Consider the following 72,089-nt stretch of genomic DNA (forward strand, 5'->3'; position numbering starts at 1 on the left):
CTCTAATGCATGTTTAACAAAAAGCCAGAGAAGAGGATTTTATGTTAGTTAATAAACCTTGTTTAAAAAGTTCAGTCCCTCTTTCACTCATGTGGCCTAGCCTTTGATGCCAAACTACTATCTCTGAGCTATCATGTTTGGCCATTGATGCTTCACCAGCTGTGACAGTACTACCAACAAGTACATATAAACCATGTTTTTTGATGCTTTTCATTATTACTCTTGAACCTTGTGAGATTCTGAAATTTCCATCACTTCCTTTGAAGCACAACCCTTGAGAATCCAGTGCACTAATTGATATTAAATTCCTTCTTAAATCTGGTATGTACCTCACATTTTCAAGAATCCTTATTACCCCATTGTAACGCCTTGGTTACCCCAGAACAGTTATGGTGAACTAGAAATTTGACTCGCTACCCGAGTCCTTTGGTTAAAAATGTGCTCTACGTGTTATTAACAGGCTAAGGTGGAAAGCCAACAAAAAGGAAAGGATGTATTTTATTTAATACATAAAATTGATCATGGGCCCATCAAAACATTTACAAGTTATTTACAACTCAAACTGGTCATTACTGTTTCAAATTTACAAACTCGTCGGCCGAAGCGGCAAAAATAGGGTAAACCCCCTAGTTCCTCTGAGAACTCCTTGGCCGTGGTGGTCAAGCGGCCGCATATGTACACATCACCACCTAAGCTCTCCACTCAAGGTTGGATGAGCTTTTCTTTCCCTTTACCTGCACCACATAGCACCCATGAGCCAAGGCCCAGCAAGAAAACACAGTATTGCATATAAACATTATCAAATGATTATTATTATTATAATCACACAGGGCTTATAGCTCTTAAACAGATGAGTGAATATCACTTGAGGTTCTGGTAAACCATAATGAGTGACTGACAAACAAGTCACTAATTTAAACAGATGAGTGACTGCTAGGTAAGTCACTAGCTTAAACAGATGAGTGACTGCTAGGTAAGTCACTAGCTTAAACAGATGAGAAACTGATGGGTAAGTGTAATGCCCTGGCTACCCCAGAACCGTTACAGTGAACGGTGGACCGGAAATTTGACTCACTACCTGAGTCCTTTGGTCAAAAATGTGCTCTAAGTGTAATTAACAGGTTAAGGTATAAAATCAGTAAAAAGGAAATGGAGATTTTATTACAAACTGCTCTGCAGAGCTAAACAAAACGTTTACAAGCTGTTCTCAGTACAAAATGGTCACTACTGTTGTAAAGTTACAATCCCGCCGACCTAAGCGGCAAAAATAGGGTAAACCCCCTAGTTCCTCTGAGAACACCTTGACCGTGGTGGTCAAGCGGCTGCATAAGTACACACCACCACATCAGCTCTCCACTCAAGGCTAGGTGAGCTTTTCTTTTCCTTTACCTGCACCACATAGCACCCATGAGCCAAGGCCCAGCAAGAAAACATAACACTTAATGTAAACATTATCAAATGCTTATCATGATAATCACACTGAGCATAAAGCTTTCAAGCAAATGAGTGAACACCACATGAGGTCCTGATAAACCACACTGAGTGACTGACAAGCGAGTCACTAATTCAGATGGAAGAGTGGCTAATGGGTAAGCCACTAGCCTTCAACGGGTTCTGGTAAACCGCATTGAGTGACTGCCATGCATGTCACTAATTCAAGTGGGAGAGTGGCTGCTGAGTAAGCCACTAGCCTCCACGCGCTTATTTCATTCATCGACCCTCGGGGTCGGTCTGGCATTAATGCTCTTTGAGTCATTCAATGCTAATAATCGATTAGATCCAATCTTACTGGCCTGCGTGACACACGCCAAGGCCGTCCTGACTAATAAGTCAGTTCATCGTGATCAATGCCCAATACCACTGCCGAACCTGACTAATAAGTCACAGCTTCACAGTGATACTAGCACCCTTGCCAAACCTGACTAATAAGTCAGTGCCATGCACAAATGAGCAACATATGCTAAGCATTCTATGTTCAATCCATGTCCATATTCTCACATTCAACATGCCTCAGGAATATCCATGCATGTTACACTTGGGGTGCAGTTTTCTTACCTCTGGTTCGAGCAAGAACGAACAAAAGAACAACCCTGAGAACGATCGACTTTTTGGTCCTTTAGCGGTTACCTGGTCATAACCAAAATGTAGGATTCATCAATAAAAAGTGATAACTGAGGATTCCCAAACCAAAACCCAGCCCCCGAGACCTCAAATACTACCCAACCGGGTACTAGGTCCAACCCCGAGGCCCATGGTTTGAATCCCTAAGCTAAAAACCATTTTTAACAAAATTTGGCCTATGGGCCGCGGCCCCAAAAAGCCGTGTCGCGGCACGCCTCTAAGCTCCATCTGCCAGACGCGCGTGGGCCGCGGCACGAAAAAGCTGTGCCGCGGCACCCAGCCCAGTTCAGCCCAAAACCAGCACGCGAACTCAGAATTGCCCCTGCGTTTTACCCTCAAAGCCAGCCTCTCAAACCAACTTTAAACCTCTTCCAAACACCCAATTCAACCCCCTATCAGCACCCTTAACTCACTCTCATCAAACCCCAATCAAGCTAACACAAAAACCTCCTTTGATTCATGCTTCCCACATCCAAAAACATGAATTGAAAGCTATAAACATAAACAGAGTATAACCTGAAATTCAAAGACAATTCCTTACCTCCAACTGGTTTTGAACCCTCTTAAGATGATGAACTAAGACCACAACCTCCAAGCTTTGATTCCCTAACTTGCCACCTCAACTTGGGACCAAAAACCTCAAAGAATGATAGAGAGGAAATGATGTACGGGAAGGAAGAAGAAGACTCTTTGTTTTTGCTCTGTTTTGAACGGTTTCCACAGCCTTCTAAAACCACATATATCCTAGCCAAATGACCTAAATACCCCTAGGTCATTTAAGACTCTAAAACCAACTTAAGGGCAATTTTGACATTTTCCACCTACACCGTTAATCATAATTAACGCTTCCCTTTTCCCGCTAATCTCAATATTCTCAAACTCAAATATTTCACATCCTGTTACCCTTTAATACCCGGTAACACTCTAACCATTAAAACACCCCGAGACTCACCCCGAGCCCCGAGCTTAAGCCTGTTATGACCAAACCGACGTTTAACATTTCTTTGATCGTCTCATACCAAATGGCTCGAACAAACCCACATCATAATGTGGTCTCAAATTATATCAGCAACATGCGAACAAATAATCAATTTACCCTCAACGGGCCAAATTACCATCACACCCCTGTAATAACAAATATGGGCTCACATGCATGCATTTCACATCATATCATAATATAATCAACATATACATGCATTTAATCAATTAATAATACAATTAAGCAAGTATGGCCCTCCCGGCCTACTGTTCACACCGTTAAATGCATCGGAGAATTTGGGGCTTTACAGTAAGTCTCTAACTTAACAGATGAGTGACTGATGGGTAAGTTACACAAGCGCTTATAGTATTCGTCGAACTTGAGGTCAATCAAGCATTAACGCTCTTCTGAGTCATTTAATGCTGATGTTGATTAGATCTAATCTTTATTGGCTTGCGTTGAACACGCTAAGGCCGTCCTGACTTATAAGTCAATGCTGTATGACCAGTGCCCAGTACCACTGTCGAACTTGACTAATAAGTCACAACTTCACAATTGATACTGACACCTTTGCCAAATCTGACTAATTACCAGTACCATGCACAAGTGAGCAAGATTTGCTAAGCATTCAATAATCAATCCATGTCCACATTTATACCATCAACATGCCTCATGATCAACCATGCATGTCACATATGGGGTGCAATTTTCTTACCTCTGATTCGAGCGAGAATGAATAAAAGAACGACCCTTGAGAACGATTAACTTTTAGTCTTTTAGCGGTCACCTAGTCATAACCAAATACGGGACATCATCAAATAAACATTCTTATTACCCAATAATTGACCCCGTTATGACAAAACTACTAATCCATAATATAAGATCGTCTCATGCTGAATAGCTCGAATATATCTCCATAATTATGGAATCTCATTCACAAATCACAATATGCACCCAAATTCACAAATATACCCTTAACGGGCCAAATTATCAAAACACCCTAATATTCAAATGTGGACCCACATGCATGCATATAACATCATATTATAATATAATTCACATAACACATGAATATATATATTTAATGGCATAATTTAACATTTATGGCCCTCCCAGCCTACTAATCCAACCATTAAACTGCATTAGGGATTTCGGGGCATTACACCCATCAGAGTGTTTTATTGCTTTAGACCCAATTCCTTCTACTTGACAAGCTTGATCATTTCCCATGAGTACTTTGTTATTGTGCAATTTCTTGAAATAAAAAAACCATTCTTTTACTGGGCTCATGTGATAGGTACATCCTGAGTCAAGTATCCATTCAGTTATATCTCTTGTTGATGTCACGTTGAACATTTCTCCATTAGAATATTCCAGACTTGTTCCATCTACGAGTGTAGTAGTTTCATCTGTTTGTTGATCGTCTTTCCTTTTCTTCTTCAAATCCCAACAAAACCTTCTAAGGTGTCCAATTTTTCCACAGTGGTGACACCTTCTTGTTTCTTTTCCTCTTGACTTTGATCGAGCAGGAGACCTCCAATTTGAGATGTCTTTCCTTTTTACTGAAAGATCTTCTTGGTTGTCTTCCCCTCATGAACAAAGACTCATCTTTTTCTTTCTTGCCTTTCTTAACACTCAACTCAAATTCTTTAGTCTTCAAAATAGATAGAACATCTTCCAAACACAGAGTTTCTTTACCATATTGAATCACTGTCTTGAGTTATCTAAATTGATTAGGTAAGCTATATAACAATATTATAGCTTGGTCTTCTTCATCAACCTTCTCACCTATATTACTCAAATCTAAAACAATCTTATTAAAATCATCAAGATTCTGGTTTAAAGTTTTAGTAGAATCCATTGTGAATCTATAGGATCTTCCTTTCAGATATATTTTGTTAGATGTAGTCTTAGTCATATATAATTGTTCAAGTTTCAACCACATACTAGCAGGAGATTCTTCTCTTATTACCTGTCTCAACACGTTATCTGACAGATGCATCACAATTGCATATCTAACTTTCTTCATCATCACCTTTGTATCTTCAGATGTTTCTTCAGACTTCTTTTTCTCACCAAGCTTGGTTTCTCCTAGAAGAGCACCATCAAGATTTTTATGTATAAGAACATCCATCATTTTCTCCTTCCAAAGACTGAAATCCCCAGTTCCGTCAAACTTGTCGAGATCGAAATGCAATGTCGACATCCTCGCTTCTCCTTTCTTTCTGTGTAGTAATCAAGAATCTAACCTTAGCCTTGTTCATCAATCTCTATAACTTGGCTCTGATACCACTGTTGTGGTAAAGCAATCTGCGACCCCAAGGCTCCAAGATTCACCGGCAAAACAAACCAAGAACAAATACACATAGAAAAATGTACTAAAACACAAACACTTAGAGAACAAAAATAAGAAAAGGGAAGAAAAAGAATCACACAGAGAGATTTTATACTGGTTCAGCCTTAAAACTAAGGCCTACATCCAGTCCGAGCACTTCTCCACTATAATGAATCAATATTACAAAACAAACAACCATTCTTCCTCTCCAAAGCTTCTTGAACACTCTGTACAACTCAAATTATGAGCACTTAGTTTACACCACAGTAAACTCTCACACACCCAACAATGTACAAAGAAAATTAACCCCTGTTCTCTCAATCTCTCTTTTCAAAACCTCTTAAAACCTCTTATTTTTCTTGTGTGTCCAACTAATGAAACCCCTGTATATATATAGCTGCAGCTCCAGATGTTTCACATGCTGAATGTAAAACTAGTTATGTTTTAACTAATTAAAAATATGTTGTAACTGACTAGGCTTAAAAGAGTAACATAAAAGATAAGTTATTTAGTGACCTCTTAATAACAACACGTCATATGCCAGTGATATTAGGATTACTCCAACAGATCAAAATTAGGTAGTTATATTGTTATTTGAGAGGAGATAAATGTAACGGTATTGTATCGAATAAATATAAAAATAAATATTTTTATTGAAATTATTAGTTATTACAATATTACTTATTGCATGTTATAAGTGACAACTGCCAAGTCCTTGAATTGTGATACCGAAACAAACTCGTGAATTTGTGTTGTCCAATTGAAATTGAGATGAATTGTGTTGAATGGTATGAGGGTATCATCATCTTCTATTATATAATTAGCTTTTAATTGAAAATGCCATCTAGAATTATAGTTTAATGATGCACAAGAACATAAAATTATGCTATTTCTTTTTTTCTTTTTCGTGGGACTTGTGTAATTTGCTGCGAAGTAGTCCACCACTACAGTAAGTCAAATTGAAACTAACCATTTCCACGAATTTGCTTTCTATGTTGGAGTTGTAAAATTACAAGGCAAGATGCCCCATGACCATGTTATTATTTTTTTTATCAAGAAGGAAAAGAACTTCATTAAACAACCAACCAATACATCCAGACTGAAACTATACAAACAGAAAAAACACTAGCACCCCACCCAACCTAATTACATTTTAATTTTGTCTATAAATATTTGTTCCTGTAAGGTCATCTTCCTATTCTTTACAATGAATAATCTGTAATGAACTATACTCATTATCATTAGCTATACAATCAACAGTCCAAGAAAAACCATCAAATATGCATATATTTTGGTTCCTCCAGAGATTATACACAACAGCAGCAAGAATCATATTGGTGATAGATGGAATGATCCCTGTTATTCTATTAGCAAGCCAATTAGTACATCCAGTAAACTCAAAAGGCCAAGCTCTAAACCCCATCCAATTGAAGATTAAAGCTGCCACCTTCTGCGAAAGATAACACTCAAAGAAGAGATGAGTGTGACTCTCATTATAGAGACCACAAACATGACATAATAGTGCATCAAGTAGAATACAAAACCTGATCATGATATCTCTAGTAAGAAGGTGAGAGTTCACAACTTGCCAAAGTAAAAATCTGTGCTTAAGGAGAGACATCTTGCACCAAACTGCTTGACGATAGTCAACCTGTTGTTGGCAAAGAGAACTGTTATAGAGTTTAGAAGCTCTAAATGTCCCTGTTAAACTAGCAGCTCTCACTTCAAATAGGCTAAATTTTCCCCTCAAGTGACAAAGTTTTCTCCAATACCAGCTCGAATCTGATTTAAACTTGTAATTCTAGAAATTAGAGTCTTTCAAATAGACAGAGTTAATCCACTTGACCCATAACAGATCATGCTTCTCTGAAATGGCCCAAATATATTTAGCTAATATAGCTCGGTTCCAATTGGAACCATCCCTGAAACTGAGACCACCATAAGCCTTTGGGAGACATACTTTCTTCCAAGAGGCTATGTGAATCTTACTTCTATTACCATTGAGACCCCAAAGAAAGCCACGAAAAAGCTTCTCAACTTCCTTAACAACACTTTGGGAAGCACAAATATGCTCATCCAGTAATTTCGAAGACCAAACAACACTGAATGAATAAGTTGAATTTGGCCTGCAAAAGACAGATGCCTACTCGCCCAGGTATGTAACCTCAGTTTGATCTTTTGGATAATAATGCCACAATCCTCAGGTTTCCACTTAGTAGGCCGCATAGGAACTCCCAAGTACTTGAGAGGAAAGGACCCTTCAGTAAGTTGAATCTCATGAGCTATGGTCGTTCTATCCGCTGCAGTCACTCCCCCAAAATAAATGTGAGACTTGCTAGTATTAACATGGAGCCCTGTAGCAGAACTAAACTCCTCTAGAGCTACTTTAAGCACTCTAACAGAAGATTGAGTCCCCTTGCAAAATAAAATCAAGTCATCAGCAAAGCACAGACTAAGAAGTTTAAGGCTTTTGCACATAGGGTGATATCTGAAAGTAGAACTTTAAGCTGCCAGATGAAGACTCTGAGTAAGATATTCCATTATTAGGACAAACAGAAGTGGAGATATAGGATCTCCTTGTCACAGCCCTTTCTCACCTTTGAAGCTACCTTGAACTCTTCCATTCATAAGCAAGGAGTAAGTTATGCTTTTTAGACAGGTAATAATCCAACCTATAAACCTCATAGGGAAACATAAGGACTTCAATAGGTCTTCAAGGAACCACCAATCAATAGTGTCATAAGCTTTCCTTAAGTCAATCTTGATGGCACATCTAGGTGAGGTAGTTTTCCTCCCATAATTCTTGATTAAATCTTGGAATATCAAGATATTATGAGCAATCGATCTACCCTGAACAAAGGCACCTTGGTTCTGTTGAACTAAACCAAGAAGGGCCTTGGCCAAACGGGAACACAAAAGCTTAAAAATACACTTGTATATTGTGGAACATCAAGCAATAGGCCTATAGTCTACTGCCCGAGCAGGGTTATCTATTTTAGGGACCAATAAAAGAGTTGTATTATGAAGCTCGGCTGGAAAAATTCCCGTTTCAAAGAAATGGCCAACTGCTCTAAATATATCTCCTCCAATGTCCATCCATAAAACCTTGAAGAAAGCAGAACCAAACCCATCAGGTCCCCAGGACTTGATGATGGGAATACTAAAAAATGCAGTTTTGATTTCCCTATGAGAGAACGGTTTCAAGAGAGAAAGTTGTTGTTCAATCGAGAGTTTGTTACCCATCTCAATACACTGTAAGTTTATCTTCATAGTGGTGCAGCTGGGGCTGCCCATAAAACTTCTAAAGTGGTCCAAGAAATGAGACACCACATTTGGAAAATTATCAATTTATCTACCTTGCTCATTTAGATAGGTGGCAATTCTATTCTCTTCTTTACATTTTTTCAAGCAAGCATGAAAATAAGAGGTCTTCATATCTCCCTTTCTTAACCAAGTAATTTTGCTTCTTTGAGCCAAAAAACTATGATACATTTGCTCCTGAACATTGAAAGCTACAGCAGCATCCGCTTCAATCTCTTGGAAAATAGGGTTCCTAGGACGTTATTGAGCTTGGAGTTGAGCTTCCTGGTAACGATCCTTAGCTTCCTGATAGTTCACACCTATATCCACAATATTATCCCTATTAAACTTCTTCAAGCTGTGTTTAAGCCTCATGGTCTTCAAGTAAATAGCCTTCAAACCAGTCCCATTAATCAGCTTCCTCTAGCTGTCCAGCACCACCTTTTTGAAATCTTTATGTTCTGTCCAAAAATTATAGAACCGAAACAGTTTAATACCCATATTCTCAAAAGACGTGGTAGAAATAATACAAGAACAATGGTCAAAAACAGTTTCTCAACGAAAAATAGCTGTAGAATTTGGAAAAAAGTCAAGCCATTCCTCATTAGTAAAGACATGAGCTATCTTAGAGTATATGCAGGCTTGACCATCTTGGTTATTTGTCCAAGTAAAAAAAGAGCTTGTACTTTAATCAGATCCACTTGATTCAAAGCAAGCCATTAAGAAGAGTCCATCAATTCCGAATTGGAAACAGATTTACCACCACTTCTATCCTTCCCATTAAATATGGCATTAAAATCACCCAAGATTGCCCAAGACTTTGCAGGGAAATTAAGACTGGATAAGCCCTGCCATAACCTTTTCCATTCCTCCACTATATTAAGCCCATACACAAATGTAGCACAAAAAGCATGTCTCTGACCAGCCATTTTAACAAAACAGTGAACATACTGATTGGTCTCCTCTATAACAATAACCCTCACAAAGATCTTTCTCCAAATGATCAATATTCTGCCTTCAGTAACAGGACTGGAATAAAAATCCCAATTAGTAAATTTATGAGCCATCAGCTCAATGACTTCATTCCCCCTCATTTTTGTTTCCAACAGAGCACCAACCCCCACTTTATTACTACTACAAATATCTAATACAACAGCCTGCTTATTAGTTCCATTCAACCCCCTCATATTCCAACTTAAAATATTGCAAATATCCATAAGAAAAGTTGGTAGCAATATTACCTCCTTTCTCACCCTCCACCTGCCCTTGAATACCTTCAAATGAATTTTTTCTGTTCTGTCCTTGTCCAGTCTGAACCTTAGCAGCCAAAATATTATAAGTTTCAGTTTGTCCTTGTTTGGAATGAAGAACCACTTTCTTTGGAGTTTGCCAAGTATCTCCACTGATTTTTTGTCCCTCAGTAGCATTAGTGGCATTAATAGATCCCTTAAACATATCAAGAGCATCAACCGTGAGTTGGTTTCCCTTATCCCTCCCCTCCTCTGTAGCAATTTTATGCTGAACTTCCTTCTTGACCCACTAAGTCTTCATCCCCTTCCTACAGTCTGCCATGGAATGACCATATCCAGAGCAAGTCTTACACTTAATAAGGAAGCCATTCATAATCCACCCCCTGTTCAACAAGCTGACCATACTCATTAAGGTATTGTATAATCCGAGGAGGATTATTTAGTTATATCCATCTCTACAAGAACCCTAGCAAATTGAACTCTAGATCGCTCTCAAGTAAATTTGTCCACCATAATCGTTTTTCCTATCGTGCTCACAAGAGCACTAAGGCATTTGCTTCCCCAATACTGAAGGCCTAAATCATGTAGTCGAATCCACAGAGGTACTGATCGGATTAGTCGAACCGCATTGAGATCTGTAGTCCAAGGACGGATGATAACTGGTTTCCTGTCAAACTGAAGCATTCCATTTTCAAGCACATGATCTCGAGTAGCATCATCATTAAACTTGACCATAGTCAGTCCTATAGTCATTCTAGCTATTTGAGCAATCCCTAGATGACCCCAAACTCTTTTGATGAACCCTTCGAATGCAACCATTGGGGGATTAGCACCAATAACCATACAGATAACTGCAGAGCTCCACTTAGCAGATTGGCATTTGACCTCTTCAATATCCACCTGAGCAATTTTCTTACCATCTTTGATCATTGGTTCAGCAAAATCTAGTTTTTGTTCACAAAACAAGAGCTTACCTGCCGTGAAATGTTGCCATTGATTATGAGCCGAGGCCTGATAATCTCCTTCCTCCACCTTATCCACCCAGCTAGGAGGGTTCAAAGAAGGAGTAGCCATACCAGAGACCCGATGCACATCAACCTGCTTTTCACTTTCGACATTTTCCTTCGGATGAATCGCTTCAGCAATTAGGTTCAAACCCTTAATTGGAACATCATCTTCAAGGATCGCATCTCCAGCAACAGAGCCTTCCTGGTCATTCGCATCATGAATTGATGGAGAGCCCAGAGCAACCGATTGAGTCATCGGCTTCCTAATCGACTTCTTCTTCTTCGCCATGGAAGAGAGAGAAACGAGATCGTAAAGCCTCAAATTAGGCAATTTTCTTCCCATGACCATGTTATTGCCGCTTCCAAATTTTGTTAAAGTGGAAACATTAATGATATGGATCAATGAAGACGTGTTAATGATCCCATCCCAAGGAAGTGTATATTTGAATATGAGAAGAAGGTTTGGTTGCATCAAACTTTGCATGAGAGAGAAGAGAGGAATTCTTGTCGTTTTTAAGTTAGGGGCATGCAAAATCTTTAAATAAAATGGCATTAAGTCTGTGTCGAACTGTTTTCTTGGTGGGGAAGAGTTAGAAATTGGAAAAAAAAAATTGTAATTTGCTTCAGTTTGAGTAGGGAAATTTTACACTATATGCATCATAATATAGTTAATTTTTTTAACATGCCATCATAAAAATTCTCCCCATAATGTGCCCCCTCCCCTATTTTGGACAAAATTACCCTCATCACTCAAATTTAACACTTCACACATTTTTCTCTCTATCTCTTTCTCTCATCCATCATTTACAACCATTTTTCACAGCAACCCTTGTCGATTTTCACAGCCAAATCGTTGAAGAAATTGGACTGCTTGGATCTGGAAGTTTCATTTCAAGTGAAGAAATTGTCATTCTTGGCACTTTTTAAGAGAAAAAATCATGGGTAAGTATCATTTCATTCTATCTACTTGTGAATATGAAATGCCATGGTTAGATATTAGATTCGAACTGTTCCACAGTTGAGTTTGGATTTTTTTTTCTACAATTTTTGAACTGTTCTTCGGATCTAGGATTATGTGGGAGTCATTCTAAAATCGATGGTACATCGATGGCATTTCGATGGTACATCGATGGAATGTCGATGCTGAGGCGAACATCTAATTTAGATGTTATTTTCGATGTAATATCGATGGTATATCGATGTTGAATCAATGCCATATATGTTGATTTGGTTCAGCATCGATATGGCATCGATGTGGCATTGATATACCATCAAAATGGAATCGCGTACAGATGGCAACCATCAGCATCGAAATGTCATCGATGTGGCATCGATGTTGAATTGCAATATAGATTTTCATAGGCATCGATTCTTCATCGATTACACTTTATTTTTATAATTTTCTTTTCTTTTCTTTTCTTTTTGTAAATTTGCAGGTTCCAGAGTTAATATAATTGTTTCTTACAACGGTGTTTGAGAATAGAAAGCAGAAAAATGGAATTTCAAAGCTGGTTTGAACACTATAATACATGTACCAATTGATGTTGGTTACATAGAATTATTGGAGAAGTTGTATTCAAAGCTGAAAGTGGATAGGTTATTGTTTGACTTAAAGTTGGAAGTGTCATTTACATGGAATGATTTTAGCGTAGATCCCATTGAAATCACAGATGATGAAGGAGTTAGTGCTCTTATTCTTGACAATTCGAAGTCCTTAAAACATCGGGTTCCTTTATGCGTTAGTTCGATTGCAAAGAAAATTGCTCTTATTGATCCATCTCCTAGAGCGAGTGTTAATATGGAATATCATAATCAATCATCCATAGCTGTTCCACAAACAGCTCCCGGGCCAAGTGTATGCATGGGAGGTCCTAGTCATAATGAAACTTTTTCCCCCAACAAATCTCCTGCATGATGATGGGTATGAGTATGAGCCTTATGTCAATGACGATCCAGTTGCCCATTTTGGTGATGATGATGAAAGAGTTGAGGGGTGCAATAGTTCTGATGATAACTCAGAGGATCGGTTGTCGATGCTACCTGTGGTTCAAGTAGATAATTTAAATGTACGACCCTTGCCAAGACGTCAAGAAAGCCAAGGATGGAGGACTGCTGGCTCAGAGAGCAGTCGTCCAACTACACAAGACGATAGAAATAGATGGAGTTCTCCAGCGTATACTGCTGAAGATATCCCATGCCCCACTTATGTTATCCATGCATTATCTAGAGTGAGTTATGGAGTAATAGAAGTTGGGAAGGTTTTTGAGAACAAGTTAGAGTTGAAGACGAAGGCACACTTGTATGCAATGAAGCAAAACTTCGAGTTTGTGGTGAAGAAGTCAGGTACTGAAGTTTGGTATATCACTTGCAAGGATCCTGATTGTGGGTGGAGATTGAGGGGGAAGAGAATTCCTAAATCTGATATGTTCGAGATAACTCATTTCACCAACAAACACACTTGCTCACTTGACCTCCGACATAAAGGTCATCACCAAGCTGCACCTTGGGTTATTGGTCATTGCATAAAGAAAAAATATCAGGCTGGATCGAATGCATACATGGCAAACAACATAAGAGAGGGCATTAAGAATGATTATGGCATTGAGTTTTCATATGGAAAAGCTTGGAGATGCCGAGAGAAGGCTCTTTCTTATGTCAGAGGGACACTGGAAGCATCCTACCAGAAGTTACCATCGTACCTGTTCATGCTTCAACAGAAAAATCTTGGGACGTTGACAGATTTTGTCACTGAGGAAGATCGATTCAAATATTACTTTTTCTCACTCGAAGTTAGTAGAAGAGGGTTTCGTATATGTCGTCCTGTGTTATGTGTGGACGACACTTTTTTAAAGACAAAATATGGTGGGCAGATGTTATGTGCAGTCGCGCTGGATGCAAATAACCATCTATATCCAGTTGCATATATCCAGTTGCATTTGGTATTATGGATAGTGAGAATCATGATTCTTGGAAGTATTTCATGTCAAAGCTAAAGGAAGCGATTGGGGAAGTTAAGGACCTGGCATTTGTATCTGACAAGCATGCAAGTATTACACATGCCTTGGAAACTATTTTCCCCGATGCCTATCACGGTGCTTGCTACCACCACATTAGTATGAATGTGGTTGCTAAATTCAAGACTGATCATTGTCATGTGTTGGTGTATAATGCGGCATATGCTTTTAGGAAATCCGAGTTCCACGCTAACTTCGAAAAAATCAAATCAAAAGACCCAGCCATTACTCAATACCTAGAAGGCATGGGTTTTGATAAGTGGTCCCGTGCTTACTTTCCTAGAAAATGTATGTCATTGTGAATTGTATTTTAATTTATGAAATCTTCTAAATGTACATTACTATTAAATGTTATTTTTCCTGGATAGTAGGTATAATATAATGACAAGCAATTATGCTGAAAGTTTCAACAATAAGACCCGGGACGCTAGAAGCTTTCCGATAACTACATTCGTCGAATTTATTTGCTTCACACTGCAGTCCTGGTTCTGTGATAGGAGAGAAACTAACGAGAAGACAACTACAACTCTTGCACCGACCTATGAGAAAAATTTGGTGGATATGGCTAAGAAAGCTCGATTCTTGTTCCCTTATGCAATAAGGAGGCATGAGTTCCATGTGTTAGATGGTGAGCTGAATGGTGAAGTCGGCCTCCTGAATAAGACATGCACATGTGGCGTGTTTCAGATTATTGGTATCCCATGTGCTCATGCACTATCTGGATCCCTTAAGCGAGGGGTGAACTTTTATTCGCTGTGTTCAGATTACTATAAAATTGAGACATGGAGGTCCTCTTACACAGAATCTATATATCCTACTGGTAACGAGGAAGAGTGGATTGTTCCACATGACATTATGACAATAAAAGTGAGAACACTTGTGCAGAAAAACCCGGTTGGTCGTCCAAAGAAGAAACAAGGTAGGCCTAAGACGAAACGCCATCCTTCCAATGGAGATAAATTGGTTGTACAACGCAAGTGCAGCACTTGTGGAGGTCTAGGCCATAATAGGGAAACTTGTAAAGTTCGTGTTTGAAATTTATGGCATCAATTTTAAACTTTTTATTGGGTACTAATGGTCTTTGTTAATCTTTTTATTTGTGTATTAATGGACTTTGTTACTCTTTTTATTTGTGTATTAATGGACTTTGTTAATCGAAATGATATTGTTTATATACATAACTAAGGAGAAATATATTATTGTGTGTCATCGAATAGCCATCGAAATGAAATTTTTTATATAAAAAACTAAGGAGAAATCGAAATAAATGTTCTAACATAAAGAAATCAAAATAAATGTTCTAACATCAAGGGTACACATTCTCATAAAAAATGTTGATGCATAATTTAGCCCTGAAGTACTGGATGTTGTCCTCGATGGCATATGATAAGGGAATGTCTCCAAGAATAAACTCCAAGTGTTTGATGGTGAATACGCCGCAATCTCTGCTGAAACCACGAAATCGCATTTGTGAGTGTATTGAAAATTAAAAGAGAACAGTGTTATGAAAATCTGAAGTTAGTACATCTAAATACCTGGTTCTAGACTGTGGGACAATATCAGTAGACATGCGCTGCCAATCAAAGTTTGGAACGATGATCTTCGGTCTAGCTATTTTCAACTTGGGGTATCCTTTAAACATACCAGAAGCGTTGAGTAAAGATGGAAGCATCCTAGTCCAAGGCTCGATCAACTCAGACAACTTATTATGGCTAAAGTTGGAATGATTTGAGTCAAATACAGTGATCATCCAATCAGTGAAATTTATTTTGCAAAGGACCCAATGCCGATTTTCCAAGCACCAGTGGAAGTAGACCTCGTTGCAATCACCCCAAGGCTTCTTGTATTTTTTAGCATCTCCTTTCACGAAATTAAGAATGTCCGAGTCCCATTGGTAAGTCCTGCTTTTGTTCTTGAATTCCTCATATCTAGCAGGAATATACTGTGCAAATGATGAATCAAGTATGGTGGCTTTCACGGGGTACGTCTTCGACAACTCAAAAAGACGTCTCCGTATAAGATAATTTGCAGCGTCCAGATGCTGCAAATAAATAGAGTATCGTTAAGGAAGAGTGGATTGTTAAAATGGGATAAATGTTCTAACAAATATAAGAGACTTGCAGTTTCTACCAACCATTCTTTTGCCACCTTCAACTTCAAGAACCAAACAGGGGTCCCATCACAACATTCCAACTTCCTCGGTCTGCTGTTGTCAATCTCATTGAGTACCCATCAGTTAAAAGTTGTCAAAATATCTTGATCCAACACCTTTAAAGGAAGGATCGTAACTGGGTCCTTGAACTTTGGTTTCTTGGCTGCTGGAGTATAGTCCCCGTACCTTACTGGTCTCTGTCTAGTGCACTTACCTGTAACGGGAGCAATTAGTATCTAATCTCTTTAAAACATGTAAAACTCATGGATTAGTCGTACCTAAGACAGTCTGCACTGGCTAAGAAGGTGTGGCTTCTCCAATAGGAGGCTCGTAACATGTGGGGAGAATGTCGTACTCTACATCCTCTGCTTGAGTAGGTGCAGGAGTATGTATACCACCTAGTGTTGCCAGCTTCTTTAATATGACTTCTTGATTTTTAAGGATGATACCTAGAGTGGCCTTATCCTCGTCCACTGCACTTGATAGTCTGGCCATCTCACCCAATACAACCTCATAAGCCCCAGGAGCAGGAGCAGAAGTAGGTTCTGCACTAGTATCTAGAGCAGTCTCTGTCGGGGCATCCTCCACAAATATGCCAGCCTCCATGGCTATCTCAGCCACCGCAGCAGCCTCTGCCTCAGGATCGTAAGGTTTTCCATCCTCTGGTGTAGGCTGGATCATATCCTGCAGCATCGCATACCTAGGAGCATCCCCCTCTGTCCTCTGACATATGGTATCGAAGAAATCTCGCTCATTTGGTCAAGGCCTTAGGATAGAATTGCATGACAACTGTAATGGAAAAAAATAGTCAAATTAGAAATGACATATTTAAATTTAATATAACTTACATGTCTTCTCGCAAGTACATCCTTCAAATGCAAATGCTTCAGCTGGCCTGTGCTCTCCCACTGTAGCATCCTAGGGAACTTAAATCCACAGAGCTTGGCGTATTCCTTCTGTAAATCAAGAATCGTCTTGTATGCCCATTATTGCAAGGCTGGTGAATACCCCTTGCAAGTGTACTTTGCCTCCACCTGAACACCCTTAGAAGACTCCACCTCAGTGATCTTCTTCGCCTTCTTACCTGGTATTGTAGCACCAATCACTTTCATATCTCTATTGAATTGTTTCACAGTTGTATTGAATGAAAGGGATCCCCATGGATACTTCTCAAAATAATCTAAATCCTCGACCATTGACAATGAAACTCGCCAAATAGCATTGTCGTTCTCAGCAGCCAATAGTATCCCCTCCACAAAGTAAACCAAATCGAGCTTGTACAAATCATCAGGTACATCGCACATACTAAAAGCTCGTTCCAACATACTAAACCTAATGTCTTTCTCGGGTTCCACACTAAAATATGTATCAACTAGGCGGGAGGAAGTAATGTGAGGTTGAATGTCAACAGCAAGTGGTGGACAGAAGCAGCTCAGGCTAGTGATAATGGAAAACTTGTGCACCCAAAACTTACATAAGTTTGGGACCATCAAGAAGTGCACCTCATCGCCACGCAGAGACTTGACCTTCTGCAAAAACAGTGTGTGCACCAATGCCTCAGAGAACAAAAAGGCAGGGGCTGTGAAGAATGGTCCAAAAACAGACTCATTCACCCTCCCCAATAATCCATGCTCCTCAAATCTTTTCTTCAATTTTGTTAACCTCCCAGAACCCCTACAAGTCATACGACTGACATAATGATTCTCTATAGGGATCTCAAGCGGTGGGATACGTTTGGGTGGCATCTGTAAAATATCCAAAAAAAAAAGAGGATTAGTTGAATTTACAAAAAATACTCAGTCTGTTGTTGTCATCAAAATACCATCGATGGAGCATCAAATAAACATATAAAAGCCATCGACGTCGCATTGACATATCATCTAATAAACATCAATGCATCACCATTAAATTAATGTGCTCTAACAACCATCGATATACCATCGAAATAGCATCGATGAAGCATCGAATAAACATATAAAGCCATCGACATCGCATCGACATAGCATCGAATAACAATCGATGCATGACCATCAAATTAATGTGCTCGAACAACCATCGATATACCATCGAAATAGCATCGATGGGGCATCAAATAAACATATAAAGCCATCGACATCGCATCGAATAACCATCGATGCATGACCATCAAATTAATGTGCTCGAACAACCATCGATATACCATCAAAATAGCATCGATGGGGCATCAAATAAACATATAAAGCCATCGACATCGCATCGAATAACCATCGATGCATGACCATCAAATTAATGTGCTCGAACAACCATCAATATGCCATCGACATCGCATCGAATAACCATCGATGCATCACCATCAAATTAATGTGCTCGAACAACCATCGATATACCATCGAAATAGCATCAATGGAGCATCGAATAAACATATAAAATCCATCGACATCGCATCGACATAGCATCGAAATTTCATCGACTTTTATACAAAAAAATGAAAACATGCAACCATCGAAATGACATCGATATACCCTCGATTACGCATCGATGGACTATCGCCTTCATTTACTGGTCCATCGAAATACTATCGATGGAGCATCAATTGCGCATCGATGAACAACTTTTCAATATTTTAAAAATCTGCTCATGCAGTGTATGTCATCGAATTACCATCGATGAAGCATCGAAATGGCATCGATGTGGAATCGAATGAACATCGACCCACAAAATTTTTGCAGAATTTAAACATAATCTTCCAAAATGATGCACATAGAACCAAACCCATTTTAAGCTACATTTTTGCGAAATAAAGATTAAAAATCAAACCCATTTCATCGATTTATACATTACAATTCAATTTTTTTTTTTAAAAAGAAACCACAACAACTGCCTTACCGTGGTCGGCGATGGAGAAGAAGGTGGCGACGGCGGCTGTGAGGAGAGAGAGAGAGCTTCACCTGAGAGAGATGATGAGAATGTGAGGGGTCTGCTCGGTTGAGAGAAAATACTGAGAGAGAAATGAGAGAATTTGGCAGGGAAGAGAGTGTTTAATGCTAGAGGTATTTTTGTCCAAAAAATTTAAAATGGCATATGTTTGGGAGAGTAGGTTATATTGGCATTTTAAAAAAATTAAGTATGTTATAGAACATGCCGTGTAAAATTTCCCTTTGAGTTTGAGTTGACTATTTTATTAATTTAATATTGGTTATTATACACGATGAACTTAATTTAAAATCGCTGATCTTAATCTAGGAAATTGTTTGAAGAATCATTATGGTGCTCCACCTTAACCCACGACATGTTTAAAAATAAAAGATTTACTTCTCACTTTTGTTTAGGAAATTTTAAATTCAAGTAAAATATAATAACTATAAAACTTTATTGACATCATGCGTAAGAATTAACTATATATATAAATATAAATTCACTCATATTAGAAGATTGTATCTATTTTTATTATTTTGTTTGTAGTGTTAGATGAATATATATATCTTTCGAAATTAAAATATGATTATATATTTATTATGCAATAAAAGGTAGATTAGATGATATGAAAATAAATTTAAAAATTGGTGTTTTTATCTTAGCGTTAAATTTTGAGTTAATTTAGGAGAATAAATATCAATAAAAAAAGATCAGATAAATTTGAATTAATTTAAAAGAATAGATATCAATAATAGATATAAATATCAAATTTTAAATTAAACATATAGATATATCATTTTATGGCTTGTTATACAGGTTACAACTGAAGGATATATTATTCAGATTCAATATAGCTAGTGATAATCAATGTTTGTTGTGTGCTAGTGGCAAGGAATCACGAGAACATGTTTTTTTTGCTTGTCACTTGAGCTCTACATGTCTGAGGCACATCAAGGTCTGGTTGGATTGGAATTCAGCAGCTTCTAACTTACCCAAGCTACTGCGGTGGATAGCAAAGTCACGAATTTGTAGATTCAGGAAGCAAGTGTTCATAGTGGCCTTGGCTGCATTGATATATCAGATTTGATGGGCCAGAAATAAAGATTTGTGGAATCATAGAGTTTATACAGTCACAGTTCTTATTCAAAAAATTCAAAGGAATGTAAATAATAGAATTAGAAGCCTTATGACTAACAAGATACAAATGATAGATAGAGAATAGTTTGAAAAGTTGTAATAGAATATTGACAGGCGTATTAAATTGGTGCTGTTAGTTTGTAAATTGAAAGTATAAGCAATACACAGATCTAATTTACCAAAAAAAAAACACAATTTTATGTTTAATATTTGAATGAATATGTAATTGAGTTTTCGAATCCTAATAGGATTAGAAATCTCGCTACAGTGCATATACTTTTCTATATATATATTTGACTCTAGATCTAGGCTTCAATTAATTGTCTCGAGTTTATAGTTTAGAACAAAAATAAGAATCAAAGAAAAATGTGGAGGATTGAAAACATTTCTAAATATGGCCAATCCTGGAGACGATTTAATGCACTCGTAGATGTATGTCATCAGCTTCTTATTGCTGATTTTGGTGATGATGCACCGTCAAATTCTAATTGCGAAGTTGAAGCAAAAGAAAACCTGAAAAGAAAGAGATCCACTGAAAGCGTCGCTGCAGGACCAAATCACCGTCACCTATAACTCATGCATTGAGTAGGATTATTAGTAATGCACATGGTATCACTGCTAATGCTGACCAAGAATCACTAGTCTTTATTCACCAAAAAATGCTATTTGAAGCAAATGTTAGCAAAGTCGACTTTCCATGCCAATAAGTCAAATAATCTTTGATAATTTTTTAAACGATCATAAGAAAAGCAAAGTTGAACGGAATGAAGGAATGAAAGTTTATATTATTGAGCCTAACTTGGATAAAACAAACCTCATACTTAAAAAGTGGCAATACGCAAAGAAGAATAAAGCTTCTTCTCCTATTTCTTATGTTTTTATCAAAAATTGGCTGGATGTTGTCAAAAGGAATGGACTAGAAAAATGTCATATTGTTCAAATATGGTTTTTTTAGAAATATTAACGGGAATCCCTGTTTTGCATTGGTAAACCTAAGCAAGGGCTCAACTTAGTAATTTTTTTCTTTCATGTTTTAGTGTTTTTAGTATAGACTAGAAAATATAATTAGCCGTTTTTCTTTATTATTATTATTATTAAAGTTGGAAGTTTTTTTAGATGGATATTAAGGTTGTAAGTTTGTAAGAGTGAATAGATTATTAAAGATTTATTCAGTTTATTGTATTATTTATTTATTTTATTAAATTATTAGGTTAACCTATAATATATAATATATAATATAGTGACGTACAAATTAGATGGAGTGTCCAATTTTAGAGATATCATTTAATTTTTAGTCACTTTTATTTATTTGAATCTACTAATTATACCCTTCAGTCATACCTGAGTTATATGTGTATATACAAAGATACTATGAAAAAGTGTCATTATAATAATAAGTAAAAATTAATTGAATTTGGAGCCTTCTTTGAAACGAAGGTGAAACATGAGAAGATTCAAGAAGATTTTGGGAATAATTGTCACAATTGGGACTACTTTTCTAGTTCCATTATCTCTGGAAGGATATTGATTATATGGCAAGCTAAGTTTGTGCAGGTTGATGTTTTATTTTAGGACCCCCAACTTGTCCATTGTAGAGTCAAAGTCAGTGGGCAAAAGGATATGTTCCTTGCTACGGTAGTGTATGGTAGCAATTCTATGGTTGACAGGAAATCTCTTTGGGATAATCTTGCTAACATTGGGCATCCGAACTGTCCTTGGATCATTTTCGGGGACTTCAATGCAATGTTTAGCTTTCAAGATAGGAATGGAGGGCGTCCGATTTTAGCTAAAGACATTGTTGATGCTCAAGTTGGCTGGCTTTAGGCCAAGTGGAAGGATTTCATTGCTCTGGTGCGCATTTTACGTGGTCCAATAAGCAAGATTTGGGCGACCGGATATTTTCTAAACTTGATAGGGTGTTTACTAATGATGCTTGGCTGGAATTTTTTCCTAAGACAGAAGCTTGTTTCAAATGGGATTATGTCTCTGATCACAGTTTTTGTATTATCAAAAACCAGGAGATAAACAAAGTTGGAAACAAGCCTTTTCGTTTCTGCAATCACTGGCTCCATTACAGTAGTTTTAAAGAGGTAGTCTTGGGAAGCTGGTATTCTATGTCTGGTCCGGTAGGGAGTCTGAATCAGCTTGTTAAGAAACTGCTGAGATTGAAGCATGAGCTAAAACGTTTTAACAGAGAAGAGGTTGGCAATGTTGTGTTGGATTACAAGCTTGCCAAGGAGGAGCTTAGTTTGGTTTAGGAGGCTTTAGCAAAAAATCCATCTGATATTGCTGTGCAGGTAGCCGTTAGCCAAGTTCAGCAGAGTTTCTTTATCAAGTAGAAGAGATATTCTTGTTTTCTTAAGCAACAGAGTAAGGTTAACTGGGTGGTCTTTAGTGATGAGAATTCTAAGTATTTTCATGTTGTTATGAGAAAAAGAAGGCTTGAAAATAGAATTACATCTTTTATTTCTGGTGGAAAAACTGAAGATGACTATGGGAAAGTGGTCAATCATTTTTTGTCCCATTTTGAGCAATTTATGGGGAGGAGGAGCTCGGCTACCATGGAGATGGATCTTGAATGTATGAACCAGGGTAATAGCCTTTCAGTGGAGCAACAAGTGAGATTAATAAGACCTTTCAGTAAGAGAGATGTTAAAAAGGCTATGTTTAGCATTCATTCATCTAAAAGTCCTGGTATGGACGGCTTTGGTTCAGGTTTTTTCAAGGGTCTTTGGGGTGTCATTGGAGATGAAATATCTATTGCTGTCTTAGGCTTTTTCAAGGATGGTTTCTTGCCTAAATCATTGAATGAAACGGTGATCTCACTCATTCCTAAGGTAGCTGACCCTAAATCAGCTAATGATTACAGGCCTATTGCTTGCTGTAATACCCTTTATAAGTGTATTTCAAAGTTGCTTTGTACTAGGATTTCGGAGGTGCTTCCTTTTCTAGTTCATAGCAACCAAGGGGCCTTTATTAAGAATAGGAACCTTGCTCATAATATCATGATTTTCCAGGACCTTCTTAAAGGGTATACTAGGAAGAATATTTCAGCTCGCTGTATTATGAAGATTGATCTCAGTAAGGCCTATGATACCGTTGACTGGCTATTTGTGGAGAAGTTGCTTAAGAGCCTCTGTTTCCCTTCTAGATTCATTAAGTGGATCATGATTTGTCTTAAAGGTACGAGTTACAACCTCCTTATGAATGGTAGGATTCAGGGGTCGTTTAAAGGGGAAAAAGGTCTACGTCAAGGTGACCCTATTTCGCCTCTGTTATTTGTGCTAATTATGGAGTACTTAACTAGACTCTTGGCTCTCAATGCTGGTAAAAAAGGTTTCGGTTTCCACCCTTTGTGCAAGCAGCTTCGCTTAACTAACCTTTGCTTTGCAGATGATTTGATCATTTTTTGCAAAGGTAACTTCAACTCGGTGAGTTTCATTCATGATGCCTTTAAGAGATTCTGCGATTCTTCTGGTCTCTCAGCGAACAAAGCTAAATCTAATATTTTCTTTGGAGGCGTTAAAGAAGAAACTAAATTTAAGATTCTTGAGCTTATGCAAATGGATGTCGGTACTTTTCCTCTGAAGTACTTAGGTGTTCATCTTAGGCCTACTAAATGGAAAGCAGCTGATTGTGGGGTGATTTTGGACAAACTTCACAAGAATCTTAACTGTTGGGCGAGTAGGAACCTTTCCTTTGCAGGGCGGGCTCAGCTTATTCATTCAGTGCTGCTTGGTATTCGGAACTTCTGGATGAGCATATTCATTTTGCCTTACAAAATTACAGCTGCTATTGATAAATGTTGTCGTGATTTCCTTTGGGGTTCTAGAGCGAACAGGAGTAAGTTTCATCTCCCGTCTTGGGAGAAGGTGTGTCTTCCGAAAAATTTGGGTGGAATTGGCATTCGTGAAGGCAAGAAGTGGAATGTTGCTGTGATGGCTAAGTACATTTGGGCCTCTTCTAGTAAGCAAGATTGTCTTTGGGTTAAATGGATTAATTCCATCTATCTTAAAAATCATACTATATGGAGTGTCCCTTGTAAGCAAGATATGAGTTGGTACTTCAAGAAGCTGCTCAAAGTTAGACAGTCTACTGACATTCATTCATTGCAGCTTGCTGAAAAGGGAGGGAAATTTAGGAGTTAAGAAGTTTTATTTGTCCATGATTTCTGTTCAAAGAGTTATATATGCAGAGATGGTTTGGAACAAACTCATTATGGCCAAGCATAGATTTATCTATTGGCAGTTTTTTAACTCTCAGTTTCTGACCAGAGATCACTTGAGCCGATTCATCTCCATCATATCCTCCCTTTGCCCAGTTTGTGACCTGGCTTTAGAATCACATAGTCACCTCTTCTTGGACTGTCTCTTTTCCCGAAGGCTGTTTGGGGAAATTAGCAGCTGGCTTGGGATCTTTAAGTGGCCGTCTTCTCAGGTGGAGCTCCAGGAATGGTGCTTTTCGGCTACAAGAGACTTGAAGCACCAGATTCTCAATGTTTTTTATGCAGCTGCTTTGTACTTCATTTGGAAAAACAGAAACAATTGCATTTTTGAATTAGCTTGTTATAACATCAGTAGTGTTAGCTCTGAAATTAGGAAAGTTGTTAAATGTAGAATATTGGGTTTGGGTCTTCATAGAGTTAGCAAAATGGACAGTTATTTGATCAATATTGTAGAGGGCTGGTAGCTGCTGCTCCTTGAGCTCAGTGGCTATTTCGTTAGCTGCTGTGCTCTTTGATTCAGCAGCTTTTCTCTGTACTGTTTTGTATCTGTTGGTTTTGAATAAAGATTTCTTCTTTTGTTCAAAAAATAAAATAAATAAAATTAATTGAATTTATTTAATAGCTAATTTTAATTAACTAATTTTAAAATTTGGTACTTAAGTCCCTACAGTGACAAGAGAATAATAACTGGTAAACTAGGCTAATTTTGACCCAACATAACAATCGAGCCTGGACAAAGGCTTTGACTTGGGCCATATGAACTGATTCATCATACTTCATTAATGGATGATGGTAGTTTATTATGGTGTTAAAAGCTTAAACTGTATAGTTAATATCATCCATTTTATTTTATTTCGGAGGAAAAAGTATTCATTCGTCCATATTAAGAGTGGGGTCCTCATAAGAAGGACCAGATTGAGCAATAAATGACGATTAAATCAACCTAACAACAACAAGCATAAACTTCAATCGTATGAAAATTCAACCCATAATTTATTTAATTTTTTTTTTAGTTGTCAAAGAATTAAAAGAAAAAGCTCTTCTTATTTCAACAAAAAAAAAAAGCTCTTCTCAATCTTGACCATTGGATCAAATTCCAAATATAGTTTTATAAATAAAATTTAAGAAACATTATTTACACCCCATGAATATATATATGGGCACCTCATTAATTAAAAAAAAATCAATTTTAAAACTTTATCTCATTATTTTTTATGATATTCTTTATTTTTTTGTTAATTTCAATAATTTTATTTTCATAATTTTTTTAGAAAAAAAAAATAATTACTTTAACAAGTTTTTATATTTTTTAGAATATGAAAAAAAATTTGAAAAATGTGAGCATTAGTTGAAAAAAAATAATTATACATTTTCTTTTAATAAAAATGGGATGGGTGTAATATAATATGGATTTTTACAAGGTACATACTCTAAAAACGAAATCCAGATTAAGTAAATTAATTTACACCCGATATAAAAAAAAACAATAAAAACAAGAGTATCCAATATAATACACCAAAAATTAAAATGGTAAAAATCCACGTGGTCATCCTCCTCCACATGTGGCTTCTGACTCTTCTCATTTCCCTTTCCCTCTCACTCCGGCTCCGTTCTCTCTCTCTCTGCTCTCATCACAATCTCTCTCTCTCTCTCTCTCTCTCTCTTCGTCTTCTTCTTCAATGGCGGAAGCTTCAGCCATCTCTTGGGTCCAAGGACCGATCTCTCTCTTCTCCAAAGAGTTTTCTCCGTCGTTCTTTTCCTCTTCTCCTCCACGTTCTTCGTTTCCTCGCCGGCCAACCTCTCGATTTCTCCGGTTCTCCGCCAAAGGTTCCTCCTCCGATTCCTCCAACTTTTTCTACGATGACTCTTCCGGCTTGTTCCCTTGGACCGATGGCGACTCCGGTAACTCCTCTTTTACATGTTTTTTTCCTTCCAGCAAGTTCTTAATTGATTCGCGTGATTGTTGTTTAGATCACAAATTGGTAACAGAGTGTAGTTTGATCAAAATTGGGTAGTTATATTGTTATTTGAGAGGAGATTAATGTAACGGTATTGTGTCAAATAAATATAAAAATATATAATATTATAAAAATAAATATTTTTATTGAAATTATTTAGTTATTACAATATTACTTATTGCCTGTTATAATTGACAACTGCCAAGTCCTTGAATTGTGATACCGAAACAGACTCATCAATTTGTGTTGTCAGATTGAAATTGAGGTCAATTGCATTAAAGGGTATGAGGGTATCATCATCTTCTGTTATATAATTAGCGTTTTAATTGAAAATGCCGTCTTGAATTATAGTTTAACGATGCACAAGAACATAAAATTGTGCTATTTCTTTTTTTGTTTGGTGGGAATCTATAAGTAATTATGAAGCTTGTGTGATTCTATGGCATGAATTTAAAGCATAACTTTGTACTGGTGGGTTGCCGTATGAGTTTTCTGTTGATTTACATATGAAATGAGGATATATTCCGTGGTTTTTTTGATAATTTTGTTTTGAACAAATTGATTACATAAATTTGAATGATTTCCCAGAAATTCAATGGTTTCCTGGTGGGAAAGTCACATTTTTCACCACTGATGGACTCATTCAGATTGGAGGCTCCATGGTCCCTAGACGCGTCCCTTCAGATGTATGCCATCTTTATCTTTCTTAGAACCTGTAATTTTGGATTCTTTGTTTTGACTTTTGCTATGGGATTTTCTTGTCTGGCAATTGTAAAAGAATCTTGCTTTGCGTAGTCAAATGTTTTTGGTATTTATAAGAACAACAGTACCTTTTGATTAGTTAAGAGGACATAATGGCATGGGAGATATAATCCGCTATGCCTAATTTCTTTTACTTGTTCGTGGTCATGGTTGTTGTTCTTTTTTTTTTGATATCTCAATATTAATTCCGGAGTGTACTTGACAGAAGAGATCAAAGACAAGGCTTCAACGCTTTCAAGAGAGTGATTACATGGATCCAAAGCAAGAACTTTGTTTAGGAGCGCTCTTTGATATTGCCGCTACAAATGTAAGCAACCTTCACCCGATTACATTATTCAGCTTTCTAATAAGTTAAGCATTCTGTTTATGATATTATGTATGTTGATTACTCGAAGAGTCAAATATATCAATCTAGGGACTTGATACGGGGAGAAGACTCTGTATCTTTGGATTTTGCCGTTCCATAGAGATGCTGAGTGATGTTGTGGAAGACACTGTTTTGGAGCATGGTGGAGAGGTATGTTGCTTCATTTGCAAAATATACTTTTTTGAAAGTAAAGAATGACTTTTAGTGAGACGTAGATGTTTTTTTTAAAACTCTTTGCAAAGTATTCTTTACAGCCACGCTTAACATCAACATCTATTTCCACAAGCAAAAAAGTTATTTAGCAAAAAACTTTAGAGAACAAACCTTCTACTAAAAGTTACTTTGAAAATGTCTATTTCCCAAGTTTCTTCTGATTTTTATACATGTTTTAAATAAAAATTTATTGACATTATTTTGGCATTGTAAATTTAATAAAGCAGTCACGATACAATTAGCCCCCCTGGCTCTATACCTTTATTGTAGCTATAGAAAATACCATCTTTACTGTGTTTCAGGTTCAATATCTATAAGTGAATGAAACCAGCCTTTTATGGCCTATACAAACCTGGTTCTGGCATATCCATGTAAAATGGATAATTAGAAAGACAAGTCCAGATCTGGAAAGATTAATCTAATTTCATCGATTAAATATTCTAACAGGAGGTTCTTAACTAGTTTATATACACCCAATGAACAAATAACAAGGCACATGTTTGTATCATCAGGTTAAGATCTTAAAATCTTTTCCTTTACAAATTTTCAGGTTGTTTCTGCAGAGAAAGCTATCAATGGCGGTTTGCATGAGAAGCTAACAATGACTGTTGCAGTGCCATTGCTTTGGGGGGTTCCTCCTGCTTCTGAAACACTTCACCTCGCTGTTCAGAGTGGAGGAGGGATTGTAGACAAGGTCTATTGGCAATGGGATTTCTTGTAATGATATATATATATATATATAATATCATATTATGCTAACCATTATTTGTGAATGTTGTACATAAATCGTTACTTTCTTCTGTACAAACCCTAATACATATTCTCCCATGTATAAAACCCAATTGTTGTATTTATGATTCAATGAGCCATTTAAAAAAATGCAATCATAGACTCCACTTGCCACCTGTATGGCTTGGAACTACTGAAGTCTCTTACTTTGATTTTGAAGTAACTACCATTAAAGGGAGTGAAGTCAGAAAGCAACTACTCTTAGTGCTAGTTTCTTTAATTGTTAATGTACTGCAAATCCTGGAAGAGACAAAACCTAAAAAATAAAAGTGAAAAAAGAAGCACTGCAAGTTCTGTGCATATGGAAGTTTATAACTAGCACAAGCTTTTTACTTAAAAGTCAGGTCTTTGATTAAGACGTAGAACTACTAAAACTGATAAATCAGCCATCTTAAGGGAAAATCTTGATATTGTAGTTTTAAATTTTCTTTTTCGTTTTCTTTTAGGAGTGAGATTTCTTTTAGCTGTTGGAAAAAGGCAGGACGATGTTGATATATTGTCTTCTAAAAAAATGTTATAAAACGGGAGGAGTGGGATTTGATGTAAGCCAGCCTTTTATATCTAATAATACGTCTTTTTAAGAATATGAACACACAACATTATCTTAGATTATTAATGATACAACTAAAAGAAGATCTTACTTTAATTAATGCTCTATACACTTTGATAGAGATTCATTTCTAACTTTTCCCCAAACCAGGAAACCATCCATAGATTTGAATTTGAGGAATTTGAATTTGAGACCTATCTTTGAGACATGTAAGTAACATAGGCAAATATTATTATTATTATTTTAAAAATTCTCTTAAGACTATTAGGGAAAATCCAACCCATCGGTATTACCTCATTTTGATGTGAAATTCAGATCATTTTTATTCTAATGGGACGACAAAGAATGCGGCATTTTAGTGGAGTGCTGCCAGAGATTTTTTTTTCTTTCTAATTTTTATATTAATATTTTATAAATTTATATATACTATTTGTAGTATAATATCCTATTTCAATAATAAAATAATATAGTAATAAAGAATATATTTTTTAGTGTAATTTTTAGTGTTGTAACTTTTAGTATTATGGGTGGAATTGAAAAAAATATGGGCTAAAATTACATGATTATGATGTAGGTTCAAAACCAAAACACATTTTATTGTTGGAGTTGGCCTTAGCCTAGACTTTCCTGCCATAGAAAGAACCTTCCTACTACATAAATGGTCTGTCCAGCCAAACCACACTAAGACAATAAAAAAACAAAATTGCTTTTTAGTTTTTGTGGGACTGCCATTTTGGTGGTAAGTATTCTTAGCTTGTTGTGAGTGACAGTAACCATTTCCTTCCATGGTGATGATGAAGGAATCAGAGAATAGAGTTTCCTCATTAAGAAGTTGATAGTATCAGTTATTTATATTATTGGGAAAAGAAATTAAAGCACTGTTAATATCTTGGTTTATTGTCCCCACAAGAAAGCACAAGAGATGAATGAATATTAATTAAATTTGTAGACTTGATCAAAACCAGCTTGTTTAAAGAGCTAATAAAAGTCACAAACTATGATGTCCCATTTAAGCAAACACCCCAAATTTGATTTGATCATGAATTGTTCATCTTTCTTTACATACTAATTAATTAAAAAAAATTGCTGTGTGTGGAAATTATGAGCCAAAAGAGAGGTTCTTGGAAATTTCAGGGGCCAGTAGGAGCTACCTTTTGACAATTTTATCACTCCACCAGAAAAGACATTCCTAGAAAAACTTTCCTCATAGCTGATAATAACTTTAAAGACATTTGTACTTTTTTTTTTCAATATGAACTATAAAATGCCTTTAGCTGGCAAAGCTCAAATAGTCTTGTCTACTTGGAGAAGCAAACAAAATTGGTGAAGAGGTCAATGCATTTATCTTTAACCATTGTTTAATATTTATGCTTTTCCTCATGAAAAAAATAAAGGAAGAAACTTTTTCTCTTTTTTTTTTTTTGCTTAAACTAATGACACACACTCAAGGCATCATTATCCTTCGATCATGTAATTTTGGAGCCCTATGGTATGGACTGCTTCCCTATGAGGATTCTTTATCACACCCATTATAAATGCCTTCAATCTTGCTTTTCATAATATCTATTTCCCAAGTTGGGATTTGTTAATAAATTTACGTTTTTTCATAATCAAGTACTCTGTCCCTCCCTCCACACCGCACAAGTCTTAATCAAAATTTTGTCAATTATTGAGACTTGGCTCACATGTTATTATACTGATCAATCAAACATTAAAATAATAATACTCAAGGATAACATGCAGCCTAATTTTTATTGAAGATTTCTTTGTTCATGTTATTTCAAATACATGTCCTTATCATACTTAAATGTATTCAATGGTCATGTTTTGTTTTCTTCTACTCCAAATTTGATTCATCATGAGACTTTAAGATCATATACAATATGAAATATGCAACTTGCCTAATAAAGCTGAGATAAGGATTAAAATAACTCATCTACAAACAAGCATTTTCACAAAATCTAAGGCTTTCACATTAAGCATTGAGGATTAATTAGATTCTTTTTGAAACAAAAAAGAACTTTGTAATAGTAATAGAAGAAGAAGAAGAAGAAGAAAATCATAATAGTTAGGCAAATAATACATTGATAATTATGCACACTTGGGTTTTAAATTCCAAGCTTTTGTTCTTATAAAATGTAAAATGATCTAAAATAGAAAAAGATGATGGGATATATTCTGACTACCATGAAATTTATGTCTGAATGAGTGAGGGGGCAGTTAACTGTACTCAAAACAACATCATTTCCCAAAAAGAAATGCACAGAGAGGAAACTTTTTACCATGTACAGTCCAAACAAAAATTAAAAAAACAAAAGTGTTTTCTCATCAGAATGTATATCATGTCCAAACCTACTACCCCTACCACCTCCCCCACCCCAAAAATTAAAAAAAAAACCACCAAGTCCAAGTCTGATATCTTTTAACCATATCCCCTCCTTCCCTTGCCACTCTTCTCCAAATCTTTTTGATTGATTTTACCCACAGTCAGCATCAGTAGTAGTACAAGACCCTTTCCTCTGTTGTCTTGTTTTCATCAAATATAAAGTTGCTGCAACTGCTGGTATTATTATTAGCAGTAGTCATATTATTAGTATTACTACTACTACTACTAATCAACTGCTTAATCTCTTCAAGGCCAAAATACTCTAGTGGAGCCTGCTCTGAAGAACCCCACACACCATTTCCATTAACATGAGTTATGGTGTTGTTGTTATCCCCATTTGAGAGCATCATCGCTTCCTGATTCTCTTGTTTTACCCCATTATTATTATTATGGTAAAAATTGTTGGTCTGCAAAAAAGCCTGTTCATTATTGTTGCAGCTTCCATCTGAAGAGCTGCAACTGGCTTCACCACCACCATTACTAAACATAAGTCGTTGAAAACTTTCTCTGTTGACTTGGTAATGTGGTGGCATTTGACCAAGGTAACTCTCTTGGTTAAGAATAGTAGTTGAAGAGAATGATGTGATGGGTTGTTCAAATCCAGTGGTGGTGGTGGTGGTGAAAGACCCTGCTTGGCCACAGATTAGTGATGATGGTGATGATGAGGATGATGATGAAGATGGTGATGATGAATGTTGAAGAAGAGATGAGATAGTGGAAGGTTGATGAGGGTTTCTAAGTAGTAGTCCTTGTGTTGCTGGATTAATTATGCTCATCAGCTTCTTCTTCAGCTTTGTGTTCCAGTAGTTCTTTATATCATTGTCAGTTCTGCCTGGCAACTGAGCTGCTATTATTGACCATCTGTAACAACAGATGGTGTATATATAGAAGAGATTAATAACTTCTATCTTTTAAAAAAATATACAATAAATATATTGATATATTTAAACTTAACAAAATCATGAGGAACACAAGTGGGATATTCTTCAAAGTTGAAGTTTCTTTGAAAAGGAAGAGACTTTTTTTTGTTCTTCGTAGTAGATTTTGAAAAGTAAAAAAGAAAACCCAGATGAGATGAGTGGTAAAGGAAAAACAAAAGAGAAGGTCAGCAAAGTGATGAAATATGAAGTACCTGCTTCCAATGTTGGCAAAGAGGTTAATGATAATACTATCTTCCTCTTCAGAGAATTCTCCATGTTTAATGTTGGGTCTAAGATAGTTAAGCCATCTCAGTCTGCAACTCTTCCCACATCTTCTCAGACCTGAAAATAATTAATACACACACAAACAAAACAACAAACACTTATCAGTCTCTAAATATCTCTTTAACAAAACCAAACATGTAAAAAGAAAAGACATCATCATCAGCTTTATTTTTTCAGAAACAAGAGAACATATATATGATTATAAAAAGAAAAGGCAAACAAATAAACATACCAACTTTCTGTGGGAGAGCAATCCAATTGCCACCAGTCCCATACTTGTCTATGTACTCTTTAAGCTTAGCATCTTCCTCAGGTGACCATGGACCTTTCTTCACATTAGCCTTGTCACAACAAGGAGCTCTCCCCATATCTTTCCCTTTTGAATTTTTTCCAAGCTAATAATAATAAGTAAGATGATGAATAAGGAAGGAGCTTAATTACTATATTTTTCTTTTTGTCCAAAAACAAGAGTTGGGTTTTGGAGAGTAATACAAGAGGGAGAGAGATGATATGATTCTGAGGAGATTGTATTTATGGAGATATATAGAGAGAGAAGCATAAGTCAAAGGACAGACTCTTAATTTCAATCATCATTTCTAACCCTTTCTTTTTTTGATTATTATTATCATTAGAGATGAGAGAACTTTCCATCATAAACAAATCCAAACAGGACACTATTGGACCCTCTCCAACTCCAAGCAAGGATGTTACTCTCTCTCTCCTCTCTCTCTCTCTCTCTCTCTCTCTCTTGCAGACACAAAAGAATCCAAAGTCTGCTCAAAGTAATAATAATTATGATGAAATAATAAAATACTATGTAAATATATATATATATATTTAAATAATTGATTGTATATGTTCTCTATTATTTTCCATGCTAGTAGCTATCGACATGCCAAGTCATGTATGTAGCTTATATCATTATATATAATAAAGATGTATTTCAATAATTATACGGTGACTCATCTTATATTATACGTGTATAAAAATATTCATTTGTATACGTGACAAAATCATATTATTAATTAATTATACTTCATATCTAACTTTTGTTCCCCATTTGAGAGCCATGTTTTTCACACCCCCTCTTGAAACTCTCAGTGTGCCCCCTAACAAATTTTTGGAATAATTAATTAGCTTATTGATCGAAATTTCCATACAAATAACTTATTTATTAAGAAAACTAGTTAATATTGGCTCATATAAAAAAGAAAAAAAAAACATTTCTGAATAATTAATATATTTTGAAGGTTGGTTATTTCGGTGTATGTATAACAAGCACCAGGTAGAAGCAAGTAGTTTGCTTAGTTTTAAAATTATAAACATTGTTTATAATTTTAATAAAAACTCATTCGGTGTTCTTTTTAAAATATATATATAATAGAGTAAATTATAATTTTATAGTATATATAATTATTTATATCAATAATCTCTATATCTAAATACAATATTGACATAGATATATATTAAAAAAAGTAATATATTTACATGACTACATGACATATATATAAAAAATATAATAATATTTAAAAATAAATTAATAATAAAAATAGAAAAAGTCATAGTGTATGTAGGCAGTAATATATATGCATAAACTATTTTTAGTTTCTAATGTATCTCATAATTTCTTTTGGGGAATTTGATGAAGAAAAAAAACTTCAATCACTTAATAAAAAATAAACTATCACACAAATTTATAAGATAAAAAAAATGATGTATGTCTTTATTATTTTTAAATAAATATGATTTAATTATTTAAAATATCTTACAAATATACTTTTTCAATTTATTTATTTTTGTTTAAGTTTATATTTGTTCTAGTTTTTAAATTTGGCAGTGATAACAAAATATTATATATTACTAGATACAAGCAACGTGAAATATACACGTTTGCTTAGTTTTATTTATAGAATTTATTAATTATTTTTATTAAATTTATATTAATGTCATATAAATTTCAAATAAATATTATATTTTAATTAAATAATTTATTTATTTTTGTTTAAATTTATGTTTGTTCTAGTTTTTGAATTTGAGAGTGACAATTATATATTATATGTTTAATGTAATATTAAATATTATACATGTATTTTAAATTTAAGTTTCTTGCTAGTTTTTTTTTAAATCAATTTGTTACTAATTAACAGTAGATTATATTATATATTTAATATGATATTATTCTAATAAGTGAGTTTAAATTTAATTAAATTTTATTTAAGTTTTTAAAATAATTTATTATTTTTAAATAATTATCATTGTAAAATATCTCAAAAATATCATATTTTAATTTGTTTAATTATTTATTATTTTTAAATAATTATCATTATAAAATATCTAAAAAAATATCATATTTTAATTTGTTTAATTATTTATTATTTTTAAAAAATTATCATTGTAAAATATCTCAAAAATATCTGATTTTAATTTTTTAAGTATTTATTTTATTTTATTTAAGGTTAAATATTTACAAACTACCGTTAGATATAAGAATATTATGTTAAATATAAGAATATTCTGTTAAAATTAATATTAAAAAAAATAAAACTGTTAAAACCAATAATTTTCGTTATCTACACACTTATTATATAGAATAAATATGTTTAATATAATATTAAGTTTAAGTTTTATTAAATTTTATTTAAGTTATAATATATATAGTTTTATTATTTTTAAATAATTATTATTGTAAAATATCTCAAAAATATCCTATTTTATTTTTTTTAATTATTTATTTATTTAATTTTATTGAAGTTTAAGTCATGTTTACAATCTATCGTTAAATATAAGAATATTTTCTTAAATATAAGAATATTTCCCTAAAATTAACAGAAAAAAATAAAAAACTATTATATCAAAAAAAAATATATATGTTATTTACACACTTATTATATGGAAAAGAAATGTTTTATGCAAATCTTAATCAGATAACTTTTATTGTTTTCCCCAAATAATATGATCTCTATTTTATATAAAGACTTGGCCAAAATATTTTCAAAAATTGTATTTTTATTTTCTCTACGTTTAATGACAAATTTTGGTTCGTGAAAATGGTAGCAACTTTAATCTGATTGATAATTTTATCCGTGCTCCGCACTCTCAAAATATATATAGAGAGAGGACAATTCTACCATATGGCTTCACTTTAAGCCCTACTGGTAAGACTTTTACTATTTCTCGACCCCTGAATAGTTTTCGGTGCAGTTTTTTTTATGACCATGTATATTGTAGCTACTTAGAGTATTCTGCAAATTTTCAGAAAATTCCGAATAGTTTATAGTACCAAAAACTAGGTTCAAACATATTACTTTCCACGTGCATAAAAAAAATTAGTCACGGGTGCAACAATATGTTTGAACCTAGTTTTCGGTACTATAAACTATTCGGAATTTTCTAAAAATTTGCAAGATGCCCTAAATAGCTACAATATACACAGTCATAAAAAAAAATAACGCTGAAAACTGTTCATGGGTCGAGAACACTGAGAGTCTCACCGATAGGGCTTAAAGTGAAACCTCTATAGGAGAATTCCCCTATATATATAACTTCTATATAAAAAATTTGTAGATAACGGAAATTTTTTGTTTTAACGGTTTTTTATTTTTTTCGTTAACTTTAACAGAATATTCTTATATTTAACGGTAGATTGTAAACATGACTTAAACTTAAAATTAAATAAATAATTGATTAAACAAATTAAAATAAGATATCTTTGAAATATTTTACAATAATAATTATTTAAAAGTAATAAAACCATATATTTTATAACTTAAATAAAATTTAATTAAACTTGAATTTAATATTATATTAAATATATAATACCAAATTCAAAAACTATAACAAACATAAACTTAAACAAAAATAAATTAATTAATTAATCAAAATAAGATATTTTTTAGATATTATATAATAATTTAAATAATTAAATCATATTTATTTAAAAATAACAAATGCATACATATCATTTGTTTTATCTTATAAATTTGTGTAATAGTTTATTTTTTATAAAGTGATTAAATCTATTTTTCTTCATCAAATTCACCAAAGGACATTGTGAGATACATTAGAAACTAAAAATAGTTGATGCATGTATATTACTGTCTACACTAAGAATTATTATATTCTTATTTTATTTTTATTGTATATATATGTCATATAATCATGGAAATATATATATATATCATTCGTATTTAGATGTCATATAATAAAACTATAATTCATTCTATTATATATTTTTTTAAAAACAGTAAATCAGTTTTTATTAAAAGTATAAACAATGTTTACAACTTTATATATTGGAATACTAAAACTCACGAAAGTTGATGATCATGTCCATCTAGCTAATAGCCCAAAATTTCACTCCATTTGGAACAAATATAAATTGTTCAATTCTTTAATTATTTTTAAAATTACTTATTTGAAAATATTATTTTAAACTTTTTTTTCCACATGTTACAACCGATAATACATTATAGTACATAACATATAACATGCAATGATAAATCTAAATCTTAACAATAGTTCCAATTAGAACACAACCCCCCAAGGAAAACATTTTAGGTGACTTCATTTTGATTGATTATTTCTCTCCATAGCTAACAAGACATCTTTCGATACATCCATGAATGAATAAGTGACGAGCTTTCAATAACCCATTCTAACTCAACATATAATATAATATTATATATATATTTATATAGTGTATTTTGTTCTCTTGGATTTTATCCAAACACCATATTTGACATTATATTTTTTACAATTTTATTTTTGTTTTACATATCTACCAAAATTAAACTTGGTTCAAATGTTTTTGAATATGACTATTTGACCCTTATTTTATCAATATAATCAATTTATAATAAACTAAAACCAAAATAATAATAATAATAATAATAATAATAATAATAATAATAATAATAAGAGTAAATATCATTTTAGACTTGTATTTTGCAAAATTGAACATTTTAATACCCTGAATCCAATTTTGATCAAACTATTTTTTAATATGACCAAATACCTTTAGTTTTATAAATAAGTTTATTTAATAATATTAATATAATGCTATTAAATTAAAAATCTATAAAAAAAAATTAAATAAATTTTTAAATACAAACTAATTAAAAAATAAAATAAATTAAAACTCAAAACAAAATCAAAATTAAAACTAGCCCCCCTCTCTCTCCTCTCTCCTTCTCTTTCTTCCTCTCTCTTCTCTCCCTGTAAACCCTAGCCGCCCCTCCATACCAGGCCCTTAGAGAAGTGATCGCCCAGACCCACCTCTCTCTCTCTCTCTCGTGTTCTTCTATATTTCTTCTATATCTGAATGACAATATCCCTCATCCCTCTTTATTTATTTTTCTCTCGTGGTCATCTTCTTCCCGACGTCGGCTGGAGTTTCTCGGATCTAGGCTTCTTTCTTCTTCCTCCTTCTCAGATCTAGGCTTTAAACTGAGGTGGGGATGTGACCAATATATGCATGAGTCTGGGTTTCCTTTGGAGGGTGAGACTTCGGCAACGAAATCTGGGTTCATTTAAGGCGAATATTCAGCGAGGTTATGACTTAAGCAAGTTCATTTTAGGGGTTCTAGGTTCGTGGGGGGAAGCTCCGGTGAGGATGTGACCTAGGTAGGTTGGTGTGGGGATTTTTGGGTTCGTGTAGGGGCAACTCCGGCGAGGATATGAGTTGGGCAGGGCAATGGGCATCATGTGGGGGCATCTTTGATCTAATTTTTTTTCCTTATGTTCTTGCCAATTCTGAGATTTTGTTGTGATGGTATAAGGTGCAATTTCTGGTTTTAATTGTGGGTTTGTTGGATTGATAATTGCATGTTGTTGGGATTGTTTATAGGAATATTGGTTGATTTTCATTTGAGTATTTGGGTGTTGTGTAAAATTTTTGGAATAGATTTTTGTTCTAAAATTGGGTTTCCGATTGAGATTTATGAGTTAGAGTTTTTTTAATTCCTGAGTTAGTGTTTTAATTTGTATGTTGTTCATAGGAGATTTGAGCAATGTGAATGATTTTGGTTTTAATTTTAATGTCAATGTTAATTTTTTGTTTATTAAAATTTAGGATTTTTTATTTTATCCTTAATTTTTTTAATGTTTAGAGTTTTAATTAATTAAAATATAGTTTTTATATTTATATTAATTCTTAATTGAATAATGTTTTATTTTATATAATTTATTTTATTAAATAAAAAATTTGAGGATATTTTGGTTATATTGAAAAATAGTTTGACGAAAATTAGACTCAGGGTATTAATTTGTTTCATTTTGTAAAACACATGGTTTAAATTATCATATAATAAAACAGAGGGTCCGATCGGTAAATTTTGCAAAACACATGGTCCAAAATAGTATTTACCCTAATAATAATAATAAAATAAATTAAGTCCATGAGATTTCAAAAAGAATATTTTAGTTTCAGTTTAAATATATATAAATATTATAAATCAATTAAATTATATTGATTATAATAAAATAAAGATAAAATTATCTTATTAAAAAGTTTGATCAAAATCATGTGAGAGTTAATTTTGATAATTTTGTAAAATAAAATATTGTCATAGAAATTTTAAAAATAAAATAAATGAAGAAATCCGATATTTAACTAAAATACGGCATACCAAAATGATCTTTTTCTAAAGTAAAATTACACATGTTTACCAAAACTCAAATTTTGTATACTTCCCCAAATATATCCATACCCATATAATTTTATTTTTCACTTTACAAGTATATCCAATTGGGTTCATCCAAGAATTTATATTAGGAGGAATCCTAAAGTCGTATTTTGCAAGACAAACTTGGTTTCATCGGACCATGGGTCTTTTCGTTTGAGTTTTTAAACAAGTTATCAGAAATCTCCAATTCAAAATATCTAAGCGATATTTTTTAAAAAATTCAAACAAAAAAGATATCCGTGAAAGGAAATTAATAAGTTTAAAGTTTTTTTTTTTTTTTTAACATTTGAGAAAAAGGATTTGAATTTGAAATTTATTTTTTATGAAAAAATATGTAGTATCACTATGCTATGTTTATGTCTACGATAAATTTAAAGTTTTAAATGTTACAAAATAAAATTTGGAAACTTAAATGATATTTTTGAGAAAAAAGAAAAAGGAAATCTCTAATGTAAATCCAAAAATAATGAGTAAATTCAATCAAAGATTTTGTTAGGCTTTTGTTTCTCTTTTTTTCTTTCTTAAAAGAATAATACTAAGAAAAAATATTGGAAATTATAGTACCGATAATGTGATGGATAAGTAGTCATATATGAAGCCAAACAATAGTTAATGCTTAGTTATGGACCACAACGAATTTAGTCATACAACAAATAACATAGCTAGTGAATGCTTATTATAAATAATGATTTTTTTTCGAGCAAAAAAAATTAACTTAAATTTCCCAACTTGGTCGGCTGAGTGAATTTTCAAACATGAAATGTGTCATGTTCCTAACTTGATACTATAGCTAAACCATGTTCTAAGTACTTTAATTAATGTTCTTATAACATATAGATGGTCACAAAGTCATACACATTTTTATATATTTGTATTAAGAAGAAGAGTATGTTATAAGAAATTTTTGTATAACGTTAAGATATGACTAATTACAAGAAATAAGACAAATAGTACCCTAAATATGATCGTCAATAAAGCATATACATTGACTTTAGGTATATAGAGTTAAAATTTTTATATATAAATAAAGGTATAGAGGTTACTTTGGTGCAAAATATGAAGAAACGTGGTTTGATTGGCTTCCTTTTAGTCAAACCAAGTTTAATTAATGATGTGACACATGTTAGAAACCAAGAAATATTGATTAATATTCCTAGTTGTTAATGGAGTTAATCCTTTTAAATTGTGGTTAAATAATAGTAGATTACCATCATATACATATATATAATTGTAGTAATTGAATTTTGTTATATTTAAATTCTATTGTCATATTGGTTGTAGTTACATATAAAAATAATAGTATATAATGATTAATATTTAAAATTAATAATATTTAGTAAAAAGATATTTTATAAAAACTTATATACTTAAATAAAGTTTTCACTTAGATAATTATTTATAGTGTAATTGTATGTCCTGAAATTCAGCATGAGTCTTTTAGAAAGCTCGGATACAGCTGTCTAGCACAGTACTATAATAGATGACCCACAAGTTCACATTTCCTCTGTAAAGACAGTGCGATTCCCTAAGTAAATAGCACGAGCTGATAAGTACTAAGCAATAGACACGAGCTAGGAACACTTATGAAGCATGGCATCCGAGACGCGAGCTAATGCTACGCTCAGCTCGGGATACGTTAATGATCTATCATGTCCATGGATCTTTATAAATCTGGATACGTTATGTAAACGTGCGTGATCAGACATCATATGTCCGTTTATCCTTGAATTCCCGGACACATAATATAATCGTGCATGATCAGACATCACATGTCTGATTATGCCAGACGACCCATGATCAGTTTCACCTAATGATTAGACCATACCTTAATATAAATTGCAATACTCATCATTAGTGCGAGACAGGTCACATGAGGAATTGATATTCACGTGATGACCCCAACGCCTACCTAGGGATCGTTTTTCTATGATACCAAAACCTTGGATAGGGGAGGAGTTAGGTTTTTCTCTGTAATGCAAATACTCTGTAAAAATATAGAGAGATATACAGTAATAACATAGACTCGTGGACTATGGGGATTTTATCCTTCGAATCACGTAAAAAAGAACGAGTGCTCTTGATATTTCATTTCTAGAATTTTTAAGTATCATTTTTCTTATTATGGTTTATCATTGAACACTAATCTATCCCAACTATTTACATAGTTCACTGTTGGCGAAAAATCGCGTCAACAGTTTGGTGCTTTCATTGAGAGCTGCAGATTAGTGCTATTGTGAAATATTCGGATCAAAGTTCATCATGGTGGTTACTCGCTCGAGACATGGTAATGAGATGGATCAGCCTGGTGGGCAGGAGGCTCACCATACTGTTGTTTCCGACAGACAAAACCCCAAAGTCCAGCAGTGGTCAGGAAAACAACCGATAGGCCACGGCGACACTGGAAGTTCAGCATCATTACCGCCGAACCCGAACCCGGATTATTTGACTGCGGTAGAGTTGGAAAACATGCAGTTAAGGAGCCATTTAACCAAAGCAAATAAACAAATTGATGAGGTTTTGGCTCGGCTACCCCCTCTTGCAACCGACGTTAACGTCGAAAGAGGCAAGGTGGGACTCAGAAGTCCCGCTGGGATAGTCAACCCAGGCCAAGTCGGTCAGTTAGAACCTCGACCCCGAGTTCTACACCCATGTCGCAAGATCACTAGGAAATCCCGTTTGGTGACTTTCCCAGGGATCATCAGCGAATCAGCCTGTCGTCCAAAACCTCGACTCCGAGTTCAGCACCACCGTCAAATGCACCCGGAAGCACCCATGGCAACCCACGTAGAAGGTTAATGGAAAACTCGCAAAGACGGCATGTCCCAACCGACCTCCCTGTGCTGTGGTCAGATCGCCAGACACAGGGAGTCAGAAATGGTGGAGCAGAGCGACCGTGGGCTAATTTGGTCCGACCTGACGGGACGAGAATTGCCTCGCCAATTAGACATCTCCCATCACCCATAAAGCATCCAACACCACCTCGTTCCGCTCGAAACGTTCCATACTTATGGGGACAACAGGAGGAATCCTCCTCCCGCTGCCCCTACTCGTGCCCCACGAGCACGCGGAAATATCCCAGATCCTCATCCTCGGCCACAAGCTCTGAGTTTCTCTAATGGAAGTTATTGGACGGAGGGTCGTCGAAGTGGTAGGACCAGCGCAGATTTGATAAATCAGCTGAGTTCAGCTCAGAGCCCTCAAGTTGATCCACAGACCGATCTACGAGATCGCCTGAATTTACAAAGGAGAAATCTTGCTCGCGATGGAGTCAGTAGCACTCATCACGAGGGAACTCCTTCTGAAGTACGTGATAACGGGAATGTCCCACCGAACCAAGCTCGAGCTCGGAGGTACAATAACTCGCCAAACGTGTACGACCGAATGGGAGCTATTGAACAGCCCCAGGGAACCAAGGACCAAACCCTCGAGAGATTAGCCCAAATGGAGGAGCTGATGAAAAGACTCCTATCAGAAAAGGAAAAAGACAAATATGACTCAGGGGATGAGCTCGAGCTTTTCGCCCCAACATCGCAGCAACAGCATACCCTCCGGGTTTCAGGATACCTCATTTATCAAAATTCGATGGAGATGGATATCCGTCCGACCACTTGGGAATGTTCAATACCCTGATGATGGCCCACAATATCAGACTTGAATTAAGGTGCCTTGTATTCCCTTAGACTCTGGTCGGACCGACTAGGCAATGGTTTAAGCAATACAAAAGGCATTCTATCAGCTCATGGAAGAGCTTCTTTGCTGATTTCAAAAGGGCGTTCCGGGCTTCTCAAGCGGCTCGCATCAAGGCAGACTCCTTTGCAAATGTAAAGCAACAGCCCGGAGAGCCTCTGAAAGCATATTTGAGTACGTTCGCCAATATTACTGCGCGAGCGAGAGACGCGGACAAAAGTTCTAGGCTCATGGCGATGAAAACAAGAATCCTTGTTGGGGGCGACCTATGGAAGGAAATCCATAGAAAGGGTGTCAACACCGAGGATGAGTTTCTGAACAGGGCTCAAAGGTGGATCAACTTGGAAGAGGCACGAGCTTCGGTCGCAGGAACCAACCAAGTTCCTGCCCAGCCCGTTGGAGCGGTAACGGACGTCACAACTACGGCTCAAACCGTTACCCAGAATAACCAAAGGGGAGATAGCAAGAGGAAGGGAAGTGGTGAGGGCGGCCAGAGTGGTTTTAAGAAAAACAAGCCCGTGGAGAAATTCAAACTGATCTATGCGACTTATGCTGACCTCACGGATACTAGAGAGCGCATTTTCTTGGTGAATTCAGACCGGAGCTCAGGTGAATCAGGATACCCCTCCTCCGATAACAGGGGAGAGATAACAACCATCTTTGGAGGCCCTCATCTGGCAGGCATGAGCAGAGGTGCCCAAAAGAGGTATATCAATGAGCTGAGGTCTCACAATGGAGTTGAATTCATCCCGGAGCAGCGTTTATCTAAGCAACAACAATTGGAAAAACAACCAATTAGTTTTACTGAAGTAGATGCTAGTCATGTCCAATTCCCGCATAACGATCTACTAGTCATAACCGTCCAGCTCACCAATCAGAGAGTTAGGAGGACACTAGTGGATAACGGGAGTTCTATGAACCTACTATTCAGGTCCACACTGGAGAAAATGAGGTTGTCTGTGATCGAGCAGAAGGCAACCTCCATGATCCTATATGGGTTTTCCGGCGAGGGATTGGTAGCTATCAGAATGATCGAGTTAGTGATAACCTTGGGAGAGGGACCACGAACTGTTTCCAAGCTTCTCGAGTTTGTGGTCGTCGATTGTCTGACCGCGTACAATGCAATCTTGGGTCGACCTACGCTGATGACATTTGAAGCCATAACATCTGTCTGCCACCTTGTGATGAAATTCCCCTCCTCTACGAGAATATGTACTATCTGAGGTGATCAGCTTGCTACCAGGGAACGCTACAGCATTTCCATGAAGGGAAAATCATAACCCAGGCAGCAAACGATGGCCATACAGGACGAAGGTGAGGAATCCCAGGAAGTAAGGACTACTCTTGGAATGGAATAACCTTAGAAAGCCAGTAGCAGGGATATTGCCCCGAGTGGTGATATCGATCCACGAGTAGGCGAAGATAGACCTGAGCTCCAAGCCATCAAAGAGCTTGAAGAAGTAAACATTGATCCCAGAAATGCTTCAAAAGTCGTTAAGCTCGGGAAAAATCTCGGTGAGGAAAGGAAAGCGAAGTTGATAAATTTTTTACAAGAAAATCTAGATGTATTCGCCTGGTCTCACGAAGACATGGTAGGGATAAGTCCGATTGTGATCATGCATACCTTGAACTTGGATAAGAGCGTGCCTGCGAAATCCCACAAATAGAGGCGTCTGGGTACAACCCGAGCTGAGGCCCTCGAAGAAGAAGTAGCTCGGCTATTAAAATGCAGGTTTATTCGCGAGGCTAAATACCCAATCTGGGTTGTGAATCTGTCCTGGTCCCAAAGCCAAATGGAAAGTGGCAGACTTGCATCGACTTCTTCGACTTAAACAAAGCTTGTCCCAAGGATTGCTTTCCATTACCAAGGATTGATCAGTTGGTGGATACCACTGCGGGGCACGAGCTCATGTCCTTCATGGATGCGTATTCTGGATATAACCAGATCGCGATGAACCTCGCGGACCAAGAACATACTAGCCTTATGACTCCAACAAATGTTTACTGCTATAAAGTTATGCCCTTTGGTCTGAAGAACGCTGAGGCTACCTACCAGCGATTGGTCAACATAATGTTCGCCGATTAGATCGAGAAAAACATGGAAGTGTATGTTGATGATATGCTGGTCAAGTCTAAAACTGTCGATAACTATGTTTCCGGTCTGAAGTAATGTTTTGAGATCTTAAGGAGGTATAGCATGAGGTTATCCCTAGAAGTGTACTTTCGGAGTGGCATCAGGAAAATTTCTGGGATTCATAGTCAATACTAGAGGGATAGAGGCTAACCCTGACAAAATCAAATCTCTACTAGAAATGCCTTCACCCAGGTCACGTAAAGATGTTCCAGCGTCTGACTGGAAGAGTGGCAGCCCTTAATCGGTTCATTTCCAAGTCCATTGACAAGTGTTTGCCATTCTATAACTTGCTCCGGGGAAATAAAAATTTTGAATGGACTGAGGAGTGTGAGCAGGCATTTCTCGATCTAAAAACACATTTGGCCGAGCCACCAGTATTGTCTAAACCAACGGCGGGGGAGCCCCTTTTTCTTTATTTAGTTGTTACAGAAAATGCAGCCAGTGCCGTGCTGATCTAGGAAGAGAGTGGAGTCCAAAAAATGGTATATTATATAAGCAAAAAACTTCTCAGAGCTGAATCACGATATCCCATAATGGAAAATATGGCGTTCTGCCTTATTACGACCTCCAAGAAGCTTAGGTCGTATTTCCAATCCCATTCAATCCACGTCATGACCGATCAACCTTTAAGGCAGGTACTGCAGAAACCTGAGGCATCGGGACGTCTTTTGAAATGGGCAATCGAACTCAGTCAGTTTGAAATACTGTACATACCACGGACTACGATCAAAAGCCAAGCCCTGGCTGAATGCATTGGATTCCAGGAGGAGCTTTTGAGAGAGCCGGTGCAGGCACTGTGGAGAATCTTCGTGGACGGTTCGTCTAACAAAAACGGGTCCGGAGCTGGGATCATTTTGATCTCTCCAGAAGGGCACCGGTTCCACTCCGTGCTATGGTTCGTGTTCGAGGCATCCAACAACGAAGCCAAATACGAAGCCTTATTGGCTGGGCTTAGAGTGGCGAAGGTGCTGAAGGCCAGGGCCGTCCAGTGTTATAGCGATTCCCAGCTCGTGGTAAACCAAGTGTCTGGGGAATACCAAGTGCGGGGGGCCAAAATGGTGGCTTACCTGGCCAAAGTGAAGAAGGAGCTATCAGAATTTGAATATGGCTTAGTCGAGCAAATCCCTCACGAGCAGAACGCCAACACTGATGCTTTGGCGAGACTCGCTACCTCCAAGGAAGTCGAGACTCTGAGCATAGTATCGGTGTAATTCTTAGAAAGCCCAAGCGTGGTAGAAAGCACGATGGAGGTCGAGATGATCAACACCAGACCGACCTGGATGACTCCCATAATAGAGTATCTTACAACAACGAAGTTGCCTGATGAATAGAAAGACGAGAGGAGGATACTCTATCAGGCTCCAAGGTATACAATCATGGATGGGGCGCTGTATCGGCGTGGCCACTCCTTGCCTCTTCTACGATGTGTTCTGTCAGAGGAGGCCAAAACTATTTTGCACGAGGTGCATGAAGGCTTATGTGGGGATCATGCTGGGGGGCAAAACTTGGCCTTAAAAATATTAAGGCAGGGATATTATTGACCCATTTTATCAAAGGATTCCATCTCTTATGTCCGAAAGTGTGACAAGTGCCAGCGATTCGCCACAGTCGCCCGAGCTCCACCAGTCGAGCTGAAAATGATCTCATCCCCATGACCATTCGCAGTATGGGGAATCGTTTTAATTGGAGCTCTGCCCACGGGAAAAGGAGGAGTTCGCTATGCGGTGGTGGCCATTGATTATTTCACGAAGTGGGCAGAAGTCGAGCCCCTGGAGACAATCACCTCAAAAAGAGTCCTCGACTTTGTAGTCAAGAGCATTGTTTGCCGATTCGGACTGCCCAAAAAGATTGTACCGGATAATGGGACTCAGTTCGATAGCGACCTCTTCACCGAGTTCTATGAAAGGCACGGCATAATTAAAAGTTTCTCTTCAGTTTCCTACCCGCAAGCCAATGGACAGGTTGAGGCCGTGAATAAGACCCTAAAAGCAAGCCTTAAGAAGAGGTTAGAAGAGGCCAAGGGAGTCTGGCCTGAGCAGCTCCCGCAGGTACTGTGGGCGTACCGAACCTTCCACCGAAATTCTACGGGGCACACCCCTTTCTCCCTGACTTTCGAAAGTGAGGTCGTCCTTCCCGTCGAAACAAAGATAGCCACGCATAGACTCTAGACCTTCAACCAGGAGCGGAATGATGAGTTGCTCAGCGTGTCCCTCAACCTAATTGATGAAAAACAAGAGGACTCCCACCTATAGCTCCCACATTACCAGCAAAAAATCACGCTTTATTTTAATTCAAAGGTCAGGAGGCGTATCTTTGGTGTAGGTGACCTGGTACTCGGAAGGGTCTTTTTGGCAAGCAAGGACCCCAAAGACGGTGCTTTGGGCCCGAGCTGGGAAGGGCCCTATTAAATAGTGGAGGTCATGCATGAGAGAACCTTCAAATTGGCTCGGCTTAATGGAGAACAGTCCCACGAACTTGGAATGCTATGCACCTAAAGAAGTATTATCAATGATCATACCACTCGTCTATGTAAGGCTTAGTTATAAAAGTCGTTTAAGTTAAGAAAAAAATGAATCATTGTGTATTTCTTGTCTTTTCATATAGTTTCATCTATGTGTTAGTTTAGATGATAGCGTTTGTCCAAAGCAACCAAGAAAGTTCACTTTCTGATTACTTGGGAGGCATATAACCCGAGAAGGATTAAAACTTGGAAGTTAGAGAAATTGATTAACTAGCGTTTTTTCTAAAAAAATGCGAGGTGTCAATAGATCTAGCACGAACTAAGTTTTAAATCATCAAAAACCCTGGATATAACTAGGTCCAAAAATATCTTGGATTCAACCAGGTCCAAAACTTGGAAGTTAGTAAAATTGATTAACCAGTGTTTTTTCTAAAAATACACGATGTATCAATAAACCTAGCGCGAACTAAGTTTTAATTAAAAATCCTGGATATGACTAGGTCCAAAACTTGGAAGTTAGTCAAGTTGATTAACCATTATTTTTTCTAAAAAACACGAGGTGTCAATAAACATAGCGCGGACTAAGTTTTAATTAAAAATCCTAGATATGACCAGGTCCAAAACTTGGAAGTTAGTAAAGTTGATTAACCATTGTTTTTTCTAAAAAAACACGAGATCAATAAACCTAGCGCGAACTAAGTTTTAATTAAAAATCTTGGATATGACCAGCTCCAAAACTTGGAAGTTAATAAAGTTGGTTAACCATTATTTTTTTCTAAAAAACACGAGGTGTCAATAAACCTAGCACGAACTAAGTTTTAATTCCAAACCCTGGATATAACCAGGTCCAAGGCCTGATACTTCACAGGTAGGATATAAATCAACATTAATTTTGGTTATAACCAAAATTAAAATATTTATCCCGATCTAAAAATCATTCCCTAAGATTTTGAGTGTACAAGTCATAAAAAAATATCATCAAGGAGTAGATAAAAAAGTTGATATTGCAATTATAAATAAATTGTCTTGAGGAGAATAACCTCATACCGATCCAAAACGGAAAATGTTTACAAAAAGAAAAAATATATATAAAGTAAACAAAGGCAAAAGAAAATTAAGCCCTTCCAGGGCGCTTTGAGGACGCCACTTCCTCGATCTCTCGCTCGCCAGCGGTGGAGGCTTCCCCAGTCTCGAACTGCTCTTGTTGAATTTGAGCCTTGAACTTCTCAAGGTAGGGGTCCCACACCTCGGAGGCCAGGAAGGAGAAGTTGCCATCTTGATTGAAGGCCCATCAGTGGTACAACATACTCTCCATGGAGGTTAGTGAGGCTGCCTTCTCTTCCTTGACAACAGTCTCGACCTCCAGCTGTTTGGCTTTGGCCTCCGCGAACTCAGCTTGAATAGCAGCCAAAGCAGCCTTTGCAGCCTCCTCGCCCCTTGAGATGCTGCAAGAGTAGCTTTGGCGTCCAACTTGCCTTGCTGAGCAGTTGTAAAGGCAGTCAAGGTCGTCTGAGGGGCTTGGAGCTTAGCCCAAAGCTCGTCATTCTTGGCTCTAGCCCGAGCTATGCTTCGGTGCTGAGCCAAGACCATCTGCAAAAAGTAAAGAAGCAAGTTAGACACGTGCTGGGATAAAATCAAAAGAGTATATTTGACTAAGTTGACTTACTGTAAGGTTCATCCCCAACGCGGACTCCATAACATTCTCCGGGCTACTCGCCTCGATCTCCCTCAGGTCCTTCGGATTGGCCTTGTAAAAATGTTCCACCGTGTGGTTAGCCGTCTCATAAAGAGTCCCCCAAAAGGAATCTGGGATCTTCTCTAGGTCATGGGCGTTGACCGGAATACGTACGGAGGCAGTGGGGACTATAGGTGCTGGGGGATCAACTTGTGCTGCCTTATCTCGAGTAGAGGAGGCGGAGGCGGCCTCTTTTCTCCTGAGCAGTAGTGGCTGGAGATGTCTTCCCCTTAGTCGGGGATTTGGAGGTTGTCCCTGCCGCAGGTGGCACCTTCTTAGCTGTAAACTAGAGCTTCTTTATTAGTGGCCCTAAGCTGGACTTTCCCTCCTGGAAAATCGCACGGATGTCAGGAACCCCTTGTTGTGCCATCCCCTCGCCTGAAAAAGAGTGAGAACGAACGTTAATATACAAACAAAGTCACCGATTTACACAAAATGTATATACGGTATAATAAAAAATCCTACCCTCTAAGCTAGAGGAGGAGTCTATTGCCACGACCTCCGGCCTCGGAACCACTATGGGAGAGGGAGAGCCTAAGTCTACAATTTCTTGGATTAGGGGAGGTTCAGGCTCAGGTTCTATCTTGGGGCTGGACTCCTCTACGTATTGCCTAAGTCCAGGGGCAAGGATACCTTGGCGAAGGGAGGCCCACGACCTAAGGTTGGTTCCATACTCTTAAAAAAAGACCGACCTAAAGGATAGGGTGTTATCCACGACTATGGTGCCCCTGGGATGGCCCATATCGTGATATAACACTAAGTGATCCATGCACTGGAGCAGGGTTATGTTACGGTTGGGGTCATTAGGGTGGTGGTGTACGAGCTAGTTTGGGTTAAACCTAACTAGCCTAAGGTCAGCGACAGCCCTATCTAAGTCCCTAAAGGGGTACGAGTTACCTTGGTCGGAGGGGCTAGTTGCTGCCCCCGATGAAGCTCACTCTACATCAGGGTCCCGAGCAACCTCGGGAGCTCACCTTTTTTGAACGAGGGGCACCTCGTCTTCTTCTTCCTCTTCGCCTTCGCCGGCTTCAGCACCCCCTTCGGGGATAGGCGCTAGCTCATGGACAAACGGGAGGTTAGCCCGAGTTCTTCTCAAAGCCAGAGTCTGGCCTTCAATAATTAGCTTACACACCAACATCGTGTCATCAGGCACGAGCTGGTGGTAATCCTTCTCGCCAGGCGGGAGCCTCGAGAGAGTATCGTATTGACCCCCGAGGGTCACAGACTTGGGCGTCCTCGCAAAAATGGTTGCACGAAGGTACTACTCAGTTAATATACATGCAAAAAGACTCTAGATATGAAGAGAATAATTTCATGAGCTAAGAAAGGAAAGAAGACTTACGAGGATGGTTGAAGTAGCGATGTTCGCAGTTGCAAAACCCATTCGACATAAAGAATTGATCTTTATAGTCGTTGGGATGGTTGGGCAGCTTGATGATTGCAGGCGAGTTTGGGAATCGGGTCAAGTAGTAAAACCCATCACCTCTCCCTTGTTGATCCGGGCTGGCCTTGAGGAAGAAGAAGTAGAGAATGTCCGCAGGGGTAGGGACCTCCCACTCATGCTTCAAGAAAAGGTACTTCAGCCCCGCCAGCAGCCGATACGAGTTCGGGGAGAGCTGAAACGGCGACAACTTCACGTAGTTGAGGAAGTCGGCAAAGTAGTGATCGAGGGGAAGGAAGGCCCCTGCCTTTAGGTGCTCATCACTCCAGGCCACAAAGTTGTCTTGAAGTGGTGCTCAACTCCGTTCCCCTTCAAACGGAGGTCGAGCAATTAGGATGCCAGTCCCGACCTCGATGTTGTGGGACAGCATAATCTTGTTGACCCTTCCTTGGGTCGTGATCTTGGAGGCTATCCTCTCTGCCTCGAAGAAGGCATCAGGTCCGACCACGACCTCCTCCTCAACCACGGGGCCGAACTAGGAGATAGGGTTTTTGGAGGCGACCTCTTTTCCCTTATTGGCTCGTTGAGATGATGAGCCAGCTACGTTCTTCTTGGACGTGCCTTTCTTGGGTGCCATTAGCTCACCTATCGAACAAGAACGATGGAACTCTTAGTAGGCGACCTAGAATTTTTATAAAGGCAAGAAATAATAAAGAAAGGCTGAGGATTCTAACACACGAGTTGAGGCAATCTCAGCCCGTGGTGTGGTGCCACGCGCTACCTATGCTACGCGCCTAGGTTTCCCAACAGACCCCTGATGTTTAGGGATCCGTGTGTTAGAAAATCAGGCCAATACCCTCCTTGGGGAGAGGTTTAGAGCAAAACCACCCAAGAAGTGTAACCCCTAAGCAACCTAGTTTCGAACCCTAAAATCTTTTCATCTTCTATATCCTGAATGGGTATTTCCTAAAATTTGCCGTAAATTACCCAGTTTTATGGATACTACAGTTCTAGAGGTATCTTTAAGACCTACTCAGCAAAAACTAAGTCGAAGCCTATGTGCCAAAAACATTCGGGAAATAATCTAAGATGGACTATGGAGGAGTGCAGATAGACATGGTATATATATATAAAGAAAAAAAGGAGGGAGAAAACCCACAAAACAGTAAAAGAAATTTTTTTGACAAAACCAAAAGACTTACAGTATGTTCTTCAGGTGAGAGAAGTAAACCTTTCAGGGGAGAGTTCCTGGAAGACTCCTGAGCAATTAAGTTTCTGAGGTTTTTTGCCACAGATGGTTCTCGGTTTCCTCAGAGAAAGAAGAAGGGTTGAAAGTGCAGAAGAGAGAAGATGTGGAAAGATTTCGAATGAAATGTGATGAATCCTGGAAATTTCCAACCTTATTTATACGTAAAAGACATAAAGCGACATGGACCGTCCGATCAAACTAGGGAAAGATCCGAGGATGGTGTTTCGAAAGACGAAACGGTGGCAAAAAGGTGGCCAGGCCATTAATGCAAACCTCAAAACCTGAACAGACGCCAATCGCGGCGTACCATGTGTCCAATACTCAAGTAATTGACAAACATGGATAATAGTGACAGAAGTTTAAAAGTCCCCGTCATGTAAGTCAGAAAATGACGTCATAGAACACGAGTAGGGACTTGTGGGGCAAATGTACGTCTTGAATTCAGCACGAGTCTTTTAGACAGCTCGGATACAGTTGTCTAGCCTAGTACTATAATAGATGACCCACAAGTTCACATTTCCTCTGTAAAGACAATGCGATTCCCCAGGTAAATAGCACGAGCTGATGAGTACAAAGCAATAGGCACGAGCTAGTAACACTTATGAAGCATGGCATCCGAGACACGAGCGGATGCTATGCTTAGCTCGGGATACGTTAATGATTTGCCATGTACATGGATCTTTATAAATATGTACACGTTATGTAAACGTGCGTGATCAGACATCACATGTCCGTTTTTCCCTGAATTCCCGGACATGTAATATAATCGTGCATGATCAGACATCACATGTCCGATTATGACAGATGACCCATGATCAGTTTCACCTAATGATTAGACCATACCTTAATATAAATTATAATATTCATCATTAGTGCAAGACAGGTCACATGAGGAATTGGTATTCACGTGATGATCCCAACGCCTACCCAGGGATCGTTTTTCTATAAATACTAAAACCTTGGATAGGGGGAGGGGTTAGGTTTTTCTCTGTAATGCAAATACTTTTTTAAAATATAGAAAGATATACAGTAATAACATAGACTCATGGACTAGGGGGATTTTAACCTCCGAACCACGTAAAAAGGAACGAGTGTTCTTGACATTTCGTTTCTAGCATTTTTAAGTATCATTTTTCTTATTACGGTTTATCAATAAGCACTAATATATCCCAGCTATTTACATAATTCACTGTTGGCGAAAAACCGCGTCAACAATAATTATATAAATTCTTTTACTATATTTCTTGAGAATTAGATAACTTAATTTATATGTTTTAATTACGTACATTTATATGGCTAAAATGTAATTATATATTTATTTAATTTGATAATTTCAACTAATTATATTCAATTCCATTTACTATTTGAGAAATTTACAAAATACATTTAATTTCGGTAAAAAAATTACATTTTTACGGACTAACAAAGTTTTTTTCAATTTTACGATTTTAAAGAAATTTTTACAATTTTACGGTTTTGAACGTTTTTTGTCTTTTGTGTTGTTTTTTTAGTTGTTTAGGTTTATGTATAGTTGTTTTCGTATTGTTTTTTAGTTATTTAGGTTTATATATATTTGTTGTGTTGTTGTGTCAATGTCTAATTGATGTTTAGTTGTTTTCACATATATTTTAATTTTTTTTAAATGTGTTAGTATGCAATTGGGTTGACTTCTAGTTGTTGTCAAATTATTATTTTTTTAGTTGTTTTTTAATGTCTTAGTATGTGGTGAGTTAATGTCTCGTTGTTATCTAATTATTATTTTTAATTATTTTTTTGATACCGTATTTTTGTAAATAAAAAACTTTAAAAATCGTATTTTTAAAAATTTAAAATAATATTTTAGAAAAAAAATAATCATCCACCTAAAAAAAAAGTAATATATATATAAATATATATTTATGAAAAAATTCCTTACTATTTTTACTTTGTAAACACATCTTAAAAGATAAATTTGGTGATATACTTATTTGGTATGATGATTTATCGATCATAAATGTATTGTTCTCAGTCTTCGTACAAACGAAAGTCTATGTCAGAAATGTGAATGTAAATGTTATCTTACACAACATTTGATAAAGGACTAAATTATCTTGTTCACCTATAAAATATAAATACATACCTTTGTAACATTTAATATTGCCAGGGTCACATTGATATCTGTTTGGTATCCTTACATTTTAATTTGTCAGCTTATAAAAAAAAGGCATATGATAAGTGTATAAATATAATTGTAAATTTTGAGAATGTATGTAACATTACTCTTTTTAATTATTATATGCTTTGAGAAGATTATTTGTAGTGGTATTCTATTTGAGGAAATTCTCAAAAAAAAGACTTAAAAAATTCATGTTGGATTATATCCGATTTAATAAAATCTAATTGGTAAAAGTTTATAATTCTCATTGTAGATATTGGATAAAAAAACGTGTTTTTTTCAAGTATTTTGAACTTTATTATGATACCTAATTACATTAACCGTTTAAAACAGGGTAAAAGTGAAAGAATTAATTTACTAACCCTAACATAAATGTGTTTTTTTCATGTTGGATATTTATCACTAAAGCAACAAAAAAAAAAAAAAATAGACAACTAAAAGCTAATGTCAAATCTCGTAATTTTAGACGTAATAAGTATTAGCTTCAATTGCGTTACTAACACCTAATATTTTCACTTATTTCTTTAATTGACTTCAAAAGCCTTTTTTTTTCCCTTGTAGTGTATTAAGAGAATCTTCAAGGTGATTCCTAAAATAGCTTTTTAGCTATAAAACTGAGTGAAATATAAAAATAGCACTCTAATTACCCTCTAAATTCACCTTCTAATATAGAGCCTCGTGAAGGGGCTAGCTAAGTGTAGAGAGTTCTCCAATTTTTTCAAAACTTTATCATAGATTTTTAATCAAATTTACATTTTTGTGCGAATTATTTAATAAAAATAGAAATTTAAATTTGTAAAAAATAATTAAAATAATCTATATCAGTTAAAACAATTGAGAGCATTTTGTCTTAATTTATATATATATATATAAAATTGACTAAAAATAAGCATAAGGGTTATTTTTTTACTATTAAAAATACAAGAATTGTTAAAGGTACTATGGGTGTCCAACAACTTAAGAAAGTGACATACTCTTATTGGTGTAATTCAATATTGGGTCTCACATATTTAAATTTAATAAGTATGTATTATGAGGTATCGCTAACTAGCTATAGAGTCTTTATGTTGTATTGGACACTTTAAAATACTTTAAGGATCAAATTTGGTAACCTACTTAAATCTAAGACCCAAAATAATAATTTTTCTAAAAATACAGTTTTTTTAAAGATAAAAAAATACAGTCATACATATATTAATAGATCTGTTATCATGCTAATGTTATCTCACACACCAAACAACACGTAATTAATTAATATTTTCGCTCTTCTTGTTTTTTTTGACAAAAATATTTTGGACTAAAGTTTTAACTTTGTTACTAAACATTTTATTTTCCTTATGTATGTTTGGAAAAAAAGTTGAATATTTTAAGAAAAAAAACTAAAGTATATATAAAAAAATTATATTGTTATTTTAAGAATTAAATTTTTTTTTTTAACGAGATCCACGTTTTAGCTAGTAATTAAATATAGCCATGTATTATAGGAAAACATTCATACATATATATATATATACATATATATTTAACGAGACCCACGTTTTAGCTAGTAATTAAATATAGCCACTCTTATAAGAAAACATTCATATATATATATACTATATATATATATACTAGATACAAACAACGTGCAATATGCACGTTTGTTTAATTTTATTTATAAAATTTATTAATTATTTTTATCAAATTTATATTAATGTCATATAAATTTGAAATAAATATGTTATTTTAATTAAATAATTTATTTATTTTTGTTTAAGTTTATGTTTGTTCTAGTTTTTGTTTAAGTATATGGAAGTGACAACATTAGATTATATATTACATATTTAATATGATTATTAAATATTATACGTAAATTTTAAATTTAAGTTTCTTTATTGCTATTTCACCGTAGATTATATTATATGTTTAATATAATATTATTATAATAAGTGAATTTAAGTTTAATTAAATTTTATTAAAATTATAAAACATGTGATTTTATTATTTTTAAATAATTATTATTATAAAATATCTCAGAAATATCATATTTTAATTCGTTTAATTATTTATTATTTTAAAATTTTTATCATTGTAAAATATCTCAAAAATATCTTACTTTAATTTTGTTATTTATTTATTTATTTTATTTAAGTTTAAGTATTTACAAACTACCGTTAAATATAAGAATATTCTGTTAAATATAATAATATTCCGTTAAAATTAACCTTTAAAAAATAAAAACCGTTAAAACCAAGAATTTTCGTTATCTATACACTTATTATATATAGAGATATATAACTATATCTCTTCTATATAAAAAGAGTAGGTATATAAAAAGAGTAGGTAGATAACGAAAATTCTTAGTTTTAATTGTAGTTAACTTTAACGGAATATTATTATATTTAACATAATATTATTATATTTAACATTAGATTGTAAATATGATTTAAACTTAAATAAAATTAAATAAATAAATAATTAAACAAATTAAAATAGGATATTACAATGATAATTGTTTAAAAATAATAAAACCATATATTTAATAACCTAAATAAAATTTAATTAAACTTAAATTTTATATTATATTAAACATATAATATATAATATTTTGTTGTTAATGTCAAATTAAAAAACAAGAAGAAACATAAACTTAAACAAAAATAAATAAATTAAAATATAATATAATATTTTAAAGATATTTTATGATAATTTAAATAATTAAATCATATTTATTTAAAAATAATAAATGCATGTATATCATTTTTTTTATCTTATAAATTTATGCGATAATTTATTTTTTATCAAGTGAATGAAACTTTTTTTCTTTATCAAATTCAACAAAGGACATTGTGATATACATTATAAATGACTTTTTCTATTTTAATTTTTTTCTATTATTAATTTCTTTTTAAATATTATTGTATTTTATATATAAATATATCTCATGTAGCCATGTAAATATATTTATGTCAATATTGAGTTTAGATGTCATATAAATAAAGATTATTGATATATATTATAAAATTATAATTCATTATATTATATATATTTTTTAAAATAGTGAATAAATTTTTATTAAAATTATAAATAATGTTTACAATATAGAATAAACATTACTTCTCCTATATATATGTATATATATATAAATATATATGCATGTTGGCAGTAGCTCGTACAGATTTTACATTTTGATTAAGACCCTTTCGAGTCATGTGTTTTTAACTTGTTAGGTCATTTTGATGACTACTCTGCATTTGGACACATTAATACGTTTTAATTGCATTATATATTATTGTTGTTATTAATTATTATTATCATCTCAAAGTATTTATATTTAATTTGTTTTTATTTTAATATAATATTATATTCGACTTACGTAATAGAAAGCTTTAGACTGGGATCAGACAATACTGTTAGCAGGTCTATTTTAATTGTATATATAACATTATATAATTATTAAAAACTGGAACATATCACTCATTTTGATGGATATGCCTAGCTATTATTCGTATTTTCTATGCATATGTGTATATTTATATATAATAATTTAGAGAGAGCGAAAGAGAGAACTTCTAGTAACTATATATATGGTGGTCTAACAAAAACAAATTGAACTAGAAAAAATAAATATTATATACAACGTTTGTATATACACTAATACACTAGTCACTAGTTAGTGATAATTAAGGAATAAAAAATTATGTCACATCAATTAATTTAATTTCATAAACGATTCTACTTATGTAAACTACTTGTGAAGATTGTGACTTCTTTCCTCAACCAATCAAAAGATTAGCAAAATGAAATCTCATAGTTTTCTGGTGTTTTCAGTTGCATCTACGTTTTCTCTAGTTGCATCTGCGCGGACACCAGTAAGTTGTAACATACTAACTAATTGTTGTTAATTAGAGTTAGTTTCTGTTTGTCTATTTAGTCCTTGTATCTCGACCCTATATATAGTTTTAGGCCTGATCAACCTAAGTGTATTCAATTTATGAGAGTTTTGGCTGAGAGCAAGAACTGAGTTGTAATACTCTAGTGAGAGAGTGTTTCAAGAGAAGTTGGATGAGTGTTGTTGTAATCTTGAGAGCTTGGAGGGTGTAATCTAGTTTCAGATATAGTGGATTTGACTTAGGCATTGCTGCCTAGCCTTGGATGTAGGATCAACCAAACTGGTTGTATCTGAACCAAGTATTCTTGGTGTTCTTTCCTTTTGTGTTTTACTTTTGATTACTTTTGGGTTTGTTTAATTGTCTATTACTTGTTCTTCTTTGTTGCTATTCTTGTGCACTGTATTGGCTGTGTTGTGCAGGTCCTAATCAAACCCCCAACAACTGGTATCAGAGCCCAGGTTAGAGTGGCTGCATTCTTCACCATCTTCGACTGTGATTTTCTCCAAGAAAGATCAAGAACTTCGAAGTACTTCCGCAATTGAGAACTTGTTCGCTGGCCAGGAGCAATTCTCTTCAATATGTCGACTTCCAAGTTTGAGGTGGAGAAATTTGATGGCAAGAATGATTTCAGTCTATGGCGTGCAAAGATAATGGCTCATATGGGTAATCTTGGATGTGAAGAAGCCCTACAAGAAGAAAGTAAGATGGCTAAGTTGGAAAACAAAGCAGAGGTGCTGAAAAAGGCAAAGAACACAATCATTCTGAGTTTGAATGATCAAGTTTTGAGGAAAGTAATCAAAGAAGAAACAACTCATGATATGTGGAAGAAGTTAGAACAGTTGTACATGACCAAGGCATTACCAAATCGAATCTATCTCAAACAAAGATTCTATGGATTCAAGATGGAGGAATCCAAGTCTATTGATGATAATATAGACGACTTCACCAAGCTAGTTTCAGATTTGGAGTCAATTGAAGTAAAGATTGAAGAAGAGGATCAAGCAATCTTTCTATTGAACTCACTCCCAAAGGCCTATGATAATCTGAGAGACACTTTGAAGTATGGTAAAGATACATTGTCACTGCAAGAAGTGATTGGTGCTGCATACTCAAAGTAATTAGATCTGAAAGCTAATATTAAGGTGTCAAGATCTCAAGTCGAAGGTCTAAATGTGAGAGGAAGATCTGAAAGAAAAGATGGCAACAACCATAGAAATGGAAAAGGCAGAGGGAGATCAAGATCCAGGTCAAAACCAATGAAAACTTGTTGGATTTGTAACCAAGAAGGTCACTTCAGACGAAACTGCCCATAGAGAAGAAATGAAGGACAAAAGCAAGACAACAATGATGAAGCTCATGTCACAGATGGATCTATGGAAGCTGATGTTCTGACTGTGTCAACCAGTGATCCTAAGGATGAATGGGTTATGGATTCTGGGTGTACATTTCACATGTCACCAAGAAAAGATTGGTTCTTTGATCTAAAAGAAGAAAGTACAGGGCAAGTGTTGATGGGAAATAACAGCACATGCAGAATTCAAGGAATTGGTTCTATCAAGATCAAATTGAGAGATAGCACCATAAAGGTACTTTCTAATGTTAGATTTATACCTGAACTAAAAAGAAATTTGTTGTCTCTTGGTGTTTTAGATTCCAAAGGATATAGCTACAAAGCTGAAGGTGGAGTCTTGAGAGTATCCAAAGGTGCAATGGTGTTTATGAGAGGTGAGCTAAGACAAGGACTTTACATACTACAAGGAGAGACCATAACTGGGTCTGCTGGAGTTTCAACTGGGTCTGCTGGAGATTCAACTACAGAACCTAATACCACAAAATTATGGCACAAACGACTTGGGCACATGAGTCACAAAGGAATGGTAGAACTTGGTAAGCAAGGTTTCTTGAACTCTAAATATATTTCAGACTTACAGTTTTGTGAGACTTGTGTAGTAGGAAAAGCTCACAGGTTGAAATTTGCAAGTTCAACTCATAAAACCAAAGGAATATTGGAATACATTCATTCTGACTTATGGGGTTCATCCCAAGTTCCATTATCTCTCGGTAAATCTCAATATTTCCTTTCTATTATTGATGACTATTCTAGAAAAGTGTGGATCTATTTTCTTAGAACTAAGGATGAGGCTTTTAGAAGGTTTAGAGAATGGAAAATTATGGTAGAAAATCAAACCATGAAGAAAGTTAAGAAACTTAGAACTGACAATGGTTTGGAATTCTGTAATGCTGAGTTTGATTCTTATTGCACTGAAAATGGCATTGTTAGGCACCATACGGTTAGGAACACCCCTCAACAAAATGGTCTTGCTGAGAGAATGAACAGAACAATCATGAATAAGGTTAGATGCATGCTAGCTGATTCAGGTTTGCCAAAAACATTTTGGGTAGAGGCAGCTGCTACTGCTTGCTACCTCATTAATAGGTCACCTTCATCTGCATTAGATTGTAAGGTTCCTGAACATGTTTGGTCCGGTCATAAACCAAGTTACAGTCACCTGAAACCTTTTGGTTGTATAGGTTATGTTCATATTAGTCAAGGGAAGTTGAATCCTAGGTCTATGAAGGGTGTGTTTCTTGGTTATCCAAGTGGTGTCAAGGGTTATAAACTTTGGTTAATAGATGAGAAAAAATGCATTATCAGTCGTGATGTTATATTCAATGAGCACTGCTTTTATAAAACTAACATGAAATTTAGTGATCAAGCCAGCTCTAAACAAGCTGAGCAGAAAGATACTATGCAGATTGAATTGAGAGAAACATCACAGAATGAGAATCAAGGCGAAGTTCAGGAGAGTAAACTTGGAGATGCATCTGGAAGTGATGCAAATGGCACTGAAGCTAATGGCAGAGATACTCAAGCTTCAGATTATCTCTTGGCTAGAGATAGAGCAAGGAGACAGATCAGACCTCCTGAGAGATTTACACATGCTGATATTACTGCTTTTGCCCTTAGTGTAGCTGATTTACTAGAGCTACATGAGCCTATTTGCTACAAGGAAGCCAAGAATAGTGCTGAATGGAGTAAATGGAATAAGGCTATGAAAGAAGAGATGGAGTCTTTATCCAAGAATGAGACATGGATTCTGGTGGATAAACCTAAGAACAAAAGAGTAATAGGGTGCAAATGGGTTTACAAGAGAAAACCAGGGATTGAAGGAGTTGAGCTACCTCGATTCAAGGCAAGGTTGGTGGCAAAAGGCTTTTCTCAAGTTGAAGGGATAGACTATCATGAAGTGTTTTCTCCTGTTGTCAAACACACTTCTATAAGAATTATATTGGCTATCACTGCAATTCAGAACTTAGAATTGGATCAACTTGATGTGAAGACAGCATTTCTTCATGGAAATCTTGATGAAGAAATACACATGCAACAACCTGAAGGATTCATACAGCCAGGGATGGAAGAGAAGGTGTGCTTGCTGAAGAAATCTCTATACGGTTTGAAACAGTCACCAAGACAATGGTACTTCAGATTTGATGATTTTATGCTAAGACAGAAATTTCAAAGATCAAAGTTTGATAGTTGTGTTTACTTCAAAGTTCTTGAAGATGGAAGCTACATCTACTTGTTAATCTATGTGGATGACATGCTTATAGCATGTAAACACAGATCTGAAATGGAAAGGCTCAAGGAGATGCTAAGTCAAGAATTTGATATGAAGTATTTGGGGGCTGCTGTCAAGATTTTGGGAATAGAGATATCTAGAGACAGAAATGAGGGCATGTTGAGATTGTCTCAAGAAGGATATGTCAAGAAGGTAGTGGGAATGTTTGATCAAAAGGAAGCCAGATCTGTCAACACTCCCATTGGAGCCCACTTCAAGCTAAAGTCTCTTACAGAAGAAGAAGCGTCTTTTGAAGAAGAAAAGATGAAGGGAGTTCCTTATGCTAATGCTGTTGGTAGCATTATGTATGCTATGGTATCAACAAGACCTGATTTAGCATATGGAATTGGTTTGGTTAGTAGGTTTATGAGCAAACCAAGCTTGGAACATTGGCAAGCTGTGAAATGGTTACTAAGGTACATGAAGGGCACTGCAAACCTACAGATTTTGTACACAAAGTCAGACCAGAAACAATGTGAAGTTATGGGGTATTGTGACTCAGATTTTGCTGGAGATTATGATAAAAGAAGATCTTTATCTGGGTATGTTTTCACTGTTGGAGGGAATGTTGTAAGCTGGAAGTCTAATTTACAACATGTTGTGGCTCTCTCCTCGACTGAAGCAGAATACATAGCTCTCACAGAAGCAGTAAAAGAAGCTCTTTGGTTAAAAGGGATGATGAGTGAGCTGGGATTTAGACAAGATCATGTGATTGTACATTGTGATTCACAAAGTGCAATACATTTGTCTAAGAATACTGTGTTTCATGAAAGAACGAAACACATAGATGTTAAGCTCCATTTTCTCAGGGATATTGTCTCAAAACAACTTGCCAAGATTGTGAAGATATCCACTGAGATTAACTCAGCTGATATGATGACTAAGGTCATACCCGTGAGCAAGTTCACTTCGGCCTTGAACTTGCTTGGCATCAAGATGGGAATCCCTTAGAGCTAAAGCTAAGGCAGCATTGTCTAATCCACTGAACCCTGTTTCGGAATAAGAAGTCAAGGTGGAGAATTGTGAAGATTGTGACTTCTTTCCTCAACCAATCAAAAGATTAGCAAAATGAAAGCTCATAGTTTTCTGGTGTTTTCAGTTGCATCTACGTTTTCTCTAGTTGCATCTGCGCGGACACCAGTAAGTTGTAACAGACTAACTAATTGTTGTTAGTTAGAGTTAGTTTTTGTTTGTCTATTTAGTCCTTGTATCTCGACCCTATATATAGTTTTAGGCCTGATCAACCTAAGTGTATTCAATTTCTGAGAGTTTTGGCTGAGAGCAAGAACTGAGTTGTAATACTCTAGTGAGAGAGTGTTTCAAGAGAAGTTGGATGAGTGTTGTTGTAATCTTGAGAGCTTGGAGGGTGTAATCTAGTTTTAGATATAGTGGATTTGACTTAGGCATTGCTGCCTAGCCTTGGATGTAGGATCAACCAAACTGGTTGTATCTGAACCAAGTATTCTTGGTGTTCTTTCCTTTTGTGTTTTACTTTTGATTACTTTTGGGTTTGTTTAATTGTCTATTACTTGTTCTTCTTTGTTGCTATTCTTGTGCACTTTATTGGCTGTGTTGTGCAGGTCCTAATCAAACCCCCAACACTACTAAAATATAAATTTGATTAATTCCCATATGTATTTGGAGACGTTTAACGACTGCTTGGGTGGCGTGGTGGTGGGGCACCTATATATAAATATATATATATATATGCACATACAAAATCATTTGTTCTCCTTTGGTGGTGGTGTTGGTCTCCCATTGAGATCACGCTCCAAGCCGACCTATGGGGTGTGAATAACTGCGTGAGCTTGTGACCCGAGGTCTTTCCTCATAGAGAAGATGTCTCCAAGTGATGTTACGCATCGAGGGGCTCTTCTAACTTTGCCTTTCTCCAAGTTAGGATTTCGGTCCTCGGGCCCAGGAGTTTTACTAGGTATCGATTTATTGCAGGTGTGGGTCTCGAGAGGATTGTTTGACAACTATTCGTGTTCCTCGATTAGTGGTGTCAAGTTCGTACACTTAACAATCAACATTTCCCACAACATTGTCTTACACAGGCAAACGTGCGTCACACCCTAACTGATGCAGATATGTTCCCCATAAAGTTTGTGTGTGGATTTCTGCAATAGGCCCTGCAAAATCCACGTGGGTCATAGCCTTTATTGTAACACAACCCTTTGTGTATTAAGTTAACATTAATGTCCTAATATTAATGGGAGATGATTAGCATTAATAACCCAACCTCTATAAATAAGGCTGGGGTATTTCCTTGTAGGGGGTTGGATTTTTAGAGAGAGAGAGAGAGAGAGAGTCTTGTACTCAGTGCAATATAACGCTGCCTGAGAAAACTCCATTGGAGCTTTCCCTAATAAGCTTCCAATCTCCTTAATATCAAAGACTTGTGGACTAGGGCTTTTTTTATAGCCTGAACCACGTAAAATTGCTGTGTTCTTATTTATTCATTTATTTAATATCTCATATTTAGGTTGATAGCGAAAAAGGCAATCAACGTCATGTGGTGACAAAGGCAATGTTGACTGCCTTTTTCGCTATCAACCTAAATATGAGAGATTAAAGAAAGGAATAAATAAGAACACAACAATTTTACGTGGTTCAGGCTATAAAAAATTCCTAGTCCACGAGTCTTTGGTATTAAGGAGATTAACTGCGTATTAGTGCAAGCTCCAATGGAGTTTTCTCAGGCAGCATTTATATTGCAATGAGTACAAGACTCTCTCTCTCTCTAAAAATCCAACTCTCTACAAGGAAATACCCTAACCCTATTTATAGAGGATGGGTTATTAATGCTAATCATCTCCCATTAATATTATTAGGGCATTAATGTTAACTTAATACACAAAGGTTTGTGTTACAATAAAGGTTATGACCCACGCGGATTTTGTACGGCCTATTTTAGAAATCCACACACCAAATTTATGGGGAACATATCTGCATCCGTCAGGGTGCAGCACATGTTTGCTCGTGTCAGGCGGCATTGTGGGAAATGCTGATTGTCGAGTGTATAAACTCGCCACCACTAATCGAGGATCACCAAAAATTTTCAGACGATCCTCTCGAGACCCACACCTGTAATAGATCGATACCTGGCAATACTCCTGGGCCCGAGGACCATAATCCTAACCTGGAGAAAGGCTAAGTTAGAAGGGCCTCTCGGGGCGTAACATCACTTGGAGACATCTTCTCCCCGAGGAAAGACCTCGGGTCACAAGCTCATGCGGTTATCCACACCTCAGGGGTCATCTTGGAGTGTGGTCTCAATGGGAGACACTCTGCCTGAGAGAGGGCCTCGGGACGTAACCTCACCTAGAGGCACTCTCATCTCAACTGAATCTGAAATACATCAACGAACTCGCATCCTGGGACTCCATGGTCTTCGCTAATTATTGTAACGCCCTGGATAGCCAAGACCGTTACACGGTGTATTTATAAAAGTGCAAGACTTGCTAATCAAGTCATTTAGTTAGAAACGTGTTACTGAAACTATAATTGAACTAGGGTTAAAAGATTTTGGTCACAAAAGTTTCATTTCATATATTTAAACATTTTAGTACATGGGATCCCAAAAGAAATAGCGTTTAAAAGACAATTTACAAAATTTCAGGTTATAGGTATAGCTACTAGCCACTCTAAGGGCAAAACAGGCATTTAGGCTTTCCCGTCCTGTACCACTCATCGGCCATGGCGATCGATCAGCTAACTATGTACATTCAGCGTCAAAGCTCTCCCACTCAGGACTGGTCCACTTTACCCTTGCCTTTATGTGCACCACGTAGCACCCGTGAGCCAAGGCCCAGCAAGAAAACACAATAACAGAACATAATCATCAATCAAACAATCAGATAATTCATACAGTGTAATCATACACTCAACAGTCCAAGACATCCATATAATCAGGCATTCAACATACCAAGCTTATCAATTATCATTAACAACCAATTCACATATAACAATCAGGGTCGACGCTGTAATGCCCCAAATTTCCTAATAAGGTTTAGGACCTTGATTAGGAGGTCGGGAGGGCCATAATTGATTTATTATAGTATTTAATTATTATATGCATGTTTACGTGAATTATATTATTATATGATGGTGGATGCATGCATATGGGAGAATTTACTATTATGAGGGTATTTTGGTAATTTGGCCACTGTGGGCGTAATTGTATATTTTGGGTGCATGGTTGTGATTAATTAATATAGCCACATTATAAGGTGGATTGGTTCGAGCTTATCGACATGAGACGATCATGAGATGTGAGTGTTCGATTTAGTCATAACGGGTTTAAGTTCAGGGCTTGGGGTGAGTCTCGGGGTGAATTTAATGACTAGAGCATTACCGGGAATTAAAGGGGTAATGTGATATGATTTATTGGTAATTGGGAATATTGAGAATAGCGGGAAGTGGAAAGCGTTAATTATGATTAACGAGATAAGTGAAAAGTTCCAATTCTACCCTTGAAATGGTTTTAGAGGTTTTAAGTGACTTAAGGGTAATTTGGTCATTTGGAGTTTGGATATATATGACTTAGGAGGGCTGTAGAAAGAACAGAGCCAAAACAGGGGTTTTCATCTTCAACCCGTACATCATCCCTCACCATCTCTTCTTTGGTGTTCTTGAGGCCATCTTGAGGTTTTGAGCTAGGAAATCAAAGGTGGCAGCTAGGGAACTTGTTTCAGCCATTAAAGGGGATTCAAAACTGTGTTTGAGGTGAGTTTTAGTCATTGAATTCAGGTGGTACTTTGTTTTGTTCTTTACTTTTTCAGTTTTTATTTCTTGTTGGAAGTTTGGATTTAAAGGGGTTTTGATTGATGGTTAGATTGGGTTTTGATGAGGGGAGGTTATGGGTGATTTCTAGGGGTTTGAATGAGTGTTTGGAAGAGGTTTTGGGCTAGTTTGAAGGGCTGGTATCAAGGGAACACGCAGGGGAAAGTATGGTGTGCGTGCTGAGTTTTCTGGGCAAAATTAGTGTAACGCCCTCGCTACCCCAGAACCGTTACGGTGAACGGTAGACCGGAAATTTGACTCATTGCCTGAGTCCTTTGGTCAAAAACGTGCTCTAAGTGTAATTAACAGGTTAAGGTATAAAACCAACAAAAAGGAAATGGAGATTTTATTACAACTGCTCTGCAGAGCTAAACAAAACGTTTACAAGCTGTTCTCAGTACAAGTGGTCACTACTGTTGTAAAGTTACAAACCCACCGACCTAAGCGGCAAAAATAGGGTAAACCCCCTAGTTCCTCTGAGAACACCTTGACCGTGGTGGTCAAGCGGCTGCATATGTACACACCACCACATCAGCTCTCCACTCAAGGCTAGGTGAGCTTCTCTTTCCCTTTACCTGCACCACATAGCACTCATGAGCCAAGGCCCAGCAAGAGAACATAACACTTTATATAAACATTATCAAATGATTATCATTATAATCACACTGAGCATAAAGCTTTCAAACAAATGAGTGAACACCACATGAGGTCCTGATAAACCACACTGAGTGACTGACAAGCGAGTCACTAATTCAGATGGAAGAGTGGCTGATGGGTAAGCCACTAGCCTTCAACGAGTTCTGGTAAACCGCACTGAGTGACTGCCATGCATGTCACTAATTCAAGTGGGAGAGTGGCTGCTGAGTAAGCCACTAGCCTCCAAGCGCTTATTTCATTCATCGACCCTCGGGGTCGGTCTGGCATTAATGCTCTTTGAGTCATTCAATGCTAATAGTCGATTAGATCCAATCTTACTGGCTTGCGTGACACACGCCAAGGCCGTCCTGACTAATAAGTCAGTTCATCGTGATCAATGCCCAATACCACTGCCGAACTTGACTAATAAGTCACAGCTTCACAGTGATACTAGCACCCTTGCCAAACCTGACTAATAAGTCAGTGCCATGCACAAATGAGCAACATATGCTAGGCATTCCATATACAATCCATGTCCATATTCTCATATTCAACATGCCTCAGGAATATCCATGCATGTTACACTTGAGGTGCAGTTTTCTTACCTCTGGTTCGAGCAAGAACGAACAAAAGAACAACCCTGAGAACGATCGACTTTTTGGTCCTTTAGCGGTTACCTGGTCATAACCAAAATGTAGGATTCATCAATAAAAAGTGATAACTGAGGATTCCCAAACCAAAACCCAGCCCCCGAGACCTCAAATACTACCCAACCGGGTACTAGGTCCAACCCCGAGGCCCATGGTTTGAATCCCTAAGCTAAAAACCATTTTTAACAAAATTTGGCCTATGGGCCGCGGCCCCAAAAAGCCGTGCCGCGGCACGCCTCTAAGCTCCATCTGCCAGACGCGCGTAGGCCGCGGCACACAAAAGCTGTGCCGCGGCACCCAGCCCAGTTCAGCCCAAAACCAGCACGCGAACTCAGAATTGCCCCTGCGTTTTACCCTTAAAACCAGCCTCTCAAACCAACTTTAAACCTCTTCCAAACACCTAATTCAACCCCCTATCAACACCCTTAACTCACTCTCATCAAACCCCAATCAAGCTAACACAAAAACCTCCTTTGATTCATGCTTCCCACATCCAAAAACATGAATTGAAAACTATAAACAAAGACAGAGTATAACCTGAAATTCAAAGACAATTCCTTACCTCCAACTGGTTTTGAACCCTCTTAAGATGATGAACTAAGACCACAACCTCCAAGCTTTGATTCCCTAACTTTCCACCTCAACTTGGGACCAAAAACCTCAAAGAATGATAAAGAGGAAATGATGTACGGGAAGGAAGAAGAAGACTCTCTGTTTTTGCTCTGTTTTGAACGGTTTCCACAGCCTTCTAAAACCACATATATCCTAGCCAAATGACCTAAATGCCCCTAGGTCATTTAAGGCTCTAAAACCAACTTAAGGGCAATTTTGACATTTTCCACCTACACCGTTAATCATAATTAACGCTTCCCTTTTCCCGCTAATCTCAATATTCTCAAACTCCAATATTTCACATCCCGTTACCCTTTAATACCCGGTAACACTTTAACCATTAAAACACCCCGAGACTCACCCCGAGCCCCGAGCTTAAGCCTGTTATGACCAAACCGACGTTTAACATTTCTTTGATCGTCTCATACCAAATGGCTCGAACAAACCCACATCATAATGTGGTCTCAAATTATATCACCGACATGCGAACAAATAATCAATTTACCCTCAACGGGCCAAATTACCATCACACCCCTGTATAAAGAAGTATGGACTCACATGCATGCATTTCACATCATATCATAATATAATCAACATATACATGCATTTAATCAATTAATAATACAATTAAGCAAGTATGGCCCTCCCGGCCTACTGTTCACACCGTTAAATGCATCGGAGAATTTGGGGCTTTACAATTAGGTATTGAGCCGCAGCATAGCTATGGTGCGCCGCGGCTCAAGGCGTCTGGCAGGGAGGGTGGTCTCTGTCTGGGAGGCGCGCCACAGCGCAGCAGGGGAGGGTCGCGGCCCTTAAGGCCATTTTGACCCAAAAACATGTTTTTAGCTTGGGGATTCAAGCCATAGGCTTCGGGGTTGATCCTAGTACCTGGTTAAGTGGGGATTGATGTCCCAGAGACTAGGTATTGGTTTGGGAACTTATGTTGATCATTTTTATTGATGGTATCTTATATTTTGTTATGACTAGGTGACCGTTAAAGGACCAAAGGACTGATCGTTCTCAAAGGTCGTTTCTTTTATTAATTCTCGCTCGAACCCAAGGTAAGAAAACTGCACCATGTGTATATGTGACATGCATGGCTATTATGATGCATGTTGGTTGATTATTGAGTATGACATGCGTGGTTATCATCGATGCATGTCGATTGATTATTACGTATGACATGCATGGCTATTCTTGATGCATGTTGGTTGACTATTAAGCGTGACATGCATGGCTGTTATTGGTGCATGTTGGATTGCTGGATATTTTGCATATGATTATTATTGAGGCATGCTGGATGATTAAGAATGATGCATGTGATGCACGAGAAACATATGATTAGGGCATGCCATGAATGATGAGTAAGAGATTGGTCAGAGCTTGAGTCTCTGGGTTTGTGCATGATCATGATTATGCTAGCAACTGTTTAGTAAGCATGTTGAATGCCCTATTCTTGGATAACTGGCATATGATACATATTGATAGCATTGCTTACTTGTGCATGGTACTGACTAATTAGTCAGATTTGGCAAAGGGGCTAGTATCAACTGTGAAGCTGTGACTCATTAGTCAGGTTCGGCAGTGGTACTGGGCACTGGTCACGTTGCACTGACTCATCAGTCAGAATTGGCAAAGGTGTTAGTATCAGCTGTGAAGCTGTGACTTATTAGTCAGGTTCGGCAGTGATACTGGACACTGGTCACATAGCGCTGACTCATTAGTCAGAACGGCCATAGCGTGGATCACGCAAGCCAACAGAGATTAGATCTAATCGACCATCAGCATTGAATGACTCAAAGAGCATTAATGCCAGACCGACCTCGAGGGTTGATGAATGAAATAAGTCTTGGAGGCTAGTGGCTTACCTAGCAGCCACTCTCCCTCTTGAATCATGTGATGTTCACTCATCGGTTTGAAAGTTTTACGCTCAGTGTGATTATATTGATAATCATTTGATAATGTTTATGTATAGTGTTATGTTTTCTTGCTGGGCTTCGGCTCACGGGTGCTATGTGGTGCAGGTAAAGGCAAGAGGAAGCTGGACCATCCTTGAGTTGAAGAGCTTAGGTGATGACGTGTACATATGCAGCTGCTCGTCCACCACGACCGAGGTTAAAGTGGAACTAGGGTTGAACCCTGTTTTGCTGCTTAGAACGGCCTGTTGTAAATATTTTCTGTAATAAACTCTGAAATTATACTTTCGGGATCCCAATGTATATATTAAACGTTCTAGTGAAACGTTACATCTTAACCAAAGTTTTTAATCCCTAAACCGCTAATCATACTTAGTTCACGATTTTGGCCAAATGACTCGGTTAGCGAGTTTAGCACTGTTTACAAGGCACACCGTAACGGTCCCTGGAGTTTGGGGCGTTACAGACGCCCTTAGGTCGCACCCCCTATTTATCCCATTGACTCCGGCCCGCTTAAACCGAGCTCAGTGAATATCAAGCTTTCCTCAGCTACCGGTGGCCGAGCCGCGCCCTGTGCGCAAATATTGATTCCGACACTCTTAGGCCGTTTATCACATGTCCCATGGCATAATACCATCTATGACATCTTACAGATATAGGGAGCTCTTAGTCCCAATATAATCACATAACTGGGTGCAGTTTTCTTACCTTTGGATTCCGGTAGCTTTGATCAATGCTGATAGCCCTCAAGCACGATCCCTTCCGAGCCCTAGCGTACACCTAGTCATGGTCACAAGTTAGAACCATTACCAAACTTCAATCCCAAAACCTAACATCGGGACCAATCCCGAGCCCTCGGGCAGCCCTAATTCCACCAAACGGGGTGGTGGAATCAAACCCCGAGCCCCCAGGCAAAAACCCTAAGAAATAACCCAAAAACCCCCTTCTGGAAATAGGGTAGCGCTACAACGCCATAAAGAGGGCGCTATAGCACTACAAAAAGAGCCAAAAAGCTCTTAGACCATAAGGCCTAGCGCTAGGCGCTACAACGCTAGTCACAGCACAGCCAAACCCTGTTTTTTCTTCCTTTGATTTTCCTCGAACCAAACCTCTCCAAACCTCAACCATACCCCAAAACAAGCCTACCAACATCTATAACTCACCCCATATGACCCAACCATATGAAAACCACCCATATGCACCCCAAGATAAAGAATTCACCATGATTGAGCTTAAAGATCATAACTCAGCAGAACAACAGAAATTCAGGACTTTGAAGCTAGAACTTCTTACCTTTGATGAAGGATTTCGACCAAGGTTATCTTCCACACCTCCTCAGCTTTCAACTCCTCAAATCCTCAGGCTTAACTCCCTAGAATTCCCATCAAAACTCAACTTAGAAAACCATTTCAACATCAAAACCAGAAACTGAAGAAAACCTTGAAAACTTACCTTAATTAGATGACTAACTTATACTAATCCTTAATCTTTATCAAGGACCCAATTGCTAAGCTTTGACCTAGCCCTCCTCTGAACCACAGCTCCAAAAGGCCCCAAGAAATGGAGAAGAAATCCTAAACCGAGAGAGAGAAGAGACTTTTATTTTTCCTTCTTTCCTTTTCCTCCTTCTTTTCTTTTCTTTAACTTCTAAGTCTTTCTACAACTTCCACTAAAGCCATAAAGCAGTATAATATTTATCTCTGCTTCTAAACACCAAAAGACCATATTTCCCTCCCAATTAAAACTAAGCTTTTAAACATCCTAAGGGCATTTTGGTCATTACTCCCAATTCCTGCTAATTCCTCGAGTGTTCCTAACAATTACCGCTTAGATCCCAACACCTAACTAATCACCAATTGTATTCCTCA

The 72,089-nt window shown here is 36.6% G+C and overlaps 5 protein-coding genes across 6 annotated transcripts; 3 read left to right on the forward strand and 2 right to left on the reverse strand.

The window, feature by feature from the left end:
• Window positions 1-14,387: 14,387 nt before the first annotated feature.
• Window positions 14,388-15,041, forward strand: LOC133832838 (uncharacterized). Its single transcript, XM_062263123.1, has one exon. It carries the CDS (start codon window positions 14,388-14,390, stop codon window positions 15,039-15,041), a length of 654 nt encoding a protein of 217 aa, XP_062119107.1.
• A 2,103-nt stretch (window positions 15,042-17,144) lies between these two features.
• LOC133832839 (uncharacterized) lies at window positions 17,145-18,159 on the reverse strand. The gene is made up of 2 exons (XM_062263124.1): window positions 18,097-18,159; window positions 17,145-17,903 (listed from the first exon to the last, which is right to left on the reverse strand). The coding sequence occupies exons 1-2, from the start codon at window positions 18,157-18,159 to the stop codon at window positions 17,145-17,147; spliced, it is 822 nt and encodes a 273-aa protein (XP_062119108.1).
• Window positions 18,160-24,387: 6,228 nt separating this feature from the next.
• Window positions 24,388-24,879, forward strand: LOC133832841 (uncharacterized). Its single transcript, XM_062263125.1, has one exon. The coding sequence runs from the start codon at window positions 24,388-24,390 to the stop codon at window positions 24,877-24,879; it is 492 nt and encodes a 163-aa protein (XP_062119109.1).
• A 1,069-nt stretch (window positions 24,880-25,948) lies between these two features.
• On the forward strand, window positions 25,949-28,569 carry LOC133831154 (uncharacterized). 2 transcript variants are annotated; one of them, XM_062261350.1, is made up of 5 exons: window positions 25,949-26,317; window positions 26,962-27,059; window positions 27,344-27,442; window positions 27,551-27,652; window positions 28,266-28,569. In XM_062261350.1, exons 1-5 carry the CDS (start codon window positions 26,095-26,097, stop codon window positions 28,434-28,436), a joined length of 693 nt encoding a protein of 230 aa, XP_062117334.1. In that variant the 5' UTR covers window positions 25,949-26,094; the 3' UTR covers window positions 28,437-28,569. The 2 variants fall into 2 exon arrangements, with proteins under 2 accessions (XP_062117334.1, XP_062117333.1); XM_062261349.1 differs by having other exon boundaries at window positions 25,953-26,317; window positions 27,341-27,442.
• A 2,550-nt stretch (window positions 28,570-31,119) lies between these two features.
• On the reverse strand, window positions 31,120-33,391 carry LOC133831155 (transcription factor RAX2). Its single transcript, XM_062261351.1, has 3 exons — window positions 32,878-33,391; window positions 32,573-32,702; window positions 31,120-32,301 (listed from the first exon to the last, which is right to left on the reverse strand). Exons 1-3 carry the CDS (start codon window positions 33,011-33,013, stop codon window positions 31,548-31,550), a joined length of 1,020 nt encoding a protein of 339 aa, XP_062117335.1. The 5' UTR covers window positions 33,014-33,391; the 3' UTR covers window positions 31,120-31,547.
• Window positions 33,392-72,089: the final 38,698 nt, after the last annotated feature.

Source organism: Humulus lupulus, chromosome 4 (genome assembly GCF_963169125.1).
Source record: "Humulus lupulus chromosome 4, drHumLupu1.1, whole genome shotgun sequence".
In the NCBI taxonomy this organism is placed as follows: domain Eukaryota; kingdom Viridiplantae; phylum Streptophyta; class Magnoliopsida; order Rosales; family Cannabaceae; genus Humulus; species Humulus lupulus.

Bases quoted from the DNA above. Each gene is read 5' to 3' on its own strand.
- LOC133832841 (XM_062263125.1), top strand. From the start codon at position 24,388: ATGGTTTGGAACAAACTCATTATGGCCAAGCATAGATTTATCTATTGG.
- LOC133831155 (XM_062261351.1), bottom strand. From the start codon at position 33,013: ATGGGGAGAGCTCCTTGTTGTGACAAGGCTAATGTGAAGAAAGGTCCA. The intron at 32,703-32,877 runs GTATGTTTATTT...AATTATTTTCAG, and splicing joins TGCTCTCCCACAGAAAGTTG to GTCTGAGAAGATGTGGGAAG. The intron at 32,302-32,572 runs GTACTTCATATT...CTGTTGTTACAG, and splicing joins TTTGCCAACATTGGAAGCAG to ATGGTCAATAATAGCAGCTC.
- LOC133832838 (XM_062263123.1), top strand. From the start codon at position 14,388: ATGACAAGCAATTATGCTGAAAGTTTCAACAATAAGACCCGGGACGCT.
- LOC133832839 (XM_062263124.1), bottom strand. From the start codon at position 18,159: ATGTCGATGCGATGTCGATGGCTTTATATGTTTATTCGATGCTTCATC. The intron at 17,904-18,096 runs GTATATCGATGG...GATATTTTACAG, and splicing joins TCATCGATGCTATTTCGATG to ATGCCACCCAAACGTATCCC.
- LOC133831154 (XM_062261349.1), top strand. From the start codon at position 26,095: ATGGCGGAAGCTTCAGCCATCTCTTGGGTCCAAGGACCGATCTCTCTC. The intron at 27,060-27,340 runs GTATGCCATCTT...TGTACTTGACAG, and splicing joins CTAGACGCGTCCCTTCAGAT to AAGAGATCAAAGACAAGGCT. The intron at 27,443-27,550 runs GTAAGCAACCTT...ATATCAATCTAG, and splicing joins TTGATATTGCCGCTACAAAT to GGACTTGATACGGGGAGAAG.